Below are 72,089 nucleotides of genomic sequence, written 5' to 3'. Positions count from 1 at the left end.
GTAAGAAAGAACAAAAGTGATCAAATAGTTTATTCGAATATGTTCGTTTTCCAAAAATACAATGACAAATTAGACATAGAGCCGAGTATCCACTATTATAGAAAATTTGTGAAAGACTACTCCAAGATCACTTCTCCTCTTAACAATCTTTTACGCAAGGATGTTACTTTTGACTGAACAGGAGATTGCCAAAGTTCCTTTGATATTAAAAATTGCGACGAATATTGGTTTCTTATTTCTAAAAAAAAAAAATGACGTGTTAATTTATAACAATTACACTCCGATAAGAAATGCCAAAATGTTTCATTCAATGAATCATATGAAGATGAACAGTATTCAAGCTCAAAAGTCCATTAAACAATACAAAACAGAAGCAGAGCAAACAAGGACCTCCGAAACATCAGGGATGGAAGAAGGTGCAATGGAAGAGTGAGCATCCCCTGCCGACCGGTCACATCCGCCGTGTGCTCCTTGTCTTGATCGGGAAATAATGAAAAATCCGTGGAAAACTCTGTGTGCAAATAATGGACTAACAATTAGTATGAAAAACATGTCGTGGATATTTCTAAATGTCGAGTTGAAGGCCACATCAAGTTTTTTTTTCACGTACAAGATTTTGGACAGATTCTGCTTCAAATAAATATAAAAATAGGTCTAAAAACGCAATTGGTACCCATCGAAATTCCAATAGATTGTTGGAAGACCGGGTCTCCAAAAACCACATAGATATTGTCAATCAGAAACTCAAGCATCTTTTTGATGTCAACTTCAGAGTAATTGTGTATACAATCAGAATGTTTTTAACAAAACAATTTGTAAATGTAAATTTTCGAACTCCATTTATATTAAAAAAAAAAGCAGCTGTTGATGATATCAAAAAGCCTGGACAGCAGCTGTAGATGATATCAAAAAGCCTGGACTTTAGTTTATCGTGGAGAATGTTTGATTATAAATTAAAATTGAAAATTCGAAAGTTTTTAAGCTGTTGATTTTAGTAAAATCTTGAGATTTCAAATTGTCCAAAAGTTCCTTGGAATTTTTAAGTATCCAAATCTGATTTACACCACTTCTCGAATATATTATTGTACAGTACTCTAAAAGTTTCTCCCTCAATACTGTTAATATCTTAGTGAAGAGTAAAGACAGAGGATTGGTTGAACATTTACTGGAACCCGCTATGTTTCTCTTGATCACTGTCTTGGCCTGTTTACTTTTTGGTTAGTTGATGTTGGGTAGTAAGAAAACCAGTAGTTTTCATGCAATGGTGATCGCAAGTATGCAAATTTCTAAGGACAAATTTATGTAAGAAAATTTGCAGTATGAAACTGACCAACTTGGCAGGGCTCGGAAGAGTTTTGGTTTTACCTGCATCACAGGGAAAGGTTTTTGTAGTTCAGCTGCTGAGTTAATGAAAGGTTCTTTCTTCTGTCATTTTGATGGGTTACCATTTACATCTTATGTATTCAAAGTAATTTTGCAGAATCCGTTGTCAAGCATTGGTTAAGAATTAATAAAGGCATATCACATTCCTTCAGTATCGATAGTACTCCGAGGGCTTCAACCAATGCCAAGACAGATGGTCAGATTCAGGAACTAAGGCATCGGAAATCAAAAGCAAATCAGAGCAATGCAATCAGATCTTTATTAAAACTAAAAATGTTTTACTTTTTTTTACGGCATTTGAGGGCGTTTTCCTTCTAAGTAAAAATTTATAATTTAGCTGACTTTACAATATAAATCAAATATAAATGGACACTTTGTTAAAGTTCCTGTAATTGCAGAATTACCCGTGTTTCAGAACATTATGTACAATATATATAATTTTGCCTTGTGGTACATTCTTTAGCTGAATTCCTTAGGGTTACAGTAAGTGAGGCATTTGTTCCCAGGGCTCACTACGATCTTTATAATACTACTAAATGTACAATACGTTTCCAATATGTGTGACTCGCATTTTTTTTTTATTTTCTTATTGGTATCGGATTGGATGAAAGAATTGCAACAATTGTATTAATTATTTGTTAGTATCTTAGTGGGCTTCATTTGTATTAACTATTTGTAAGATATTAGTAAGCTTCATTTGTATACTAGTATATACATCCACATATTTGTTGCACTATTGTATTTTGGAAATGATTTTTAAAAATTATTTTGCTTTATGCTAAATGTAGATATTTGATAGAATACATTTTCCTGTTCAGTCAATATTTATTCCACACAACTTAAATCTATAAACTTCCTAAGAATGTTTCTTTATAAATATAACAACTAAATTGCTAAGCTGTTCCTGAGAAGAAGATTTCAAAGATATTTTTTGTAATTGGAAAAGGCAAGAATGCCCAATAAAAGACATAATTGTATACTCAGTATAATTTTCGTTGACAGTAACCTTTGGGTTTAGAGTTGACATATCAAGTTCTAATTTAGTTTGTGCAGATACGGTAGAAACTGTCTTGAAAATTTGTGGATAGTGTACGTTGTGCATATAAAATAAATTGTATGTGTGTAAAAAGTTTCTTCTTGTTTTTGATTTGCAAATATGTAATGTTTGTTTGGTATATAGGAGTATTGTTCATCTTACTTCTATGTATATTTGTTTTCAATTAATTTTGTTTAGTAAGTTTATGGGCATAAATATCATCTATGTTTTACCCCTTTCCGTTGTACATATTAAATTCAATCTCGTAACAGATAGGTGATTAAAATACATATTTTACAGTAAGAATGCTAAATTGGCAAAACATCTATTTTCATATTTCTGTATACATGTATAAACTGTAGATATAAAATATGGATAACTTATAGAAATATAAGAAAAAGTTACTACTTTAGACTTCTTCTGAACTACTAAATTTTCTATTCTTTTAAGTAGAAAACAAAAACAAATTATTTAATAATCATCCTTTCCAAACATCGGATAAAATGCAGCTTTCAGCTATTGAAATAATCTGTTTCACCATCATCCCGTTAATCTTATTTGTAGCATATTTTTACCTTGATGAATTTTCACAAACAAAGCTATCGCCATCTGTTACGTCGAAGAAAGTGTGCAAAAATGAAAAAGAAGATTAAGATAAAAAATTTAATAAACATAGATTTACCATAGATAACACTCAACACGGCTCATAACACGTGAAGATCATTACATAGTATTGCATAGGGACACAAGTCTTGGACTATTAAGTATCTTTCTCAGGTTTTGGAGGAAAATGAGAACCTAAGCCTCTAAGGGTATTTTGTTTTTATATTTACCCCTAGATAATAGAAAAAAAAATACCATGCATTTACCCTCTTCATATGAGGTAAAGTTTGGCATCCATATTAGATGGTTCATTCTGAGAATAAATATATATTGAATTTACTCACGCTTCTGACGTTCCAGTTCTTACTTTTGCTCTATTATAACTAAATCTAGGTTTAGGAAATATTATGATATAAAAGTATATCTAACCTTACAACCATTGGTTACGGATGGGGGCGTGGATTAACTTCCATATATTTATAATAACTAATTCAGTCTCTGTGATTATGTTTTTTAGGTCACCTGTGACCTAAATAAGCTTTTTGTCCCCCATCAAACAAAATCTCTCACGATGTTCTATTAATGAAAACTATTTTTCCCCTCAAAATTAATAGCTAGTCATGCTTTATTTGGGGAATAAAATGGCATGTATCGCAAATTAAAATTTCTTATTACATTTTAGTTCGTTTCTGTTTCAATTAATAGTTCGTTTAAAAAGAGACGTCATATGACATTTTTATTAAGGAACGTGAAGTTACTTTGATATTATATCAATATGACTAATTGTATTAATTGTTTAAATTAAATGGAATCAAAATAACACTAAAATTTTGGGCAAATTTTTTTTTAACATATTGAAAGTCTCCTTAATACTTTAATGACAAATGAGAAAACATGACTTTTTATTTCAGTTTTATCATGAATGGTTGCATTATAATTCAAATTCTTTGATTAATATTTTTAAATTCTGAGACAAAACCTTTTGATGATGATCGACTTAGAATTAATACAGAGTATGTTCCGCAGTAAACCCCAACAGCAGCCTCTTCCAGACTCGCTTAAGCTTAAGTTATTAGCCATAATTTCTTTCTCTCTCAAAGTGATTAAAAGCACTTTGAAGCTTTTCTGACATTATGGCTAGGAAAGGATGTCTTTAATGGATGTAGAATTATAAAGGAAATATCTATCCCCGCAGGAGTTCACTGAAAAAGACATGGTAAAGACAGAGAGTTTACGTATCGCATAATTCACTTTCTAATTCATGACAATGTTATTGCTGGTTTAAAAGAGGAAAGTATTAAGCTACCATAATTGTAAAAGTATTAAACTGATGAATAGAATATCCTCTAATTAGCTCTTCCAGTAATGACCGATCGCACGGGAAAATGTCGTTTCTTTCCTCGACATTCTACAAAGATCTCGACTCTATCATTTTCACAAAGCAAAACGACTGAGGTACTTTGTGGTTTTGGTTGTTTTTTCTTTTTTGTTTTCATAATATGGGTAGGCTGTCCACCGTGGTAGTACAGAGTCGTGCTCGGGAGATGACCTTTATAAAAAGTCTCGTAAATTTGCCAGGTCGACTCTAAGTGACTACTAATTTACAATTATAGATCGAGACACCATCAAACAAGAGCTTCAAATTTCTATTAAGGGGTTCAAGCTAACAATAGGATTCAATTGTGGTGATGTCTGGTTGTATCATTAACACATGAACAAATTCGGAAGTCGTATGTTTTGTCACGTGATCTTCTGGGACCCGTATCTAATATGTCTGTCACAGAACATCGATGGCAAAAACCACAATGGACATACACATCGGAAATTTATGGGTTATCTTGAATTAACAGGTGTTTCGTGGTTAAAATTTTGCGTGTTGGTCTTCCATTAATGAAAATGTCCATTGCTACAAAGATAACGAAATTAATTAACTCCAACAAACATGGATTTAACCAAATGTACGGTTTCCTTTGTTAGCTTGAATGAGTTAAGCTTTAAGGGTTATTTTTTCAAAGTGGACAAGGTTGGATATATAGGAGAAAAAACAGTCAAAGAATCCAATATTCACGTAATGTGTAGAATTTTTTTTTTAATTCTTGAAAAATACATCAACTTAATACTTTGAATGAAATTATGGCTAAAACTAGATCTTGGTGCATTTTAAAAATGCAGATATTGGTCATTTATAATGAGTCTGTTAATAATTACATGTAGGTCAAATAAGATAAACTCCTTACATATTGATGATTTTCAAAGTATGATCTCGATTAAAGACGAGGTCTAAAGCTTATTTTCTTTTTGACCTACTTATTAGAAATGACAGCGTTATGATTTATAATATTGCGTTAATTTACTACAACTGACGCTTATATTCATGCCATTGAGCGTATTCCTTTAGGTATAGTACTTAGATTATAATACCTGATAATTAAAAACGAAGTTGTTTACTTTATTAAATGATATTGTTATGTTATTAAAACATGTATATCACAAATCTTATAGAATAATTAACTAAAACTGATACTATTAGAAATGACAGCGTTATAATTTATAACATTGCGTTAATTTACTACAACTGACGCTTATGCATGCCACTGAGCTTATTCCTTTAGGTACAATACACTGTACTGTGATTAAATGTTGTTTACTTTATTATATTAGAATAATTAAGTCTATACACTGTTCTTTTATATTTCTTTTATATTTCTATGTCTTGAATGCATACTAATTGTTATGCAACTCTAAAGATCTATTCAGTAGGATATACCACGTGCTATAAGAACCAGTATATTCTTAATACTCTCTGAAAAAGTCATACAAAAAATGTAGATTACAGTAGCTTTGATGTTCCAGTACCATTCACACTAATTAAGAAGTTGTAAGACAAAATGCAACTAAAATATGAATTGTATTTTTGTGCCTATTTTATGTTTTTACAAAATGCAACTAAAATATAATTTAATTGTATTTCTGTGCTGTCGGGTTGCACTTTGTTAATTAATAAGGTTTAAAAATTTACCTTTTACCTTTGAATAAAATATACACCAGACAAGAAACAACTTTTTTTTTAACAAACTGGGGTTCCATTTTCTATGGTTAGGTCATAGTTAACAATGTTTTCTATCATATTTTTGCAAGCACTCTGTCGAGAAGATATTCTCCTACTTAATTTGTCAACCTAAACCCCATCCTTAATGTTTTATGTATTTAAAATATGCACAAGGCATAAAATTTTCCCTGAAGACAGCGTTGAAGAGGGTTTGGTGTTATCACTTTTGATCAGATGATTCCTTTAACATTGTCAAAATGTTTTGTTGTATGAGGGAAAAATTAAATATATCAAAATAAATATCTATTTTATTTTAAATGTTTAATGGTTTTATTATATAAAATATAATAGCGAAAAATATTTAACTATGTGGCCGAAAATTATGAAAATTGGTCAATTTTTTTTACTGTGCACTAAAATCGCTGGTCAAAATTACTCAACCATGAAATGTATGGTGTCACGTAGGGGAAGTGATAAAAAGCCATATACACGTGCATGTTGATGCTGACAATTTTGTGATCACATTTTGTAGTGCCAAGAGATGCATTACAGTTATAGACATCGTTTTCCGGTATTTGCAGTCAGTATAAATTTCTTGCAATCATGGTATGACTGACGGAAATTACAGGGGTCTAGTAATTGAGTTCCATAAGTGAATAAAAAGGCAACAACATGTTGCTGTGCAGTTTGTTTTTAAATTTTCAACCAAAAAAGTTTTTTTCCTAACTTTAAAGGTTTCCTGAGGGTGACGTTGGCGCGTGTTTTATGTATTTATTGTCAAATTATCACTGAAACCGATATTTTTACAAGGTAATCCTATTTTCAAAATTTCTCTGCTCTAATTTGGTACGCAAGCTTGGCAACTTTACGCGTTTTACTCTCACACGCGCACGTAGATGCGAATTGTTTTTAGCATGTTCACGTTATCACTTCCTTACAAACATTTGTACCAAATCAGAAAAAAATTGTATCGAAAATTCGTGGGATTGGTGTTCTTTGGAATAATACAGCTACTCTTTAACATTGTCAGGCTTTAATGAAATCTTTGTTTTGTGAACTCCATGCACATGTGTTACTGATGCGGGGAATGGTAAATTTTTATTTTAATGTTGGGGGGGTATCAATATATTTCAATAATAAATTTATCTAAAGTCACACGAGATTTTGGTTATTTTAAAGTTGTTTAAAATGTTTGATAACAATACTGTAAAACATATTGGAAATAAAAGTTTTAATTTTATTCAAAAGTTTATTATGCGTTTCTTTTTCCTTTCAGTATATATAATCATTTCATACTATTTGTTTAAAGCCTTAATGCATAAAATAAAAAAAAATTGATATACTTTCATCACTCTGCTCTGTTCTCTCTTGTTTAAATCGTCATGTTGTAAATTTTGTATTTACTTGCCTCTTGTTTAATAAGTTCATTATAATTAGATATTAGATTAGACTGTGTTAGTGTTTTGTTTTAATGTAGATAACTGTAAAAAGATAAAGTTTAATTTGAAATTTGGAATTTTCTGTATTTTACTATAGGTCAAAAACCCATTGCAGTGTGTGAGAGAGGAACGAACGACAATTTAGATGTCTTCACACAATTTTTCGAAAAGGCCCAAGAAGTTGTGATTATCTCTCTTTGATGCACGGAACAGGAATTGGTAATGCTGGGCCGACTGAACTTCGCTCCATACAAACCTTCAAATCAATGCAATTCGCCACAAGAACTGCATTTTTTGTAACAGTACTGCAGAATCTCTTATCATCGAAACGCTTCTGCTCGGAGATCAAAATCAAAAATCAAAAAAACATTAACTCAATTTTGAGAAAGAATGTCAAATTTTATCAAAATTATAATACTTAATTCATAACGGATTAGTTTAAGTATTATAATAGTGCAACATAGGTCCTTGCACTTATGAACTATACATTAATTTCCAGATATTTATCATTAAAACTGATGTGTGAATTTAATCATCAGCTTTCAGTTCCCTAAAGAAAGCATTGCACCCTAATGATAAAATATCGGTTTGTGTAGAGTGGCGGTTGGTCGGGTTGGGGCAAAAAACAAAAGAGAAAATAAAAACAACAGCAATGTTGATAACTTGTATTGCATATAAATCAAATCATATATGTTTATATAAATATGAAATCAATTTTGGAGAGATAAATGAATGTTACAATATAATGTATAAATGTGAAAAGATCACATTGTAATTTATTTAAATCTGTAGTGCGGAAAACAGGTAACAGTTAATCAAAGTCTGTTACGCGTAGCATATATAATGTTTATTTTAAATCTCTGTTGAATTTGCTCTTATCATTTCTTAAAAGTTGAAAAATTAATTTCATTTCTTTTTTGAATTCCTTCAAGAGGATTGAAGTAGTAATATTTTCACTTTCATACTTAATGCTGTTTCTTGTTTTCCATATTGACCACAGATTCGAACATTTTTTTTGGGTTCTCCAGCGAATCCCAATAAAGCAATATATAAACTCGTACTCGTATTTTGTACCACTTCTAAAAGTGGTTTGACATGGTTACATTCATAAAATAAATGTTTCTGACTCTCAGTATTTGATTTACAGAAAAAGCATATACCATTTGAGAAATTTTTTTTCCCATTTTGCTTAATTTTTCTTCAGTGTACAAGAATTTTGCAAACTTTCCATTGAAATTCTTTTGTTTTAATCTACCTTCATGAATTGAGCCCCGAAGTCTTTTCCATGTAATTTCAATTTGCAGCATTTTTTCCCATTTTTCTTGAGATTTTGGAGTGAAATTTTTCTTTAATACTCTTTGTATATCTTTGAGTTTTATATCTTCAAATTTTTTGAACTTGTTTGATTTTCTTACAAATAAAAAATTATCCCACAACACAAAATAATTATTTATTTCTTTATCCATCCTATTTGCAGTATTTCCCCCTTCAAGAATGTCAAGATATGTTTATGTATATATATATATATATATATTATCTTTCTGTATTCAAAAAACCAACTCCTTTTATCAAGAAGTTTTGAAAATATGTAAGCACTTACTATCGTTATCCCAAATATCTCCAATAGTTTGTAAGCTAATACTAGTATTGCATTTTTTTTTTTATAAAAGGTGGGTAGTTTATTAAGAGATATGTTCATAAGTTCAGAACAATTGCACAAAAATATTCCTGTTTTGGATGAATGTCTTTGAATTTTAGCCAGAGTTTTCCTGTGGCGTTTGAAAGATTTTGATAATGCGATGAGCAGAGCATAGGTGATTTTGTTTTTATGCCCCGTAATCAACGATTAAGGGGTATATAGTTTTTGACCTCTCTGTCTTTTATGTCTGTATATCCACACTTTAAGCTTGCCCATAACATTTGTTTGGTTGGAGCTATGGCTTTCATTTTTCACGTGTATTTTTTGTAGCAAGGCCTTTCTTTAGGTGTGAATTAACTCTTGACATTGGAGGTTGACCCACTTTTGTAAAAAAAATTACCAAGCTTTAACCTTGGTCATTATTTTTACATATAGTTGGTGCTATGGCTCTTATATTTTACAAGTATATTCATTATGACAAGATCCTTTTATGGATATACATATTTTTGACATTTTGTCTTTGACCTTTGAGTTTGACCCACTGAAAAAAAAATTAACCGCTGTCATAACTTTTGACAAAAACGTACTTAGGCCTTTATTTTCTCAGGCTTATTGCTTGTAATTAAACATTTATTTGGATATAAACATTTTGACCTTGGCCATAACTTTCCAACAAACACATTTTTCTATTTTAAAAAGTTAATTTTATGGTCTCCGGGTCCTTTCTCCAGCTTTGTTTGTTTGTTCTTGGAATTTAAATACACACAGAAAACGTTTGAATTTCATGGAGAGATGACCAAGAGATTCAAAAATTTGTAGAAAAACGTGTTAAACAAGATGTGTTTGTGAAATACTGATGCTCCCCTATAGCAGCTTATGGCGAAGATTAAAGTTTCTCAAATGCAAGTCAAACTCCAAGATCAAAATTGTTGGTATCCAGAGAAAGAACTTTTCACAAGGAATACACCTATGAAATATGAAAGTCATAGCACTAAACTGTTTAAAGTTATAGACTAGGTTAAAGTTTTTTACAAAGTGGATCAAACTCTAAGGTCAAGATAAAAAGGTAAAAAAAATTTATACCTATTAAAAGGCCTTGTCACAATGTATACCTATGTGATGCACTAGCACTAACTGTTCAAAAGTTTGGTCAATGTTAGAGTTTGTTATTTTATCCCAGAGAAAGGTCTTGTCACAAGGAATAAACCTTTGAAATATGAAAGCTGTAGCCCCACCTATTCAAAAGTTATTTGCAAGGTTAAATTTTTTTTTGCGGAAAAACAGACAAACAACTAGACAGACAGACGGATGGACAAGGCAAAAACTATATACTCCCGAATCTTCTATTACGGGGGCATACAAATGTTACATTTTATAATATGTTTTACGGTGTGACCGTTGAGGCGAGCGCAGTTAAATTGTACCATCAAAACACTTGAAAAATTGATCAGCCACTTCAAACATCAAGTCGCACGAGACATCTCGACTAGCCGTGACGTCACACGAAACGGCCGAGCGTCTGGTTTAAACTATAGACCTAGCACAATTTTGGTCGAAAAACATTGCAGAGTTATTTTTTGTTTTATTTGAAAGATTTCTACAAACTGAAAGCTTTTTATGCTTTACGTTATTGTTTATGTATTTATCTATTTCACGGAAGCAACCGACATGACTTAATTAGCATATCGTCACAATTCGTAAGTTTCCGGTGACGTCATATGTATCATTTCCGAAGGGCAAGGTGAAGGCCAGTGTTGTGGCATGGGGGTATTTTTTTGAATAAGGCAAGGCAAAATCATTTCGTTAAGTTCTCGGTAAGAAACAATGTTTCTTTATTTTTTTAACTATTTTTGATTTATTCGCGCAAAGGACATTGGGTAGTGCAGGAATTCTGGGAATGTTTCACAGAGAAAATTGCCTGACGTATGTACAGATTTCATTTCGAATTTACTCTGTTCTTACACGTAGGTCTATTGAGCTCGCTTCGCGATGCTCGCTGCGCTCGCTATCAATTTACTTATCCAGCAAATTAACAAGTTACATGTATGTTTAATCGAATCAAAAAAAAAAAAAAAAAAACCATCGGGAAAATATTTCCTTTCCTTTTCACTGGGACCCGATACATCATAAGAATGCCAAAATTTCAAGTGACAGATCAATGACATTTTCATGTGCTCTCAGATTCCTGCCGAATACCAATCAAAAGCGCTCTCGTCCGATGGCCTGCATTTGAAAAACTTTTATCCTTCGCCAAAAGCAGATATACGGGAGCATCACTGTCAGTAACACAACCTGTTTTTAGTTTAATTTTGCTTATCTTTTGTCTATTCATTCATTTTTGTTTGCTTGGTTGGAGGGGTACACCGACCTGTTAAATTCAAAACATTTAAAAATGACCAGAGGAACTACCAATAGGAGTAATAAAGCTATTGAAAAAAATAAGGGGTATCCCATCATCCCTCTCCTCGTGACAATGACAAGGCCTTTAACTTACTATTTATCTGTATTTTATGTGATTGATTAATTAGCTTTGCTGATAAAATGTAATCAATATGTAGGACGTAAATAAAGGGTTCAGTAAAGGTTATTGTTGTGTAGTAAACTTATTCAAACTCCACAATTATTTTGTTTTGGAATAAACCTTTTTTTTCTAATAAATGTGTTGACATTTATGTTTTTGCAAAGAGTGTGGTTACGTTTGATAAATCTCAAACAAATACAGAGAGAGGGAGGGGGTGAGTTGATTCCGGCTGCACTTTTTAAATCATAAAATAATTTACAAGTCTTTCTATCTGAAATTAAAAAAAAAGTTTGCCCGTCCTTACATGATTCTAAAGGAAATACTACAGCTTCAAGAAAAGTCTCGATACTGGAATATGACAGACTACTTGGAACTGTTAGATGAACACAATTAATACAGCAAGTACGCTATTTAAATAATGCGATTACTTAGCATTATAAAAAATCGATACTGAATGACATATAGCACAAATTAAATGAAATCAAGTCAAGAAGATGGATTTGAATAATCCACGTTTGAAAAGAATCCATCATCATTTAGAGTCTCTCTGCATTAAGAATTCTATCCCCAATTAATTCTGCCGATAGATGTTTTACATCGAGGCTTACGCGTTAAAACCCCAGGTGGCTATTTTCAATTTTCTATTTTACATGTATTCGCTTGGTGCAATTGCGATCCCGTTTGTGGTTTCCTTTGAAAGTCTTGCTAGCAATTTTCAAACACAATACGACTTCGATGTCTATTTGACTGGTAGATCACGCGACCACGACTTAAGCCCTTCTCTCCTATTGAGATTGAAGGACCAGGCTCAGGAAAAGTTAATTCCGCCAGGTGGAAATGTGAAGCGGTCGAAATTGATCAGTAATTTTCTTCTTATTAACGGACAGGAGAGAAGATCAAGTGCGCCTGAGTAATTAACTGTCACTTTGACGGTCCTCAATCACAAAATATTAGTCACGTAAACGAGAAGTAAACGCAGTCTTAAGGACCTACTGCAGCCTCGATTTAGTGTCAACATCAATTTGCGTTTTAATTGATTGTCGGGGTGTCGATTTCGTTATTAAAACAAAATAATTACATGCTACTGGTTCGTTCATACCATTGAGACTGTTACAAATTTGGAAATTTAGCAGTTTTAATTTTTTATGAAAATTTAAAACCATCAAGACATTTCCTTATTGCTGCAAGGTAGAAAGACCCTTCCAAATAAAAACTTAAAGACTTGTGTCATGAGTCATAGGGTTGTTAAGTACGTTTTTTAAGACGAACCACTTTTTAAAGATACAAGACTTTGTTTCGCCAATTTCCTGTGCCCTTCTCTAGCCCCTGCTGTCAAAAGATCACCAATATTTCTGTTGATGCCTTTGATTTTAAGCATGATGGACAATCAAAAAGCTGACGTAAGCCTAACCTTTTAGTCGTTGATCATCATATATCAAGGTTATTTCAAACTATATTTTGTGAAATATGAGCTTTTCCTCTGCCAATGTGGAAACATACAGTCTCTGAACTGTTCGAATTTTAGTTATGACGTAAGTATATGCACGTCACCGTCTACTGAAAGTTTAATATATATTGACAGATTTATATTTACAGAAAATGCTTTCAAACAATTCAGTCATACATTTGTGACCAATCTACAGACTAAAAGCTATTCTTAAATGTTCTTGTACTAATTAAACAGAATTTCATAAAATTATATACCGATTCCCTGTCATGTACCGACACGTACCTACTACCAGTAGGTACTAGCTCAGGGTACCCAGATAATATTGTCCAAAATGAATGAACAAAAAAAATGAAGGAAAAAATTGAAAGAAAATAGTTTCATAAAGTTTTGCTTCCTTCGAAAAGACGATGCTATTAAATGGGAAAGGACGAGTTCAAAGCCTCCACAATATCCAGACTCCTATCGTGCATATTCGTGGTTATGCTGATGGCATTCAACTGATCTGTAGGGGATCTCGGAGTATCAAGGACCCCAGAGATGCAGTGTGTAGGCACATCGGCGTATGGATATGCCCTAGCACTCATTAACCTTGGTCCAGCTATGGGAAAATAGCTCTACTGCCTTGTAGATGACTTGGGAGAGTCAAAGGCTATGGGAACAAACGCAGAAAGAAAATCTTGGGAGTGTCCAGAAAAAGCACCCGACCAAACAGAGAAGAGGTTTGGCGTTCGGCTAACTACCCTACCCAGTAAAAAAGAACTAGGTACAGAAACTTCAGAAAATATCATTAATGTTAACTGTGTATGCGAAGGCTTCATTCAAAACACAGGCAATATGACATCTTCTGTGAGATCAATTGAAAGTTGGAACATGGAATGGAATTTGAACAATGTATGAAACATCAAAGACAGTACAAGTTGCAGATGAAATAAAAAAATATACTCGAAATAAGTGAAAGCCAGTGGATTGAATAAGGGCAAGTTTAGAATTACTAGTGGGTTTACCATATTGTACTCAGAACACAATGACAAACATCAAACTGGGGTTGCAATAATGATAAGCAAAGACAAGATCAAAACGCTGCAGGAATTGGAACCAATCAATACACTAATAAGAGCAAAAATAAATTCCAAATACTGTAAACTGACAATTGTAAAATGTTATGCACCAACAAATGATGCCAAAGAAGTCAAAGATAGATTTTATGAATAGTTACAGTGACACTATCTCTAACTCCTCAGAATGACATGCTGCTGATAATGGGAGACCTGAATGCGAAAGTGGGTACGGACAACACTGACTGTGAGAAATCTATGGACAAACATGGATGTGGAATTAAGAATGACGATGCAGAGAGCTTAAATGACTTCTGTCTTAACACCAACCAAATGATAGGAGATACAATGTTTCTTTACAATGTTATACAAAAGCTCACGTAAAAAACCCGGGATGGTAGAATAACAAACCAGATCGATCACATAACTGTAAACAACAAATGGCGAAAATCTCTACAAAGTATGGCGTGGAGCAGAAGTCAACAGTGACCACTATCTGTTGAAAGCTACCATACAACCAAAACTTTGCAGAAATCCAAAAAAAGCATGAGACAAAAAGGAGGCTAGATGTGGTAAAGATAAAGATTCCAGACACAAGCAAAGCCTTCAATCTGGAATTGAAGAACACATTCGAGTTTCTTGATGTTGTCGAGGGTATTCAATAACGGTGGGACACGATCAAGAAAATGTATATTGAAGCCGAACCAAGAAAAACAGAGAATGGCTAACACCTAACACATTGTTTTTAAAAAATGGTGAAAGAAAGTACATAAAGTATTTAATCATCAGTACCAAGTCTGCAAAATTAAAGAATAATTACAAGATTTCTTAAAGACTAAAGATATCAAGTAAAGTTCCAGAAGGGATAGACGAATGTATGTTGACATTCCGGCACAAACGAGCTGCTTCAGATGGAGAAATGAAACCGTTTACAAAGGTAAGGAAAAAACTCTGTGGTCGCACTACAATCCAGTCTGTTCTTGTGAAAGATAAAAATGGTCACCCTCTGATAACAGAACACGAACAAACCAGCCGTTGGGTACAATATTTCCAGGAGGAACTAAATTGCCCAGAACCCGAAGAATCAGTAAGGCAAGACCCCGCAGTTGAAGACCTAGAAATAAAGTTAGAACCATCAACACTCAAAGAAATCTAAAGTCTAAAACTGTATTAAATCATTAAATAATGGTAAATCACCCAAGCAATGACTGCATACAGCTGTACATGCTTAAATTCTGAAAATGGATTATACAATATCATCAAAAATGCTATTTGGCCTATTTGTACACATCTGGAAAAATGAAACGATACCAAATGACTGAAGTAAAGGATGTAAAACTTCAAATAAAGGAGACCTCCAAATATGTGAAAACTGTAGAGGCATAACTTCCCTCGTCCCTAGCAAGGTGTTTTGGAAAATACTGCTGTACAGAATAGACAAAGTGATTGAAAAGAAACTGAGGTAGGTACAGTCTGTCTTAGAAGAGGAAGAGTGTGTATAGACCAAATATTTGAAACGTTATAGAAGAGTGTTTAGAATAACAGATGCCACTGTACATCAACTTAATTGATTTTAAGAAAACCTTTGACAGTGTGCACAGAGAAACACTTACGAAAATAGTAAGATCATATGGAATACAGCACAGATTTGCAACATCATGAAAACATTCTATTCAAGCTTCGAATGTGTTGTCATCCTTGAAAATGAAATATATAGGACTCCTTCAATGTAAACTCTGGAGTAAGGCAAGGATGCATACTATCACCAATTCTCTCCTTACGCCATTTATTGGATCCAAAGAGACACCACACATGACAAAAAGAGGGGTAATTAATGAACATTGTTCAGTCATCTAGAATACTTAGACTTCGCAGACGATCTGGCAGAAATATCAGGAAACATCAACCATCCACAAGAAAAGACTGATAAATTAAACTCTTATGCCAAACAAATTGGGCTTAACCTAAATGCCAAGAAGACCAAAGTAATGTCAATCAATCCGCCAGTTGAACATTAAATGGAGATCCACTAGAGGAAGTCGAGGACTGTACCTACCTTGGCAGCATCCTTAGTAAAGACAGTGGCACTGGAAAAGACAAACAAGAGGCCCATGGGACACATCGCTCACCTGAGAAGCTTTGACCATTCTGTTTTTACCAGATTTCCCCCTTGTAATACATAATGCAACCCAACCCTACCCCACTGATCATAATTTTGACATTTTGAAATGTACACTTCCGCAGAGTTTTAGCTTTTCTGGCCCAGTGGTTCTTGAGAAAAAGATTTTCAAAGATTTTTCTTATATATTTCTATGTAAAACTTTAATTCCCAATTGTGGCCCCGACCTTCCCCCGGGGGTCATGATTTGAACAATTTAGAATCTACACTACCCCAGAATGCTTCCACATAAGTTTCAGCTTTTCTGACCCTGTGGTTCTTGAGAAAAAGATTTTCAAAGATTTTTCCTATATATTTCTATGTAAAACTTTGATTCCCTATTGTGGCCCCACCCTTTCCCTGGGGGTCATGATTTGAACAATTTAGAATCTACACTATACCAGGATGTTTCCACATAAGTTTTAGCTTTTCTGGCCCAGTGGTTCTTGAGAAGAAGATTTTCAAAGATTTTTCTTATATATTTCTATGTAAAACTTTGATTCCCCATTGTGGCCCCGCCCTTCACCCGGGGGGTCATGATTTGAACAATTTAGAATCTACACTGCATCAGAATGCTTCCACATAAGTTTCAGCTTTTCTGGCCCTGTGGTTCTTGAGAAGAAGATTTTCAAAGATTTTTCCTATATGTTTCTATGTTAAACTTTGATTCCCCATTGTGGCCTCGCCCTTCACCCGGGGGTCATGAATTGAACAATTTGGAATCTACGCTGCCCCAGAATGCTTCCATATAAGTTTCAGCTTTTCTGGCCCAGTGGTTCTTGAGAAGATTTTCAAAGATTTTTCCTATATATTTCTATGTAAAACTTTGATTCCCTATTGTGGCCTCGCCCTTCACCCGGGGGGTCATGATTTGAACAATTTAGAATCTACACTATACCAGGATGCTTCCACATAAGTTTCAGCTTTTCTGGCCTTGTGGTTCTTGAGAAGAAGATTTTCAAAGATTTTTCCTATATATTTCTATGTAAAACTTTGATTCCCCATTGTGGCCTCGCCCTTCACCCGGGGGTCATGATTTGAACAATTTAGAATCTACACTATACCAGGATGCTTCCACATAATTTTCAGCTTTTCTGGCCCTGTGGTTCTTGAGAAGAAGATTCTCAAAGATTTTTCCTATATATTTCTATGTAAAACTTTGATTCCCTATTGTGGCCCCGCCCTTCACCCGGGGGTCATGATTTGAACAATTTAAAATCTACACTATACTAGGATGCTTCCACATAAGTTTCAGCTTTTCTGGCCCAGTGGTTCTTGAGAAGAAGATTTTTTAATGACCCCACCCTATTTTTGTCTTTTCCTGATTATCTCCCCTTGTGAGAGGAATTGGCCCTTTATTTTAACAATTTAAATTTCCCTTTACCAAAGGATGCTTTGTACCAAGTTTGGTCAAAATTGGCCCAGTGGTTCTTGAGAAGAAGTCGAAAATGTGAAAAGTTTACAGACGGACAGACAGACGGACAGCTAGACGGACGGACGACGGAAAAATTGTGATCAGAAAAGCTCACTTGAGCCTTCGGCCCAGGTGAGCTAAAAATCATGGCTCAATAAAACACGGACAGCATTCGCTGAGCTTCAGCTCATCTGGAAGTCAAATAACTATAGTCTGAGAACCAAATTCCAAATTTGTAAAATCAATGTTAAATCAGTTCCCCTTTATGGGTCTGAATGCTGGCTTGTTGTTGACAGAGATATGCGAATAGTAAAGGCATACCACAACAACTGTCTTTGAAAAATCCACCGTATCTTTTGGCCGAACAAGATCTCTAACAGAGACCTGCACAAGAAAAGTTCGTAGGAGAATACCAGCTGAAATCAAACAAACATTGAGGTGGCTGGGACATGTGAAGAGAATGCCCCAGAGTAGAATACCTAAAATAGCTCTAAATCGGACATTATCTGGAAAAAGGTAGCGATTAGACCACAAACAACATGGAGAAGAACCATAACATCTGAGATAGAGGAAATTGACTACTCGTGGGGAAAGACATCACATACGGCGAAGGACAGAGGAAGAAGCTGTCAGCTCGTTGAAGCCTTATGTCCCATAGGGGACGAAGAGGATAAGTAAGTCAGTCATTCTAAAGTAGCTATAAGCTCTGTGTTGAAAAAATTTACATACATGATAATCTAAGGATGCACACTTAAGAACTTTCTTTGGGTGCTGGATCTTACTCTCATTTTTTTGGATGAGTGAACAGGTTAAAGTTTCTTAATAATAGACTTGCACCCAGAACTTTAACCTGGTCCATGAATTGGAAAATGTATGTCAGATCCAGCATCCGAAGCAAGTCCATTAGTGTGCATCCTTAGATGTATCATCCATGCAAGTTTAAGGGCTTATAGTTGCTTTAGAACGAACCTGCTCCAAACAGGTTAAAGTCTTTGAAGCAGGTTCGTTCTAAAGCAACAATAAGCCCTATGTTGACCAAACTTGCATAAAGAAACTCATGGTATGAACACTCTAAAAATTCTTCAGATGCTGAATTAGAATTACAATGTACATTCTCAGGATGACTGTCTCGATTAAAGTTTTTTTTTGATAAGTCTATTCGCTGGTTACTGCAAGTCCTATCAGATCAAAATTGCAGAAATGTTGCATCTTCGGATGTATACTACTAGACTATTGTTTTTACATTAAGATTATTATTATTATTAAAGACAATATTCATTAACATAAGGACATAAGCTCTGTGCACTGGTCACAAAAGATGGACAACATCCAAACACGCTCCAGAACAGATCATACCTCAAATTACTAAAAATAATTGACCATTTCCAAATATCTGGGTTAATACAGGAGTAGGAGGGATAAGAAATGAAAAATAGGAGACGATGGGGGAATGGAAAAGGGGAAAGAATGAAGAACAGAAAAGGTACTATAGAATCAGTCTTTCTTCCTTAAATATTGTCTTAGTTCAAAGGGATATTTTGTCGACGTCGTTTTTAAATATACATTTAATTATTAATGAATATGCATTGCATGTAATTTATATGATTCTCAATAGATGAAAATAAAAAAGGTAGCATAAGGAATAAAATGTGATTTCTTGATAGTGGTACTAATGTCAAAGTCACGATGATACATTCATGTAAAGTGTGATGCTTAGTTACATGTGAGAACGATATTTATGGGTCTTTCCTAAGAAAAGGAAATAAGAAGATTGACGGGTAAAATTACAGATATGTTGTAGTAAAACGATGGTAATCGGATGAACGCAAACTTATATTATTCAACAATATCTAACTATAAATTATGTAGCATAGATGGCTTAAGTAATACGTATTAACATCGTGTAATCATTGATATACAAAATACATACACTTGCTTTGGAATATGAATAAAGAAGAAACTTGGCAGAAATAGAAACGATTTAATAAAGCCCTCTATCATTTTTAGACAAATTCCTTTTTAACACATCAGTTCAGCACGATTGATACTTTTTGGAATTATTACTTCATCGTTCAATTTTTGTTTGTACTTTTCATATTTAGTTAGAACAATGTAGGTTCCGAGGAGAGTCTACACTTTGACCAATCTTGTCTCATATTTCCTCAGAAAATGATTTTCACTTACAATGTAACACCGTCTTTTTTCAAATTTCAAATTATCTAAAACTACAACTAAAAAAAATGAACATATAAGAACAAATTACTTTTCAGTCCTTGTCCCTCAACCGTTTCTGAGTGCCGAACGCTTGGTAAAGGAACAGTTGTTACTTTTTATCGACTTTGGTCATTTGCAGCCAGATTTGAACCCCGATAATATTTTGAAAACCTATATAACCAGAAGTCTCTGTCGAGACTGTAGCTCTACTGGTTTGTACTTATAACAAAGGATGAGAAAAGAAGCCATTGCCATCAGACCAAAACTGTAGAAGGAGTAGCATTTTAAAGGAATTTCACAGATATTTCTATTTTTAGTAACAATGGCAACACTGTTCATCGAAATCAAAAACCCATGCACTATTTTATGAACCTTAGTGTAGTCTACTTGTGTGCCAAGTTATATTGAAATCAGACCAAAATTGTAGGAGGAGTAGCGTTTTAAAGGAATTTCACAGAAAATTCTATTTTTAGTAACCATGGCAACACCGTTCATCAAAATCAAAAACCGATGCACTATTTTATGTATCTTAGTGTAGTCTACTTGTGTGCCAAATTATACTGAAATCAGATCAAAACTGTAGAAAGAACAGCATTTTAAAGGAATTTCACAGAAATTTCTATTTTTAGTAACCATGGCAACACCGTTCATCGAAATCAAAATCCGATGCACAATCTTATGTATCTTAGTGTAGTCTACTTGTATGCCATGTAATACTGAAATAAGACCAAAACTGTAAAAGGAGTAGCGATTTAAAGGAATTTCACAGAAAATTCTATTTTTAGTAACCATGGCAACACCGTTCATCGAAATCAAAATCCGATGCACTATTTTATGTATCTTAGTGTAGTCTTCTTGTTTGCCAAGTTATATTAAAATCTAACCAAAACTGTAGGAGTAGTAGCGTTTTGAAAAATTGTTTACAGACACACGGACAGCTAGACAGACAGACGGACGGACGACGGACACCTTACTATCGCATAAGCTCTTCTGGTCTCTGACCAGTAGAGCTAAAAATCAGATTGTGTGCAAAATTTCTTTTTCTATGACCAATAAAATTGTCGGGTGTTCGGTTCGGTTGGAGAATAGATGAATACACAGATATCTAGAAGTTAATCCATTACATCGAGTAATGTATAGAATGCAATGCGGCGTTCGCGAATTCTACCGGTCATAAATTGTTCTCAACTATTCAAACATGGTGTGTGTAGTTTGTTTGTTAATATATGTTTAGAATTTTAAATTTTCTCTTTGGAAAGTAAATTTATCTCATTGTTTTTAATACCCCCGAAATCTAAGATTCGGGGTATTATAGTTTTTGCCCTGTGCGTCCATCTGTCTGTTTATATGTTTGTCCACAAAAACATTAATATTGCAATAACTTTTGATTGGTTGAAGCAATGCCTATCAACATATATCAAATGCGTATTCCTTGTGAAAAGACTTTTCTTTGGGTACCAAATATTTGATCTTTTGCCCTTGACCTTGGAGTTTGACCCAATTTTGCAAAAAGTTACCCAACTTTAACGTTGACCATAACTTTTTATGTTGGGGTTTTTCATACTTAACATGTTTATTTATTGAGAAAAGGCTTTTTTATAGATATAAATATTTTTGACCTTGACCTTTGCGATTGACCCACTTTAAAAAATAACATTGGACAAAACATTTAGCAATAGAGTCATAATATTTCACAGGTGTTTTGGAGTGATAAGGCTTTCCTTAGGATACCTACAATTTTGTCCTTTTTTCCCTTGACCTTGGAGTTTAACCTACTTTTGAAAACTTTATCCTCGGCAATGAATGGGTAATATTTTTTTATCCATTAAATGTTGTTACCCATTGACGATGCAGTTTGACTTGTATTTGAGAAACCTCAACTTGCCAAAAGTTGTCAAACGGGTGCATCAGTGTTTCATAAACACATCATGTTTTTCATGTTAGTTAGGCGTTTTCATGTTTTATTAAAAAAAATATTGTCTAGTGTCTTGGTAATCAGCATCGCCGAGTACGATGTGAAACATCCAAGCACAGTGATCCTCAGGGTCTGATTTTAATAACTGCTGTTTATAAAAGACTAAATATTCTTCTTATCCTCGAATAAAAATCATTTAGAAAGTAATTAATTTCTATCTTCATTTACCTGAGTAATAAAAATGATTAGTGAAAAGATATCGGAAGCCTTCCGTTGTCAAATAAGACATTGCTTCAATGGTTTTGCAATAACGTCGAAAAGGGGTCTATCTCTTGTTACAAATTTTACGTTTTTCATTATTAAAGATTCAATGTATCATTAAATCCCCTTCAATGTCTCCAATAAATGGTCTAATATGCGACAACTGCTTGTGATTTACGTTAAATTGCGAGTAATAAACTTTGGACAGCGGAAAATTGAACATGACCCGGCAGATATCGTTAGGTTGTTATCGGCACTCGATCCCGAGCTGATAAAGATGTTTTTATTGTAATTTTCCTTTATGTTGAACGTTAATTACATCCTGGCTATGATTAATAGCTCTTTTTAGAAGAAAACTTAGACTCAAGACCTTTTTCTGAGGCAGTCTTCTCTGCGTTGTTTCGCGCGCTCATCAGTCGTCTGCGAGTCGTTTGTACCAGGTCCTTCCTATCGGGTTGGTTAGTCGTCTGCTCGCAGGAAGTGTTAATTGTTTGCTACAGGAAGAAACCGCGCTTCTTAAAAATTGGACAAATAATCGTTTTTCAGTAATTGGTTCTAATTTCACTTCTTTTGGCAGTAAATCTACGATTAATCTTCAGGCATTGTTAGGAAAGCGGATGGAATTCCTTTTCGGAGATATACGTTTCTGTAGTAATTAAATGTTAGCAGAATCAATATAATCCAAGGATAGTGTAATTAAAGATGTACCGGAGACTCAAATACACAGAAAAATCCACGCATTTCAGACATTAATTTCTTTTTCCAAAGAAATTATTTAGTAAATTCTATTTGTAAAATTGCGTATCTAGAAGCACATTTTATAAATTCTAAACAGTTTGCTCGATGTCAGCCTTTTATTGTTTGTTTTATGGCATTGCATAAAAATGAAAGGGACGCACGCTGAAACAAGATGTGCATGTGCAAACATTCAAAGAATATCAGTGAAATTTAACTTCAAAGTCCAAAAAAGTAGTCGCTTGTGTGGTATAAACTGTATTTGGAACGCTGCCAAATACATGTAAATAGTTCAATTTTTGCGATCCTTACACCCAGTTTCTATAATAATTTCCTGTACATTGTATATCTATGATTCTTTTAAATAATTGTATCATTCTATAATATGATAGGCTTTTTAGCCGGGCTTATTGCTCAAAGAGCAATTGCCGGCTTATGTGATCCTGTTCAAGGCAGGATGTTGACCCCATAGTCGCCATTTTAAAGTTACGTGCAAAAAAATAGTTCTTACTCTCAACCGCTTTTTGAGATAATACAAACGCCAAATAAAGCAACAAAAATAAAACGAAGTTTTATCTATATAAAATAAACATTAGTAGTAATGACTTTGAAAACTTCATAAGTCAAAGAACATAGTTCATTAGCATAAGGATTTTTGATAATCAGTGTTACCGTAGTTCTCTACAAATACGAGGTAAAGCAGGAGAGGGAACCAGAATGGCCTGTTTCTTTACATTCAGCTGCGGTACCAGATTAATTCTGATTCTGACAAAATCGGACCGTGGTATTACGATTGAAAAACTCACTGTCAGTGTCTTATCATTTATATTGATAGTTTTAAAATAATTTTTTCATCAGAATATAAACATGATTCATGTAACTTTAAAATCCATTCTACTCTGTAAATGAGCCCGGCTCTCTGTACTTCTGAGTACTTTGATTTCAAATTGATTTCAGAGCCAGTTGTTAATGAAACGAAGGTTTACTTGCTCTAAAATTATGAATGTAAGTTTTATACAAATAAGTAAATAATTTGAAAAATAGAATTTTTTGATTATCGAAAGATCCCCTAAAGCCATAAACATAGCCGACTCTGAACAAAACGCACAATAATTATTGCATGTCGGTGTTGTTCATATCCCCCTTGGGCAAAGGGAACAAACTCAAGCTCATGTAATCTTCATAAATGATGTTTCATCCGCATTTTATCCAAACATCCCCATTTTTGTATCACATGTTAAGCAAAGAAACACTAAGGATTAACCTAGCTAGTCATGTGTCTGTCACACTAGCCTGCAACTTTTAAAGCAGAAAATAAGGACACACTTTGCAAACATGCTTATTGAAAAGGCTTTTTGATACATACATATATAATAGTTTATAATTATTGGTTTTTGTGAAATCATAAATTCATGAATTAATTATCTATGGGTATCAAAGATAAAATTTCTTAGAAACTTCTATGACGTTTTTCAACTGAACTTAAAAAAGAAACTTTATCCACAAGTAGAGTAATTGATTATTGATATTTTTTTCATTTACTGAATGGTGTTATCATTGCCACTAAAAATAGAAATCTCTGTCAAACCTTTAAAAAGGCTCTACCCCTACATTTAGACAAAATAGTTGCCTATAAAAAAAAAGTGAAATTCATACATATTGATTTATTCAAGTCATAGATTTGGACGGCATTCTATATAAAAGTACTCAATGAAAAGTGTAGAATATGCAAACACATAACAAAGAAATAATCCTTACAACAAGTGATGCATAAATCACTCAGATGATAAAGATAAATTGGAACAAAGTAGTTGATGTTTAAAGACACAAAACACAATCAAAGATATGAGAACTTGTTCCACAGTTTGTAAGACGATGATAGTATTGTTATGAATGCCTGACTCTGATCACAGTTGAATGTTAAACAGAGAGATGATTGGGAATGTGAGATCAATACCCAGGGTGGCCATGCAAATGTTCACATGAAAGTCACAATGACCTGGTTAAAGTGCTTCCTGAAAATGATCTCCTTGAATATGACCAGTAGATGAGTTGTTGGCACATGTTGCATCAGCACTTATAATTTGAAATCATTTCAATAAATATAATTTCCATCATTTTTTAGACAACCTGTTCAATTCTTCAGATTTCTCTTATCAAGATCTCCAGTTTTTTTTTTACATCACTCAAGATTTGCCTGAATAAAATTGGCAAACTCAATATATTAATTACAAGCTAGGCAAGCTATGCAGAACTGGTTTTCATCTGCTCCTTGGACCAGAACATATTATGGGTATAACTGGCATGTAATTATTCTTCCATTGCCTTGAACTGCAAGAATAATGGACTATAAATAAACTTTTAAATTTCCCATAATACCTAAATAGTAGTTCATTCACTTGTATTTCTAACTGTAGACAGATTTGTAAATCTGGTATATATATATTCCCAGAAATAAATTCCAAACAGTTTGCTCGATGCTTGAGATCACATATTTTTGGCCTCGCAGCTAGACCAGCAAGTTTCTTTCACTGTCAGGTGTGTAAGATCATGTTTTGCCTTGTAAAACTTTGACGAGCTTACTTTCAGGTTTGTAGCATCATGTTTTTCCTTGTAATACTTTGACGAGCTTGCTACAGTGTGTGTGTACGGTGGCGTTACCCTGGCCGTGACTGCTGTGGACACTTCTGTTGACTTGTACCAGGTGAGAGTGTGACATAATGGAGGACGAAGGGCGCGGTGTGTTGGCCACAGTAACGTTGTTCAATTTGTCTATGGCATTTTGGGTAATCATCTCCTACAAAAACAAGAGATGTTTGTAAAACGCTTATGCCCCCCTCCCCCAAATTTGAATTTTTCCAAGTCCAAGGGGCATAACTCTTTCAAAAATGGTGTGATGTACGCAAAACAGAACTTGGCCTAGATATTTAGCTCATAAATCTGTATACCAAATTTCATTTCATTATGTGCAACAATTGAGAAGAAAATGAGTGAAAAATAATTGCAAATAATTGGAATTTTTCGAAGTCCAAGGGGCATAACTCTGTCAAAAATGGTACAATCCTACCCAATAGAGATCTTGACTTAGATATTCAGCTGATAAATCTGCATATCAAATTTCATTTCAATATGTGCAACTTCTGCGAAGAAAATGGACGGAAACTGCAAATAATTGGAATTTTCTAAGTCCAAGGGGCATAACTCTGTCAAAAATGTCGTGATCATACCCAAAACAGATCTTGTCCTAGATATTCATCTGATAAATCTGTAAACTAAATTTCATTTCAGTATGTTCGAAGGTTGTGAAGAAATGAACGGAATCTAAATGAACCAACAGACAGACAGACTGACCGACAGACAGCAGCAAAGCAATATGCCCTTCCTTCTTAGAAGGGGGGCATAATTAGATAGTACTTTTAGATAAAAAAGAATCCAAGATATTGAGTGTAAAATACTGTATATCAATAAATTTTCTTGACACCTATTTCGAAGGAGATAGTCATTGACTATTGATAGGCGAGACAAAATTTTCGTGAATTGTGGTTACTGCTTTATATTATCTTCAGGAATAATATTATATACGAGTATTAAATTTTTGCATTCATGTATTTATGCAAAAATAAAGTTCTCGTAAATAAAATCTTATTTAAAGTTCTCGTGAATAAAAACTTATCTACAGTATGTACAGAATGATTTGGACATCAACTGCATTATGCATGATATTTGAGATATCAGTATTCAAGATAAGTTCAACTGTATAGCAACAGCTTTATCAAATTGCAATAATGTTCACATGCAGCTAAAAATAGTAATTGCAAAGGAATAATTGCACAACTTTTTCCTTGTAAATTGTGAATTTTGAATACAGTAAAACACGGTTATAGCGAAGTCCTGGGGACCTGTGAATTTAATTCGCTATATCCGTAATTCGTTATATCCGTATAACGAATTAGTATAACCATATATAACGAATTCGCAATATGCATGTTTTCCTTCAAGTGTTACTATCAAATATGTTAGGGAAGCAAATATTACAAAACATACCTTCGATAACTAAGGTTTTATTATGAATTGAATTTTATATACAAATTCTGAGAGAACATAAAGTCAGTTCAATTATTCAAATTTTGAAATCTTTGAAAGTTCGTTATAAAAGATGTAAAATTCATTATATTTAACCTCAACGGGACTCAAAATCAGTTCGCTATATCCGTAAATTCGTTATATCAGAGTTCGTTATAACCGTAAAATTTTACAAAGATTTGTAAAGAATTTTGCCGGGGACCCAGTTAAACTTCGTTATATCCGTGAATTCGCTATATCCGTGTTCGTACTAAACGTGTTTTACTGTAGTCTTAATGACAAAATGCGAATAAACAGAGCATAATGTTACATTTAGTAAGTCATACATGTAACAAAGGCAATTCAATTTGTATAAATTTTGTGTAAAATCATTAAAACAGTCTTAATCAGTTTTCATAGGTGGATATACTCATTCCTGAATGGATTATTGATATTTGTCATGTTGTATTTTCAAAGGCATTTTTTTCAAAATGTGTTCTAAATGTGGATAACCATAAAAATATCTTATGAAGCAATGAACTAAACAGAAGGATCTTGTATAGAGCAGCCTTAATTTGTTTCTGAATGCGTACCAAATATATTTTTTTTTAAATAAGAAGAGATTACAAAAATAACTTTAAAGAATTAATTAATTACAATTGTAACTTAAAATTCTATTAAATTTTTTCACAAGATCCTTCTAGCATAACCTCAAATTCTGTAAAAAGATGCATTTTTTGAGAATATATATACTGTAAATCTGGAAATTTTTATGTTGATTTATTTTTGCGAATTTGGGTCAAAAAGTTGTTGATTAATTTTTACGCTTCAAAATTTTGCGAATTGTTACTGGCGGTAAAAATAACAAGAGGCCCATGGGCCACATCGCTCACCTGAGAAGCTTTGACCATTCTGTTCTTTACCAGATTTCACCCTTGTTATACATAATGTATCCCCACCCTACCCCACTGATCATAATTTAGACATTTTGAAATCTACACTACCCCATGATCCTTCCATGGGCACATATGTTTCAGCTTTTTTGGCCCAGTGGTTCCTGAGAAGAAGATTTTCAAAGATTTTTCCTATATATTTCTATGTAAAACTTTGATTCCCTATAATGGCCCCGCCCTTCCCCCGGGGGTCATGATTCCTACAATTTAGAATCTACACTACCCCAGAATGCTTCCACATAAGCTTCACTTTTTCTGGCCCAGTGGTTCTTGAGAAGAAAATTTTCAAAGATTTTTCCTATATATTTCTATATAAAACTTTGATTCCCCATTGTGGCCCCGCCCTTCCCCCGGGTGTCATTATTTGAACAATTTAGAATCTACACTATACCAGGATGCTTCCACATAAGTTTCAGCTTTTCTGGCCCAGTGGTTCTTGAGAAGAAGATTTTCAAAGATTTGTCCTATATATTTCTATATAAAACTTTGATTCCCCATTGTGGCCCCACCCATCCCCCGGGGGTCATTATTTGAACAATTTAGAATCTACATTATACCAGGATGCTTCCACATAAGTTTTAGCTTTTCTGGCCCAGTGGTTCTTGAGAAGAAGATTTTCAAAGATTTTTCCTATATATTTCTATGTAAAACTTTGATTCCCCATTGTGGTCCCACCCTTCCCCCCGGGGGTCATGATTTGAACAATTTAGAATCTACACTATACCAGGATGCTTCCACATAAGTTTCAGCTTTTCTGGCCCAGTGGTTCTTGAGAAGAAGATTTTCAAAGATTTGTCCTATATATTTCTATATAAAACTTTGATTCCCCATTGTGGCCCCACCCATCCCCCGGGGGTCATTATTTGAACAATTTAGAATCTACATTATACCAGGATGCTTCCACATAAGTTTTAGCTTTTCTGTGGTTCTTGAGAAGAAGATTTTCAAAGATTTTTCCTATATATTTCTATGTAAAACTTTGATTCCCCATTGTGGTCCCACCCTTCCCCCCGGGGGTCATGATTTGAACAATTTAGAATCTACACTATACCAGGATGCTTCCATATAAGTTTCAGCTTTTCTGGCCCAGTGGTTCTTGAGAAGAAGATTTTCAAAGATTTTTCCTATATATTTCTATATAAAACTTTGATTCCCCATTGTGGCCCCGCCCTTCCCCTGGGGGTCATGATTTGAAAAATTTAGAATCTACACTACCCCAGGATGCTTCCACATAAGTTTCAGCTTTACTGGCCCAGTGGTTCTTGAGAAGAAGATTTTTTAATGACCCCACCCTATTTTTGTCTTTTCTTGATTATCTCCTCTTGCGAGGGGAAATGTCCCTTCAGTTTAACAATTTAAATTTCCCTTTACCCAAGGATGCTTTGTACCAAGTTTGGTCAAAATTGGCCCAGTGGTTCTTGAGAAGAAGTCGAAAATGTGAAAAGTTTACAGACGGACAGACAGACAGACGGACGGACGGACAGACGGACGGACGACGGACAAAATGTGATCAGAAAAGCTCACTTGAGCCTTCGGCTCAGGTGAGCTAAAAATCACTTAAGGTCAAGATCTAGTAAATAACTTGAGACTAATTTTTTGGTGCTAGATCCATTATGACGTCATAATCAGTTTCAACTTTCTTTTTCCCGTACTTAACAGCTTTAGCAGAATTATGTAGAAAATAGGGTATTTTCATGTCATTCAATTTGAAATCATATGAAAAGTAAACCGGATACCTATATAAAATTTGATATTGATTTAAAGAAGAGGCCAAGAACATATTAATTACCATTTTCTGAGAGACTGTAGGCAATCTGGATACATTTCCTTTGCCGAATACGAAAAAACTCCCATATTCATGACTGGTTTTCTTAATTTTTCATTGAAAATGACAGTTTAAAATACAGTTTTTCATCTTGTTTACCTATAAATTATGCCCCGAAACACCTTATTTGACCAAGCTAAAGTTGTAAAGCATCAATAAAGGAATTTATTTCTCAAGTTTGATAAATCTGCATGTAGGCACCTTTCATTTACTAGATCTTGACCTTAAGATTTTCATATCAGTTTATTTTTCAAAATAAAATGTACAATTAGAATACCACCAATATACTTGCAACGTGGCAAGAAATTGCAGGATCGCTCCAAAACAATTTTGAAGATAAAAATACAAAAGGATTTGCACTGAACATAACTTCTAAATTAATAATAACAAACCTTTTAAAGGTTGTTTAAGCCTTTTTACCTAATTTATAATCCAAATAAAGACAAAAATATAACAGTTTACATTTGGAACTCTCTAGTAAATGCACTGAGTTCAAGTTATCGCTCATGTTGATACCTGGTTAGATAAAATAACTGGTCTCTATTTCTTGGCAAAATAATTAAAAAGGACATACCATCTAAGCTTGTGAAACCATCAGACGATATTGCATATAATGAGGACAATTTACTCGCATGGGTAATTAGCTTTTTTTAAAATGACCAGTGCTTACGACGCCTATTCACCGAGTTAGAAATAGACACCAACTTTCAGAAAAAAAATTCTTTACATGTTGATTTATTTTTAAGAAAAATATTTTTGCGAATGCAATGCACGCACAAATTTGCTAAAAATTCATATACAGTAAAAATTTCCAGATTATGGTAATGAGACATTATTTATCATACAATGAACTTAATCTATAGATAATCCCATGGTTGCAAACCATGGCTAAAATGTACAATCCTCTCCCATTCTGGCCATGGTTGAATGAGAAGAGAATATTTTGTAGCTCATTAAAATATTGACCAATGCGAGTAAAGCATAGTCGGAAAATGAACTTTGATGTGACCATTCAATACCCAATCTAAGTTTACAAAATATTGTTGTAAACTGATGATGCCAGTCAGTTGCATGTTGATTTCAATTGCAACGAAAACAAATACTGTCATTGGCTGAACATGACATCACAGCATACAGTCGTAAATATTCAAGATTTCAAGCAGCCACGGTTTGGAAATAGCTATAAGCGGACTCTGAACCGTGGCTTGAGATGACGAGATAATCCCCTTTATCAATATCTTGTATTGTCTCACCTTCCTCAGATCGTCCAGCTTGGTGAGACTCCTCAGGGCCAGTATTGCACTAATCTGAACACTCTGTTGCTGCTCATGGCAGGCTAAGTCTAATAACCTAGAATCCAAAATTAAAATCAAAGATTTTAATACCCAACTTCAAGCTAAGAACATAGGCATATGTTTCCATTGATTTATACAAACTTTTGAAAATTCAAGTTCAGTAAAACTCGGTTATAGCGAAGTCCTGCGGATCTGTGAATTTAATTCGCTATATCCGTAATTCGTTATATCCGTATAACGAATTCGTACAACCATATATAGTGAATTCGCATTGTGCATGTTTTCCTTCGTGTTTCTACCAAATATGTTAGGGAAGCAAATATTACAAAACATACCTTTGATAACTAAAGTTTCATTATGAATTGAATTTTATATACAAATACTTAAAGAAAATAAAGTCAGTTTAATTTATCAAATTTTGAAATCTTTGAAAGTTTGTTATAAAAGATGTAAATTTCATTATATTTAACATCAACGGGACTCAAAATCAGTTCACTATATCCGTAAATTCGCTATATCAGAGTTCGTTATATCCGTAAAATTTTACAAAGATTTGTTAACAATTTTGCTGGGGACCCAGGAAAACTTCGCTATATCTGTGAATTCGCTATATCCGTGTTCGTACTAAACGAGCTTTACTGTAGATATGGGCAGAGATCAGACATGACATTTAAAAAGCTTAAGTAATCAGAAGCGTAGTCACAAACTTAAAAGTGGGGGGGCTCAAGTTCAGAAATTCTTTGACAAGCAAAAAAAAAAAAAAATGAAAATTGCCCAAAGACGAAAATCATATTTCGGGGGGGGGGGGGGGGGGGGGGGGGGGGACAGTGGCCAACTTTTTTTTCAAAGGCAAGTTACCTTCAATTCCAATTTTTCTACACAACTATATATTGATATTAATTCAAAATAGCTGTTATTTTGTTCTTCATTAAAAAGTGGGGGGGGCACAGACATACTCTTGCCCCCCCCAGATCTGAAAGTGGGGGGGCTAGTACTACGCCTATGTAATTAATGCATCTAATGTCAGACTTATCAACATTTTAATCAGTTTAGGTACTTTTTTAGGCTGGTACTTTATTTGAGCTAGTCAGGCTGTGCTTTGGGACTAGCACAATACATGCAAGTGTCCACTAATATCAAGATTAGGAAAGTGTAATAAAACTATATACTTAGACAGCTGAACTTGGATATTCTACTTTTATTATGTGTGTTAACTCTTCAGTTATACATGTAAGGCATTAAGTTTAAAAATATGAATATTTTGGCTTACAGTCAGACTGACTAATTAGCCATATAAGAAATATTGCTTTGACTTAAATGAATACAATACATAGCAAATCAGTGCTTCACTCTAAAAGATAATGCTATACTTCAGGATGACCTCTGTATGTCCTCTACAATTACACTTGCAATCTAAGGAGAAAGTATAAGTTTGAGTGTAAAAAAGCACTTTTATTAATCTGGAAATTATTTTACCTGACAACAACTTTGGATTTCTTCAAATCAGACACCAGAACATTGGAATGAATTCCAAAATTGCCACAGGCACCTGTGAAACAAAAAAAATGCATCATGGTAATACATGTACAATTATATTTTAGTACAGCTGTACGTACTAATGACAAGTGGGAGGAGAGATTAAAATTCAATTTTCAAACTTTTAAATATTGCAGGTAATGAATTTATTAATAAATATACACATACTTATGTAAGAGGCCCATAGATCCACAGCAACATTTATTTAATTTGCTACATGTATATTTTATGTTAACTAAAGAATTATTGTGGCTGTTCTTCCCTGGTTAACCAAATATGAAGGAGAGTATATTCAAAGTACAGAATCAATTTTAAAAGCTTAGTATATCAGTACTCAAGGTCTCCTATCCATTTTGCAATCTTTAGCAGAACATGTTTCCCTCATTGTGGTTAAAGAACAAACTGAATTTTTCTAATTCAAGTTTCTTTTCAGTTCAGTATAATTATGAAGTTTATTACTTATAAATCCAAGAACTTCGGCATTTCATTCCTGTAATTTTTTGAAATTTTCAACTTTTAATTTTCAACATTTTTAGTTTCTGACATTTTGAATTTTTGTCACCGACATTCTTCAGGTAGTTCTTTTTGGTATAGTGAAAGCAGGATAGAGGATTTTACTTATGAAAAATTATAATGAATAAATCATAGCACATGTATATCATTAGTCTTGGACAAAATTCAGTGCATTCGTTGACCTAGTTTTTAGTACTTACTGGTAGCATTTGGCCTAGTTTGGCCATTATCTTTTGACCTACTTTTCAGTACTTACTGGCAGCATTTGCCCTAGTTTTGGCCATTATCTATTTACCTAGTTTTCAGGAATTACTGGCTGCATTTGCCCTAGATTTGGCCATTATCTATTGACCTAGTTTTCAGTACTCACTGGCAGCATTTGACCTAGTTTTGGCCATTATCTATTGACCTAGTTTTCAGTACTTACTGGCAGCATTTGACCTAGTTTTGGCCATTATCTATTTACCTAGTTTTCAGGACTTACTGGCAGCATTTGCCCTAGATTTGGCCATTATCTATTGACCTAGTTCTCGGTACTTACTGGCAGCATTTGACCTAGTTTTGGCCATTATCTTTTGACCTAGTTTTCAGTACTTACAGGCAGAATTTGACCTAGTTTTGGCCATTATCTATTGACCTAGTTTTCGGTACTTACTGGCAGCATTTGACCTAGTTTTGGCCATTATCTATTTACCTAGTTTTCAGGACTTATTGGCAGCATTTGCCCTAGATTTGGCCATTATCTATTGACCTAGTTCTCGGTACTTACTGGCAGCATTTGACCTAGTTTTGGCCATAGGATCCCGTAGCAACTCCACCAATGTTGGAATCACTGGCTTCAGCTTCATGTACAGCTCTGATGAGTGGAATGCAGCATTGCCAATAGCATAAGTGGCTCCCTAGAAAAAACAAATACTGTCTTGGGATCTGAAGTAAAAATTTGTTCCTTAAAAAAATCATAATCACTTCTACAGAGTGATTCATTTAGGATTAACAAAAATACAAATTTCCTGATTTTACTAGGTTAATATGTAAAATCTTTGAAAAAAGTCAAATTAAATACATGTATGTTGTTGAAGAATTTTTAGTTCTAAAACCAATAGTCTCTGACTCGACTGTAGCTCTACTGGTTTGCACCATATACAGCGAGGGAATTAAGAGAAAGGTAGCACTTTGACATGACTATAACAATAAAGAGAATAGTAAGCCCTTGCTTTATTACTTTTCTTTGTCAAATTTAATTGCAATATGAGTTTATCTGTAAGATATGTATCATTTTATAAGAATTTCATTAGATATCGCTATAGTAACCATGGCAAATCCATTTATCAATATCAATGAAAGGAATTCTTAACTTATTGAAGTTTATTTGCAGAGTTCTTGAGGGTGTGGCCCTTCATTTTAACAAACTTGAATCCCCTTCACCTAAAGATACTTTGTGGCATGTTTGGTTGAAATTGGCCCAGTGGTTCTTGAGAAGAAGATGAAAAGTTTACGCCGACGACGATGACAGACAAACAAATTTTGATCAGAAAAGCTCACTTAGAAGGCTCAGGTGAGTGCACTGAAGCATACTTCATGCCAAGTTGATCGTCATATAACAGGTTTTGTTGAATTCTCGTGGGGGTTGATTTTCTTCATTTGTTTTTAATCTAGTTTGATTTTCTCACCTGCCTTACCTTATCGCCTTCAACAAACTTGTTTTAACAGTATATCAATCAAAGTTTGGCACTTGTGTTTATTGAAGAAGCCATAATGATTTCAAGATACAGAAAGTAATCGGTCCTGTGTTGTTTTTATCGGTCTTGCCAACATGACAGAAAGATTTCAAGAACTCTGTTTATTTGTGTACAAAATGTTATTGAAATCAAACCAAAACAATAGGGAAAGTAGTATTTTAAAGGAATTCTACAGAATTTTTATTTTTGATAACTATGGCAACATCACAAATCAAAATCGATATTAGTAATATAATATTTAATATAATCTATTTCTGTTTTAAGTTTTACTAGAATCAGACTAAAACTGAAGGAGAAGGTGTTTTGAGAAATTTTAACCAAAAACTTTAGTAATTATTGCATTAGAAGTTTGAATCTAAAAGTAGTCATGTATTGTTATGTTAAAACCAAAATTTAGGAGGAGGAGCATTTTGTAAATTGTTTACAGGTATACAGATGGAAGGAAATTGGCATTTTTCATCACACAACCTCATTTATCATATAGTCAAACCTGCTGATATGGCCAACATTAATCACTGGCTACTTCCCACAAGGGGCCAGTTTCAATTCTTCCCTTAATTTTTTTCCCACTATTTTTAAAAACTCATTCAAGTGTTCAGCTGTTGAAACACAGGGAGTGTTTTTTTTAATGTCCCAAACTTTCACTGGCATTTTCTTAGTTTTGACACATGACCTTGTATCCAAGGCCAGATTTAAATAACTGATAATAGTTAATGACCAAGAATTGGGTGTAATTTGAATTATGATAGGATTTTATGAGACAACTAGGTGATTGCTATTTAACACATATTTTGTGGTGTTATATACATGTACAAATTCAAAGTAAGTTCATGGTATAAACTCAATTCAATAAATTGTAAAAAAAAAAATTTGCCCAAGGTTAACAAGTGGTTTGATTGATTGATTGATTGATTGTATGTTGTTTTTCATCCCATTGGAGAGGTTTTCACTCATAAAAAGACATCACCATACAAAAGGCCCAAAGGACTTGAATCCCTTTTCTGATAAATTGTACAACCAATCATTTCAATTTCCTTTATATTTAGATAAAGCCTTGAAATTCCAAAAAGTAGGTCACCATGACTTACATTTTAGTCAAAACACTCAAGATGAATCAACTGACAAAGTGTGAAAATAATCAGATATAGCCATTAAATTCTAAAAGTAGGTCACAGTGACCCGCTTTTTGTTTACATACTCCAAGACCCTAAAATACCTCAACTGACAATGTTTTTTTTTTTTAAGTCTCTTAAAATTTGAAATATTTGGATATTTCCTTGAAATTCCAAAAAAGATAACAGTGAGGTCTACTTTTGGACTAACACATTCTGGAAACCCAAAATGTATGAACTGACAAAGTTTGAAGATTCTTACCTAATTAGTACCTGAGATATTTACATACAGTAATTAAATTTTTAAAAGTAGGTCATGTGACCTACTTTTGGTTTACGTTCTTCCAAGACCCAAGATGCATCAATTGACAAAGTTTGATGTTTCTAAGCCAATAAGTACCTGATTACAATTAAAATCATAACCACTAAATGATTTATCTTGATGTTCACACATCTAATAATGTTGGTCGCCACGTGGCGCAGTGGTTAGAGCATCTGCTCTAGAGTCACGAAGTAAGGAATTGATCCTTAGGTCAAGGTTTCGAACCCCACTGCGGGACGCGGCGACCGGTTCTTCAGATGAGACCATATAAACCGAGGCCCCGTGTTGCAGTAGGTGCTGGCACGAAAAAGATCCCTCCCTGCTCAAAAGCCCTGAGTGCCGAGTATTGACAAAGTTTGATGCTCTCCACCGGCAAGTGGTGGCAAACACATATGAGTGAAAAATTCCACTAAATGATTTATCTTGATGTCCACACATCTAATAATGTTAATTGAATAACTCTTTTCTAAGAAATAGTCATTTTATTTCTTTTCAATATACATGTACACAGATACAGTGAAACCGGTAACTGACCAATATTACATGTCCTGGGACATAAATAGACAATGCGTCATACTTTACATTGTATAGAAGATGGAAATCAGTCAATTTGTAATGAAAGTAAAAGTTGCAATGCACAGGGAAAAATTGCTCAGTGTAAGATATCCTATATATACCAACCTAGAAGTTTGTTGCGTTTTAATGTTAGGCTCTTTAAAATACCAATCTCTATAAAGCGCCTATAAGTTGGACAAAGACTTTTGCATCAAAGCCTAACTCCCAAAAAACAACTTAAAAGCAAGCATATACAGTAATGCATTTTTTACTGTAGATTGAAGCACTAGACACTAAAGATCTTTTACCATGCATAAGTTCTTTCAATCTTTGTCCAGTAAAGCTAATGGAGAACTAACTTTGACAGGTTTAGGGTTTGGAAATCATTACCTTTCTCACATTGGGATCTTCATCTTTTAAACACTTTGACAGTGCAATAAATATTTTTTCCCTGTGAAAAAAAAAAAATCACGGTTAAGTAAGTTAACATTAAATTCACTTCTAACTCAGTCTTTTAACCAGTGTAAGTTGAGCAAGTAAAAACTGATCTTTAAAAGACTGGCTTCTCTTTGCAACAATAAGCCTCCTCTCTAATTCCACATTTTCAATGACTTATTGGGTGGTTCCAAAGGTGTATTTATATTTGTCACCTATCATCAAGGTTAAAATAAACTTTTCCTAATAAAATTTTGTTCTTTTAATACCAGCAGTGCTTGATGATTAAGTCACATGTCTTCTTATAGCTACATGTATCTGTAAGGAAATTAGGCACCCATCTGACAGAAATATGTTTTTGATTCATTTTATCTGTCAGAAAACTACATGTATCATGAAAATGAAATATATAATGTTTTCCTGCTGCTCTTACTTTTGTTTGAGGGTGGGGTAGAAGTGATGTGTAAGCTTGGTGTGTAGACATGATGACATAGACTTACTTTTGTTTGAGGGTGGAGTAGGGATGATGATACATACTTTTGTTTGAGGGTGGAGTAGAGATGGAGATACAGACTTACTTTTGTTTGAGGGTGGAGTAGAGATGATGATACTTACTTTTGTTTGAGGGTGGAGTAGAGATGGAGATAGAGACTTACTTTTGTTTGAGGGTGGAGTAGAAGTAGTTGTTGTGTTTGAGGAGGTTCCCTATCAGGCTACAGATCCTGGACCTCACGGCAGCAGAATGATGAGTAAGCATGATGTGTAAAGGTTCAAAGTCGCCTATAAACAGCAATTTGTCAGTTTTAGCTTAAAAAGATCTTCATTGGAATTACTTTTTCATTTATAATGCAGAAATATCTAAATACAAGAATGTATAGAAAATTCATATCATACATATTAAAGCAATGGCATTGCATTTATTTTTATGCCCTCATAAATGAAGATTCATGGGCATATAGATTTTGCTTTGTCTGTAAGAACTTTTTCCTTGGCCATAATTTTTGATTAGTTAAAGTTATGTCATTAATATTTCACATAGGTATTTCGTGTGACAAGAACCTTCTTTGGATACCAAACAAATCATTTGGCCTTATGACCTTGTCCTTTTAGTTTAAACCACTTTTTGCAAAAAATACTACACTTTAATCTTGGCTGTTTAAATGTATTTCTTATGATAAGATTTTACCTTGGGTTCAAACATTTTTAATCCCATGACATTAATCTTTGAATTTGGCCTACTTATGAAAATTAATGTTGGGCATAAGATTTAAATGGTTGTAGATAGGGATTTCATATTCACAAGTACTCGGTATACTTTTTGTGATAAGACCCAACATCAACTACCAACAAAATTATCCTTTGACCTTGAAGTTTGACCTACTTTTGAAAAAAACTATAACCTTGGCTATACCTTTTGAACAATTGGTGCTATGGGTTTCATATTCACACATTTTCCTTGAGAGAAGTCTTTAATTTGGGGTACTGAGGAATTTGATCTTTTGATCTTTTACCTAATTTTGAAATAACTTGAACTTAGGTCATTACTTCTGACCAGGTGGTGCTATGGCTTTTATATTATATATAAATGTGTTTTTTTTCTTCTGGGGAGAGTTTCAATTGGGAACAAACAATTTTGATTTCTTGACATCGACCTTATGTTTATAGTTTGACTTGCACTTTAAATTTTTTCTCTCCTATGCATGAGCTGCTATACAGGGATATCAGTGTTTCACAAACACATCTTCAAATATCAAGTATCAAATACTAAAAGATAGAGGTCAAATTAATTGATTTTTTTAAGAACACATATAAATATGGTATTAAAATGAAGTGTTTATTTAATATGCGACATTTACTGAAAGCATTAATCCACTTTAAGTACATGTGTTTACCTTTCATTCCTAGGAAGACACTTTTAACTATGGTGAGGTTTTCTGGTTCTAGTCTTATAAGATGTCCACACATGGAAATCACATCACAGATAACAGAGAGAGGACTGCTTAACTGGACACAGTTAGATAAAAATTGTACAGCCTGGAAAGTATGGAATGTTTCAGTTATTGAAAAAAATAAATGGAATAAAAAGGATAAATGTAGACTTAAATAAATAAACCTCAAAACAGTCATAGGAAAACTTCTTTACACGACAAAAAGATATCAACTCTGGGTTCTGAAACAATCATGTTGATTATGCATAAAATATAACTGACGTGCGCATGATCAAACCTTAAAATCTTCTACAGCTTGAGCGAACTGTTCAACAAACATCTGGTTTCCTAGTACCAGCCTAGCCAGCAGGCCTATAGCAGTCTCCAGCTGATCTAACTGAAGGTACTTAGTGCAGGCATAGAAAATACGAGGCAATACAGAGGTCTCATACAGACATCTACAATGGAGAAATATTCTATTTCAATCTCCATAGGGAAAAAAGTGATTAAAAACACAACTTCCTAAGAGATGATTTTCATGTTATACAAAAGTGCTCAATATATTTGATGCCAATCTGAAATGCAAAATTTTAAATTAATTAACGAAATGCTGAAACATAATCATGTTTCTGTTCTTACTGTTGTACTTCAAGAAGGAGATCCTCAGCAATGTCAACAGCGAATGGAAAACAACAGAGCTGAGTGACTTCTAGGATCATATCAACAGTTAACTGTGGTCCGTCACTACTGAACCTGTAAGTAAGGAAATGGAATGGTAAGGTATTCTCATGTACATTTCAACTTGAATACCTCAAAGAATTGATCTATCTGATTTATCACAAGACATTTTTACTCATAATTAATAGTATAAAAATCTATGACAAACTGTAAACCAACTTTTATTTGCATGCGAGAAATTTTTGCGAGGTTCACGAAAGTATTGTCATCGGGAATATTTCTCGCCATGAATTGGTCCTAAAAGTCTCTGGGTCTATTATCAAAAGATCCAAAGGAGGCTTGCTCGCGAAAATTTATCTTCGCGAATAACTTTACAACCGGTAAATAGCAAAATAAAGTCGATGCGAATAAATGTTGGTTTACAGTATAAGCTTTCATCAGGTCGGTTTCTCTGTTTTCCTTAACTTTTATTTCATTATTTGTTTGACAACTTACCCCTTGTACATACAACTCAGGAATTCTTTATGCATAAGATGTACAATAGTGAGTAGAATGATACTGTCAGGTACAGCTAAGTTAGGGATACACTGGTTAGTCTCCTTGGTGAAAACAGTGACTGCTAACTGTAAAACAGCCATGAGGCCCTGAGGGGATACGAGGGTCCAATCGGGGGCGTGGAACCCCTGCTGTTCGTCACACTCCATCTCGATGTCATGTATGGGGGCGTCTGTGTCGGGGTTAGTGACCTGTAGAGCCTGGGCCACCCTGTGCCACAGGGTCCCCCAGATTCCTGTTTCTATATATAGCTGGGCAACCGGGCCTTCTGACTATAAAGAATTAAGTACATAAAATTTTGGAAATCAATTTACCTTGTCATGCTATTAGTTCCATGTTTAAAGATTAATTACAAGAAATCAATTGAAATTTACAATCATGCAAAATAAGCAATCTGACTGATTTACCTGGGCCAACATTTCACAAAGAAGTAACAAGAGTCCATCCAACACCCCATAGTCAAATGGACATCTTACACAAATCTGAAAATAAGAGTTGTTTCCCTTTAATAACAGTCAGATCATTCATATTACTACCGATGTGCAAACTGAAGAAAATATCAATTCATTTTTTATTACTTTTGAAACTGATCCATCTTTATTAATTTTTTTTAACATTCCTTTTTAGAAATGGAATATGACATCAATAAGACTTAATATCACTCAATTTATGGTATATGTAATATAAATATGCAGCAGTTTACACATGCCTGTTGTAGATCCGTGAACACTGCTAGACAAGCCTGTAACATCTCCTCTGGTTGTACTTCTACAGTCATCCCACAATAGATCATCTGACTGAACAACAAGGCCGCCGCCGCCTGTCAAAGGGATAAAAAAAACTGGTGTATTACTAAGGAATGTGCACACTGTTCCTATTATATTTTTCATATTACTGATCAATCTGGACACTAGAAATACAATTATACTCAAATACATATACATACTGTGTGACTGGCAATGGTAGACTCCAGAAAGATAGAAATCATCAGACCAGCTGCATCAGAAAGTCTACAATACAGAGTACATCACAAGTGAATTTTGATATAGAAAATACATGTATTACCGGTAGTCATTTTAACGTCCAATTTCTTACAGTAATATTCTAATGCCTCAATAGTGATAGTTCTAAATATGTCTTACGCTGGTGACAAGGTTTGTAGCTGTATTATGATGGTACTGAACACATGTATCACCGTCTCTATCACAGAGTTAATCTCCATGTCTTGTATTTCCACCTACAAAAATAAGATAGCAAAAGCAATTCAGACATTTTGTTCATGATATAAGTCATAAAAAGGTTTTATTTTGACAAGAAAAAATTTTAGTCAGTTTTTGAAAACAATTGCTTGAATAGATTAGGTTTTAGGGGGAAGTGTTTGTTATAGTGTAACATGAGAGACTTGTGAGTGTTACCTTCCCCATGAGTATGCCGAGTAAGGACTCCATGTGTTTAGTAGAGTTGGAGATATACGCACTGAAAGTCTGGGACACCTGGCAGCAGGCATACACAACCTGGAGTAAAACAGACAGAGTTAGTGTTCTGCAGGGTTCTCCACATTTGAAAATTTAACCATGGAGGAAACTGCGTGAAGGTGAAATGTGGCCAAAAACACTAATGCATCTTAGACTTCCTAATCTTCATTTAATCAATGATTGGTTTTTACAATTTTTAAACTTACCTACTGCAATACAAAACAATGAAATAACTAACACTCTTTAAAGTGAAAAAAATATTAATTAAAATTGAAAAGGATTTATCCTGTATCTACTTCACAAATGTATCAAAATTTGCCCAAAACTGTAGTAACCTTCTGAAGGAATTTAAAGAAAAAATGTTGATACAGGTAGCCAGTAACCATGGCATTAGATTACTAATTATAAGAATTGTAGCCTGTTTTATGAATGTTTTGTTTCAATATGACTATAAAACTGATGAATGGATAGTGTTTTTTTAAGTTAACACACAGAAGAACATTTGGACTAGTGTCCTTTTTTCTAAACGTTTTATTTGTCTAGATATTGCATTAATCACCCAGTTTTGTTTTCTTCTTCACGTGTCCAGAGCTAAAAATAGCGCCACGCGACATTTCATAACAACGGGAAGTAAGTCTAACAAGAGGCCCATGGGCCACATCGCTCACCCGAGCATTGTGGCTAGGAAAAAGTAGAAATTGGTTTACAATACTATATAAAAGTGTAAAATCAAACGTTTGGCCCTGCCCTACCCCTGGGGGTCATGATTTGAACAAACTTGAATCTACACTACCTGAGGATGCATCCATATAAATATGAGCAATTATGGCTTTGCTATTCTTGAGAAGAAGATTTTTAAAGAGTTTTCCTATATATTTCAATATAAAACTTCCGGCCATTGTGGCTCCGCCCTACCCCCGGGGTCATGATTGGAACAAACTTGAATCTACACTACCTGGGGATGCTTCCACATAAATATGAGCAATTATGGCTTTGCTATTTTTGAGAAGAAGATTTTCAAAGAATTTACCTATATATTTCTATATAAAACTTTGGTCGGCCATTGTGGCCCCGCCCTACCCCCGGGGTCATGAATTGAACAAACTTGAATCTACACTACCTGGGAATGCTTCCATATTTATTTATATAAATATTAACAATTATGGCTTTGCTGTTGTTAAGAAGAAGAATTTTTAAAGAATTTTCCTATATATTTCAATATAAAAATTTGGTCGGCCATTGTGGCCCCGCCCTACCCCCGGGGTCATGATTTGAACAAACTTGTATCTACACTACCTGGGGATGCTTCCATATAAATATTTGCAATTATGGCTTTGCTGTTCTTAAGAAGAAGATTTTTAAAGAATTTTCCTAAATATTTCAATTTAAAACTTTGCTCGGCCATTGTGGCCCCGTCCTACCCCCGGGGGTCATGATTTGAACAAACTTGAATCTACACTACCTGGGGATGCTTCCATATAAATATGAGCAATCATGGCTTTGCTGTTCTTGAGAAGAAGATTTTTAAAGAATTTTCCTATATATTTTTATATGAAACTTTGGTCGGCCATTGTGGCCCCGCCCTACCCCCGGGGGTCATGATTGGAACAAACTTGAATCTACACTACCTGGGGATGCTTCCATATAAATATGAGCAATCATGGCTTTGCTGTTCTTGAGAAGAAGATTTTTAAAGAATTTTCCTATATATTTTTATATGAAACTTTGGACGGCCATTGTGGCCCCGCCCTACCCCCGGGGGACATGATTTGAACAAACTTGAATCTACACTACCTGAGGATGTTTCCCCATAAGTTTCATCTTTCCTGGCACAGTGGTTCTTGAAAAGAAGATTTTTAAAACATACCACCAAATTTTCACTAATTCTCAATTATCTCCCCTTGAATGAGGGCGTGGCCCTTCATTTTAACAAACTTGAATCCCCTTCACCCAAGGATGCTTTGTGGCAAGTTTGGTTGAAATTGGCCCAGCGGTTCTTGAGAAGAAGTCGAAAATGTGAAAAGTTTACAGACAGACAGACGGACAGACAGACAGACGGACAGACGGACGCCGGACAAAATGTGATCAGAAAAGCTCACTTGAGCCTTCGGCTCAGGTGAGCTAAAAACTAAGACGGCGATCGAGACGCAGGCCCTATACACATTTTATCAAAAAGACAATAAAGTTAAAGCTTATAAAACAGAGCATAGGGAATTGATTAAATACAGAGGAATATGAAATTTTTACAGAGTATTTTTTTCTGGCACAGAAACTTGAATCGCAAGCATGACGATTTTTGTGCTTGTAATATCGTATCGGTATTAAATTCTAATTGTTTATAAACCCGTTATATATCTAATCATGTAGTGAACATGTTGAAGTTCCCCAAAATTATTTACATGTGTACGGGATAATTAACTCTCAAAATATTGATCAGCTGATTGACTCTCCATTGATTGTCACGCTTCACAGCATAGTCGCCGATTAACGACGTGTTTGTTTAGCACAGTCCGCTTTCCTTCGAGGCATGCCAGGTGCATGGCAGTCGTAGTATAAACACAATTAACTACTCAAGTCATTAAACAAAGTAGGTGTCAGGACTGAAATGCAGTAAAATTTAATCATGGCGGATGCTGATTTTAACCATGGCGCAGCTCGTTTAACCATGGCGCACATAAATTTGACCATGGCGCGCCGCCATGGTAAAACCCCTTGTGGAGAACCCTATCCATCTTCCCAAGTCAAGGGTTTTGATCCGCTCTGCTTCAAATAAACTGTGGACCGAAGTGGATCAAAAACTCTCGTTTAGGAGTATGCATCCTTTCTAGCCATGAAAAAAAGAGTTAACTTATGTATTGTAGCTCAAAATGATGCATTTGTAAAAATATTATTAGATACTCTGGTGTACTCTATATGTCATGATGAATACAAATATTATGAAGTCTGTCAGTATAAATGTTTGTGGATACATATCTACCATCTTAATGGATATAACCTACCTTTGGGAATTGAACCCATGTTTCAGAAGTTTGATTTCTTTGGAAACAATGTCAACTGTATGTTATTTGAAAAAAGAAGTAACATGACTTACAAGGAAAATGTTTACCTTTTTGTTGAAAATTGAAGCATAATAAGGAAAAAAAAAGTTGTCCATAAACTTTTCAGATGACCCTCACATTTAAAAATTGACCTTCTAAAATAATGAACCTGTCTTACCTTGAGAACATTTGAGCAGTGAGCTGGATGTCTCAGTAATATTATGAACTCATCAGCAAGCTGTTCTGAGCCATGGTGAGCCAGTTTGTCTCCAACATACAGGGCAATCTGTAAAGTAAAATCATTTAAACTCTTTAAAAGAATTGAGATAATTTTTCACTCATTTCAAAATCAAATTCAAATTGTAAGCTCACAAGTTCCTAAAGGCCATAGTCTCACCAAACATATAAGAAAAACACAGAAATATATTTTGTACTTGAAAAAGTAAAGTAATGCAGTTTTTTTCTGTAATTTAAAGTTCTACAGTCATACTAGTATTATCTTAGATATAACTTTGTAACCCCTAACTTTGTATTACATTTATTCCCCATCAAATACCTTTCTCCTGCCGTCAGCGGCCTCATCCACAGACAGAGGTAGATTGACCATGGCCGCTATTGTAGTGACAGCTAACTGTATCAGAGCCTCCATCCTGTCAGCCGCTACCTCACCATTACCCTCAGCCAGGTCTAAATAAAGTCAAGAAAAAATCCCATGTAGTACATGTACAGTAAAATTCACAGTGCTACCGTCATCTTACCATAACCCTCCGCTAGGTCTAAAAAGAAAATCATGATTGTAGTACAGTAAATTTCATGGTGCTGCCACCTCCCAATTACTCTCAGCTAGGTCTACAAACAGGTACAGAAAAACAGATCAATTTATGAAAAATTTAGAATGCTGTTGCAACCTAACTCTATGTTAGGTCTGGAAACTGACAAAATACATACATGTACTGTCATGTCCAAAGAGAGAATACTGAGCTAATGAGTAAGAGAAAATACAATCATTTAATATCTTTGTTATTAACCAATTTAATGTCACAGATCAGCAGCTGGAAGAAGATTGACAGAATGAGGAAAACAAGGGGATCGCAGTGCAATCAAAATGGTGCCATTATTCCCATTTATCACATATCATGTTTAGGTACTTGAACAATGATTGTTCTTTCCTAACTTGAATGTTGACGTACCAGTGAGTGTTTTGAGGACATTAGGATCTCCCATGGTACAGCTGAGGATACAGTCCAGTGTGTTTGTCTGTTTAGTGGCCAGGTGAGTGAAGTACTGGTTAGCTAACTGAAGCTTGTTTCTCTCCATGGCTTCACAGGTGTACATCGCACACTGAAAAATGAAATTTATAAATTTTAATGTTCATAATCTTTATATTCCTTAAATTCTGCTTAAATTGATATTCAACTACATGTACACTAAGTATACAAAACTAGAACTGTCCAAACGGGACAAAATACCCCCGCTGGGTTTTTCAGAAGTAAGTTTTTCCATAATAAAGATATGTATCACACATGAATTATGAAATTTTTCTTCCAGTGACCTTAAAGTTCCCCAAATGACCTTGGGTCAAGGTCATGACACACCCTTGGGTCATGGGCAATCTTTGTGTGAAATGAGAACCTACCAAGTTTATCAATAAGAAAGATATGGACAGGACATGAATTATGAAGTTTTTCTTCCAGTGACCTTGAACTTCCCCAAATGACCTTGGGTCATGACACACCCTTGGGTCATGGGCAATCTTTGTGTAGAATGAGAACCTACCAAGTTTATCCATAAGAAAGATATTGACCAGACACAAATTATGAATTTTACTTCCAGTGACCTTGAACTTCTCCAAATGACCTTGGGTCAAGGTCATGACACGCCCTTAGGTCATGGGCAATCTTTGTGTGAAATGAGAACCTACCAAGTTTATCCATAAGAAAGATATGGACCGGACAGGAATTATGAACTTTTTCTTCCAGTGACCTTGAATTTCCCCCAATGACCTTGGGTCAAGGTCATGACACACCCTTGGGTCATGGGCAATCTTTTTGTGAAATGAGAACCTACCACGTTTATCAATAAGAAAGATATGGACAGGACATGAATTATGAAGTTTTTCTTCCAGTGACCTTGAACTTCCCCAAATGACCTTGGGTCAAGGTCATGACACACCCTTGGGTCATGGGCAATCTTTGTGTAGAATGAGAGCCTACCAAGTTTATCCATAAGAAAGATATGGACCAGACACAAATTATGAATTTTACTTCCAGTGACCTTGAACTTCTCCAAATGACCTTGGGTCAAGGTCATGACACACCCTAATGTCATGGGCAATCTTTGTGTGAAATGAGAACCTTCCAAATTTATCCATAAGAAAGATATGGACCGGACACTAATTATGAACTTTTTCTTCCAGTGACCTTGAACTTCCCCATATGACCTTGGGTCAAGGTCATGACACACCCTTAGGTCATGGGCAATCTTTGCGTGAAATGAGAACCTACCAAGTTTATCCATAAGAAAGATATGGACCGGACAGGAATTAGGAACTTTTTCTTCCAGTGACCTTAAATTTCCCCAATGACCTTGGGTCAAGGTCATGACACACCCTTGGGTCATGGGCAATCTTTGCATGAAATAAGAACCTACCAAGTTTATCCATAAAAAAGATGTAGACCGGACACAAATAATTAAATTTTTCTTCCAGTGACCTTGAAGTTCCCCAAATGACCTTGGGTCAAGGTCATGACACACCCTTGGGTCATGGGCAATCTTTGTGTGAAATGAGAACCTACCAAATTTATCCATAAGAAAGATATGGACCGGACTCGAATTATGAACTTTTTCTTCCAGTGACCTTGAACTTCCCCAAATGACCTTGGGTCAAGGTCATGACACACCCTAAGGTCATGGGCAATTTTTGTGTGGAGTAGTAGATTCTAATGTCCCTCCGTAAGAAAGATATGGACCGGACACGTTTGCATAGACAGACGGACAAGGTGATTCCTATATACCCCCCCAAACTTCATTTGCGGGGGGTATAAAAAGGTATATGTAGAGTCAAGGTAATTTAATAACAAGTTACTTTCGGTACTGCATAAATATAAGTATTAAATGGAAAACAATTTCATCTATTCTATCATTAGTTCTAACAATGTGACCACAGAAAAAAATTGTTTCTCAGGAAATGAGTTTGTGAAATATTAAAAATTTACAAATTTGTTGAATTTCTGCAAATCAGTGAGTTCTGATGAACTGATGACAATAAACATACCAGTACTGCCTGTTCTCTCAATCTGAGGTCTTCATCCTTTGGTTGGAATAAGAGCTGTGGCACCAAGGACATAAACTGTACCATGGCATCATAATACTCCTTAACACTACAAATCAATAACAAAATCAAAGGGAAAAATTAAACAGACTCCTACTTTACAGCATATGAAATTTACACAGGAACCAATTACAAGCTTATAACAGAAAACCTGTCTGAGGCATATAAATGTTTTGATGTAAGGAGTATTTATAGTCTCCACTTACATATCTTTATCTATGTCATCATTCCAGCTGATTTCACTGGCAAAGTAGGCATTCAGGGTAATAACAAGGTCTATCAGAATCTGCTGGCACCAGGGTTGCTGAAATCAATCCAACAACAGCTTTATAATTATCATCTTAAATTCCCATCATAACTTAATTCCAAAATAATCAATGGCAACCCATTTTTTTCTTATACAATAAGACATCAATTACCTATGTTCAAATCTGAAATATTTATTTAAAGCTGTCCCAAAAACTTTTACAAGTTTTATCTTTTTCAAAGTCTCTTTCAAGACGTCATTTAATTAACATTCTGAAAACATCTTAAAATGATCAGGTTAAATTCCAATTTAGTCAGTCCTATCTATTCTTAAATACATACCTGCTTAACTTTATTCTTGTCTAGAATTTCAGCAATCATATTGAGTGGATGCTTGGGTAAAGAGAGTGCTTTTACAAAGTCCAGAATCCATTTTATTTCACTAAATAAAAGAACACAATTGTACAAATGAAGCTTCATTTTCCTTCATCTATAAATACACTGTATGCCTTTTTGAAAGGTAGTTTTAGCTTTTTTATTATCTGCTTAGCAAGTTTTTTCCAATATGCCATCCCTAATATTAAAATTGATATAATGTTCCCAATTTGACTGTCCTTCTTACCATTTCAGTGTTACTAGGTTAGTGATGACCCGAAGCACGGTTTTTAACCTGGCTGCCCCCTCCAGCATTCCGTCCAGCACCTGAGCTGAGCTGGTCTGGATCCGAGACTTCAGCTTGTTCTGGAACTTGACGTCCTGTAGGAGTTTCAGGGCCACATCTGGATCCCCCTCCTGGTCTGTCTGTTCAATCAGTCCCTGCCACTCATCATCACTGTCCACTTCCTGTAAATAGTCATTGTCATATTTAGTTATTCAAATTAAGAACTAAATTAGATGAAACCAGGTTTATCACAAGTTGTCTCCCTTGAATTGGATGTTAAGGGAGCTCTCTACACCTATAAAGTATAACTGATTTTTGTTGCATGCATTTGTTTCTAATAATAGGCCCCATATCCGATAGAATAAGGTTCCAAAGTACTTCAATTTATTTTTTAGAAATATTTGAAATATTTTATTTATTTTGTTAAAATCCCTCCTATCTATATTTTTAAAAGCCCAGTGCTTTAAATTTCTCTTCAAAGTTTAGCGTTATAAAATATTGAAATAATAACCAACAAAGATAAAAATAAAATCAACATAATTTTTATTTAAATTTACAAAAATAGACAAAAGAAAAACTAAAACAGCATTTTCTTGAGAATAGCTGGTTGGATCCTCTTCAATATCTGAAAAGATAAATAATATCAAAGGGTAAAAACAACGAAAAAAAGAAATTGAAAAAAATTGATAAACTGTCAAAAATTTATAAACATCACAAAAATTCCGGTGTGAGAGATCCGCTTTAAGAGTGGACTCAAATATCTTGGTACTGTTTTTTTTTTATATAAATACACTTCAAATAAACTCTACTTGCACAAGTATTAAACAAATGTCACGCAAGGACATTGAAAGAAGTTCGTATTGTACATGTATTGTTTTTCAATGAGTTTAAGCGAAAATCATCGCGTTTCCAGTCAATGACAAAGACATGTATTTAGTGAATTCATGGTATTGAGAAAGGTAGATTTACTTACCGTTTTTATCCAACTTGCATGTGTTATCCAGTGCTATATATATAACAAAACAAATGGCCAAAAGCGGTAAAAGAAATTCCTATAACCAAATGCACACTTCGTCTAAAACCTGCATGTTTCCCATACTTGTAAACAGCTGACAATCAATGGTGATCAAACGTTTGGGTCATGCGAAATTTCACCGGGTATAACCATTCATTCGGGTGTATACAAATCGAGAACCGAGTATCCTCTAGTCGATGGGAAGATAATACATATGTCTTATCTTATCAAATTTGCATTTTTGGGGGGATATATTTTGCTGAAAAGCATATATGCTTATTGGAGAAATAAATTTCTGAGTGTATGGCGTTTTGACACGCAATGATGAATTAGCATATGGACAAGCCATGTTTTATATAATTTTTTTTCTCATCTAAAAATCTTATTCTAATAAGTTTGTGAATGTATTATTTAATAATTAAATAAGTAGAAATTGAATAAATTGTCAAACAATTCATTTTTAAAGAAAGGATACGTATTGGGCAATACACTGTATTAATTCATGTGATATAATGTACATTCCATCCACAATATCGCATGTTGTGTTATACTCAGTGATTTATCGGTGTTAAGTGAATTTGAATCTGATCATTTGGGATCAAAATGGCATTTTTACGGAAGTACGCCATGTTGTGACGTTGTAGAGAGCCCCCTTAATACATGTTCTTCTTTTAATTGCTTAATCACATTATTATTTAGCGATCTTAAGTCAAGTTTTTTTTTAATCATTTGTGCATCACTTGGAAAAACCTGTACTTTTATTAAAATGTCTTACTTCTGTTTCTAGCTTGACGTTGTCGACGTGAGATTTATTCCTCTTCTCTTTACTGGAACTCTTCCTCACCGTCCTCCGCCCCTCAATCTCAATACTGGGGTACTCCTTCTCATAGTCCTTACTGATTCTGTCAGGGCGAGGGGTCGGGCTCACAGTCTGTGAAAAAAGGAAAGATAACAAAATTATTTACATGGAGAAATATGCATCATGCAATCTTTCAAATTCATATTGGCATGCAAAAGAAAAATTACTGTGCATTTAGTTCACTCTTTGGCATATCTTATCTTGACTTATGTTTTGAATTGCTCTGTGAAACAGTGTGAAAGAACACAGTGGGAATTTTTTAAGTTAATGTTATGGATTTTAAATTAAAGCAACTTCATGCTAAGACTAGAAAATCTTATAAATCTATGAATAATCTTTCAAAACAATTATGATTAAGTTAACTTAAATGAAAGTAGTATTTGAATAGTATATAGTAATTTAAAATTTATCAGAATTAGTATTTCGTATAAAAAAAAATTAAAACTTCTTTTAATTGAATGAAAAGGATATGGAAATTAGATGGGTTTACACAAATATCAGCTATGAAAATACTCTTTTAAAAAATGATTTATGATGAAAGGAATCCAGGGTTAAACATTGGTGAAACAACTCAATCTGGATTAAAAACTCACCTCCTCTCTCACTTCTGTCATCTGCAATTAGGAATAAAACAAAAACACAAGGTTAAAGGTCACACAATGTTAAACAGGTTAAATTCACAACACAAACTGACCAAATCTCTGGAAAGATCAAATCCATATAATACAGATATGTTGTTTTATAAAAGGTTCAGATTTTTTACCTGAGAAAAGACAATTGTTTCTGACTTGAATTTTCTTCCCTAGTACCATTTTTATCCAAACACAGGAACAATTATTAACTCTGTTTTAAATTTGCCTTAATCTTCCTTTTTTTTCTTAACCATTGTCTGGCATTTCATGAATTAGCTTGCATATGAAAAAAGATGGGGATGACTTTCAAAAAAAAATTAAATGTTATGTACCAAAAATTTCCATGTACACAGAATTCAATCCAGAAAATCAGTACAATAATAGTAGTGGCTATTAATGTTAGTTGAAAAATCAAATCTATTGCAAAAAATATGCTTTTTAAACTAAACTTAATCAGCACTTAAAATCTCATATGTACAACTTATTAACAAAACAGCAATAAAATTACAAACTAAAGTACAACGCAAATGGACAACATAAATAAATGGAACACTGGTCCTGTTGTTAGATAGGGTACCTTGCTAAGCCCTGTATCATCCCAGGGCTCCCCGCCGCCCTGCTGGTTAGCTTCCACCTCTTTCTGTTGCTGCTTGATGTCCAATTTGACCTCATTCTTTTTGCTGGGGCCCCAAGCTTCTTTACTTGTGGTTGCTTTTTCTGCACTTGGTGCTTCCTCTTTGTCTTTCTGAAAACCCCAGGAATAAAAACATTTTCAAACTTTATTTCTATTAACAAACTGTTGGAATTAAGAGATCTACAAAAAGACTGATGGATAAAATGAATAAGCGATTACGAACCCCTTTCTCCTCTTCCATGGCTTTCTTGCGAGCCTTTGCTAGGATTTTCGAGGTACCTGGAGGATGGGCCTTTTCTTTGGATTGCTTCTCTTTAAGAATCACCATGGAGGCAGTCAAGGGTTGTGTAAAGGGGCTCTGTAAGTTTGTGTCCTCTTCTCTCACTGCAAAGTAAAACCAAGAATGACAGTAAAATGTAATCTGTTTTCTCCAAGTGGACATGGTATGACACCTAAGCAAGAAATGATTTTACAGCTTTCTCCATATCATACCATATGCATATACAATCAAATTACTTCACTGATTAAAAGTGACTTATAGTGAAGTGCAAATTATTTTTAAACTTTGAAGTTTAAACATATAAACTTATCAGATAAATCTATGACAATTCAAAAACGCTATCCCTAGTGTGTTTCATTGATCAGTTGGTCAATTTTTTTTTACACTTTTTTCTTGGGTTCATTGAACATATCTTCCTACCATTGACACCATCTGCTACAAAAGGGTGATGTAGAAGATCAGGCCAGGCCAGTCGAGATCGTGGATTCTTTGTCAGCAGACCCTGAAGAAAGTCCTTGAACACTGAACTCATGTTCTTGGGCCACTTGACCGGGTCCTTGATGATCAGACTGACCAGCTGGAAGATACTGTTGGTGTAGAAGGGAGGGGTGCCAGTGAACAGTTCATACAGAATACAGCCAAGGGCCCTAAAAAAGAAAACGCATGAATCATTCTCTGTTAGTAAATGAAAAAACAGGACAAAATGTATTTGCTTTCTTTCTTTTCCTTTACCATAAATCTGCAGTGTGATCATATGGTTTCTCTTCAACTAGTTCTGGAGACATGTATAAAGGTGTACCCTATAAAACAAACATTTTACATTGTAATAGAAATCAAACATGGTGATGACTGAAGTAACAGAAAAAATTTACAAAAAAATAAATAAAGATATTTATATCTAAATATATTTTACCATGAAAAAAGAATCCTTTTTACATTTTCAGAATTATAAAGGTGTTTACCTTGATGGAGGTAAGTACCAGAGTGTTAAAACTCATGGCCCTTGCAAACCCGAAGTCACAGAGTTTGACGATGCCGGACTTCCCGAGTAGGATGTTCTGTGGTTTCATGTCTCTGTGGAGGATCCGATGGGAGTGGAGGTAGTACAGAGCAGACACCAGCTGACACGCGATCAGCTGGACCTGCTCCTCTGGCAGACTGCCGTCATCCTCCAGAATTTGGAATAATTCACCTTCTGCATAATCAGTCACCACAACAACCTAAATTTGAGGAAAAATATGACCAAAATTTAGACTCATGGTTCTTATTTTATAACTACAAATAATTCACATGTTATCTCTTTGAATTTCATGTTATCCTTTGTCAAATTATAATTGAACATGTACATTGATTAAACATATTTTATAAAATTGTTATATCAAAATGAAAGTTCAGCAGCTTTGAATTTTAAATGTACATAAAACCAGAAGTCTCTGTCGAGACTGAAGCTCTACTGGTTTGAACTTATAGCAAAGGAAAAGAAAAGTACTTAAGCAGCTGGGATTTGAAATTTTACAACAGCAATAAATAGAATAATGATCGTTGATAAAGTCTCTTTATGTTCATAGTATAGTCTACTTGTTTGCCAAGTTATATTGAAATCAGACCAAAACTGTAGGAGGAGTAGCATTTTGATACAATTTTACAGTCATTTCTATTTTTAGTAACCACGGCAACACCGTTCATCAAAATTAAAATTAAAATTCAATACACAGAATTATGTATCTTAGTGTAGTCTACTTGTGTGCCAAGTTATACTGAAATCAGACCAAAACTGTAGGAGGAGTAGCATTTTGAAAGAATTTCACAAAAATTTCAATTTTTAGTAACCACGGCAACACCGTTCATCGAAATCAAAAACCGATACACAGAATTATGCATCTTAGTGTATTCTACTTGTGTGCCAAGTTATACTGAAATCAGACCAAAACTGTAGGAGGAGTAGCATTTTGAAACAATTTTACAGATATTTCTATTTTTAGTAACCACGGCAACACTGTTCATCGAAATCATAAACTGATACACAGATTTATGTATCTTAGTGTAGTCTACTTGTGTGCCAAGTTATACTGAAATCAGACCAAAACTGTAGGAGGAGTAGCATTTTGAAACAATTTCACAGAAATTTCTATTTTTAGTAACCACGGCAACACCGTTCATCGAAATCAAAAACCGATACACAGAATTATGTATCTTAGTGTAGTCTACTTGAGTGCCAAGCTATACTGAAATCAGACCAAAACTGTAGGAGGAGTAGCATTTTGAAACAATTTTACAGATACTTCTATTTTTAGTAACCACGGCAACACCGTTCATCGAAATCAAAAACCGATACATAGAATTATGTTTCTTAGTGTAGTCTACTTGAGTGCCAAGCTATACTGAAATCAGACCAAAACTGAAGGAGGAGTAGCATTTTGAAACAATTTTACAGATATTTATATTTTTAGTAACCACGGCAACACCGTTCATCGAAATCAAAAACCGATACACAGAATTATGTATCTTAGTGTAGTCTACTTGAGTGCCAAGCTATACTGAAATCAGACCAAAACTGTAGGAGGAGTAGCATTTTGAAACAATTTTACAGATACTTCTATTTTTAGTAACCACGGCAACACCGTTCATCGAAATCAAAAACCGATACATAGAATTATGTTTCTTAGTGTAGTCTACTTGAGTGCCAAGCTATACTGAAATCAGACCAAAACTGAAGGAGGAGTAGCATTTTGAAACAATTTTACAGATACTTCTATTTTTAGTAACCACGGCAACACCGTTCATCGAAATCAAAAACCGATACACAGAATTATGTATCTTAGTGTAGTCTACTTGTGTGCCAAGTTATACTGAAATCAGACCAAAACTGTAGGAGGAGTAGCATTTTGAAAGAATTTCACAGAAATTTCTATTTTTAGTAACCACGGCAACACCGTTCATCGAAATCAAAAACCGATACACAGAATTATGTATCTTAGTGTAGTCTACTTGTGTGCTAAGTTATACTGAAATCAGACCAAAACTGTAGGAGGAGTAGCATTTTGAAAGAATTTTACAGATATTTCTATTTTTAGTAACCACGGCAACACCGTTCATCGAAATCAAAAACCGATACACAGAATAATGTATCTTAATGTAGTCTACTTGTGTGCCAAGTTATACTGAAATCAGACCAAAACTGTAGGAGGAGTAGCATTTTGAAACAATTTTACAGATATTTCTATTTTTAGTAACCACGGCAACACCGTTTATCGAAATCAAAAACCGATACACAGAATTATGTATCTTAGTGTAGTCTACTTGAGTGCCAAGATATACTGAAATCAGACCAAAACTGAAGGAGGAGTAGCAATTTGAAACAATTTTACAGATATTTCTATTTTTAGTAACCACGGCAACACCGTTCATCGAAATCAAAAACCGATACACAGAATTATGTATCTTAGTGTAGTCTACTTGTGTGCCAAGTTATACTGAAATCAGACCAAAACTGCAGGAGGAGTAGCATTTTGAAAGAATTTCACAGATATTTCTATTTTTAGTAACCACAGCAACACCGTTCATCGAAATCAAAAACCGATACACAGAATTATGTATCTTAGTGTAGTCTACTTGTGTGCCAAGTTATACTGAAATCAGACCAAAACTGTAGGAGGAGAAGCATTTTGAAACAATTTTACAGATATTTCTATTTTTAGTAACCACGGCAACACCATTCATCGAAATCAAAAACCGATACACAGAATTATGTATCTTAGTGTAGTCTACTTGTGTGCCAAGTAATACTGAAATCAGACCAAAACTGTAGGAGGAGTAGCATTTTGAAAGAATTTCACAGAAATTTCAATTTTTAGTAACCACGGCAACACCGTTCATCGAAATCAAAAACCGATACACAGAATTATGTATCTTAGTGTAGTCTACTTGAGTGCCAAGCTATACTGAAATCAGACCAAAACTGTAGGAGGAGTAGCATTTTGAAACAATTTTACAGATACTTCTATTTTTAGTAACCACGGCAACACCGTTCATCGAAATCAAAAACCGATACATAGAATTATGTTTCTTAGTGTAGTCTACTTGAGTGCCAAGCTATACTGAAATCAGACCAAAACTGAAGGAGGAGTAGCATTTTGAAACAATTTTACAGATATTTATATTTTTAGTAACCACGGCAACACCGTTCATCGAAATCAAAAACCGATACACAGAATTATGTATCTTAGTGTAGTCTACTTGAGTGCCAAGCTATACTGAAATCAGACCAAAACTGTAGGAGGAGTAGCATTTTGAAACAATTTTACAGATACTTCTATTTTTAGTAACCACGGCAACACCGTTCATCGAAATCAAAAACCGATACATAGAATTATGTTTCTTAGTGTAGTCTACTTGAGTGCCAAGCTATACTGAAATCAGACCAAAACTGTAGGAGGAGTAGCATTTTGAAAGAATTTCACAGAAATTTCTATTTTTAGTAACCACGGCAACACCGTTCATCGAAATCAAAAACCGATACACAGAATTATGTATCTTAGTGTAGTCTACTTGTGTGCCAAGTTATACTGAAATCAGACCAAAACTGTAGGAGGAGTAGCATTTTGAAAGAATTTTACAGATATTTCTATTTTTAGTAACCACGGCAACACCATTCATCGAAATCAAAAACCGATATACAGAATTATGTATCTTAGTGTAGTCTACTTGTGTGCTAAGTTATACTGAAATCAGACCAAAACTGTAGGAGGAGTAGCATTTTGAAAGAATTTTACAGATATTTCTATTTTTAGTAACCACGGCAACACCGTTCATCGAAATCAAAAACCGATACACAGAATAATGTATCTTAATGTAGTCTACTTGAGTGCCAAGTTATACTGAAATCAGACCAAAACTGTAGGAGGAGTAGCATTTTGAAACAATTTTACAGATATTTCTATTTTTAGTAACCACGGCAACACCGTTTATCGAAATCAAAAACCGATACACAGAATTATGTATCTTAGTGTAGTCTACTTGAGTGCCAAGATATACTGAAATCAGACCAAAACTGAAGGAGGAGTAGCATTTTGAAACAATTTTACAGATATTTCTATTTTTAGTAACCACGGCAACACCGTTCATCGAAATCAAAAACCGATACACAGAATTATGTATCTTAGTGTAGTCTACTTGTGTGCCAAGTTATACTGAAATCAGACCAAAACTGCAGGAGGAGTAGCATTTTGAAAGAATTTTACAGATATTTCTATTTTTAGTAACCACGGCAACACCGTTCATCGAAATCAAAAACCGATACACAGAATTATGTATCTTAGTGTAGTCTACTTGAGTGCCAAGCTATACTGAAATCAGACCAAAACTGTAGGAGGAGTAGCATTTTGAAACAATTTTACAGATACTTCTATTTTTAGTAACCACGGCAACACCGTTCATCGAAATCAAAAACCGATACATAGAATTATGTTTCTTAGTGTAGTCTACTTGAGTGCCAAGTTACACTGAAATCAGACCAAAACTGTAGGAGGAGTAGCATTTTGAAAGAATTTCACAGAAATTTTATTTTTTTTAAACACGGCAACACCGTTCATCGAAATCAAAAACCAATACACAGAATTATGTATCTTAGTGTAGTCTACTTGTGTGCCAAGTTATACTGAAATCAGACCAAAACTGTAGGAGGAGTAGCATTTTGAAAGAATTTTACAGATATTTCTATTTTTAGTAACCACGGCAATACCGTTCATCGAAAGCAAAAACCGATACACAGAATTATGTGTCTTAGTGAAGTCTACTTGTGTGCCAAGTTATACTGAAATCAGACCAAACTGTAGGAGGAGTAGCATTTTGAAAGAATTTCACAGAAATTTCTATTTTTAGTAACCACGGCAACACCGTTCATCGAAATCAAAAACCGATACACAGAGTTATGTATCTTAGTGTAGTCTACTTGTGTGCCAAGTTATACTGAAATTAAACCAAAACTGTAGGAGGAGTAGCATTTTGAAAAATTGTTTACAGACAGACGGACAGACGGACAGACAGACAGACAGACGGACAGACGGACGGACGCCGGACGCATTACTATCGCATAAGCTCTTCTGGTCTCTGACCAGTAGAGCTAAAAATTACCCTGCAATCATAAATTTCACAAATATGAACAGTGGACAGACCCAGCTGGATCATTAGGGGTGTGGGGGGTGTAAATGATATTTAATGAAAAATATATACTTATATGGGAGAATGAAATCTTTGCAAACATACAGTGTCTAATGACTATTCATTGACAAAAATTAATTTCTTGCTGATAAAATGCGATATTTGGTAGAAAAAACATTAGACTTATGAGGTTTAGTTTCATTCTCAATATAAAGCCATATTCAGATCTTCATATTTATACCTCTTTCCCAGTTTCAAAACTATCCAACATTTCAATAATGTTGTCATGGTGCAAATTCCTCATAATGTCTATTTCCCGTCTAAGATTTCTTAGTTCTTTTTCTGGTTTCCCAACTTTTGGAATAAACTTCAATGCCACAACCTGTAGAAACAAATCATGAAAAGTGTTAGCAAACACCGGTAGATAATAACTAAGTTACAAGAAATTTTATAATCAATTCCAGCCTGCTTGGCATGGAATAATATATTTTGCATTGATTAATCTCCCTTACCTGTGAAGAATACTTTTTACGCCCCCTGTATACCTTTCCAAAGGACCCTTCACCAATGATTTCTAATACATGATAATTCTCCATAATTCTGCAATGAAATTTTAAATAATCACAGTGAAAGGAAAGAAATTTTATTCACAAAAATATTTTTAATGTATTTAAAATAAAATCTATTGAAAATAACTTATTGTGTTAATATTCGCTATATTCACAGTGTTAATTAATCCCTGAATTTAAGATGCAGTGAATGAGTTTTCAATAATCTCCATGTTTTATTTGGAAATTTGAGAATAGACTTCCATAGGTTTATATACATGTACGTGCAGTACATGGTCATTTCAGTAATTACTAGTAGTACTTGTCATTCAATTATTTTAATAATCATATGCTTTACTTTAATTCAGATAATAACCTTTATTATATTACTGAATATTTTCCATCTCTTTGATTGGTTGAGATCCAACTATGTTAGAAAAATATTACATTGTATTGACCTGCATGTGAGTGATGTGACGTTCCAGGTCAATACAAGGATTTATTTCCTCTACATTGGTCTAAAAATAGATTGGGAAATTCCAAATTGATACAAATTGTTTTGGAAAGTTATGACTTTTTTTCACGTAAACAAAACATAAGCGAATATATATTTTCGGGTGAGGGTGGTAAGAAGGGATGCAGGTACCCCCTCCAATACTTTTTCTGAACGATAATATTTAAGTTTGGTAGACAATTTTCCCTGATAAAACTTATTCATATCAAATCTTTCCTATAAAAAAGACTGACTTTATATAATTTCATGGCAACTGAAATTGATAAAAATTATTTTAAATTGATACGAGTGGTAACTTAAAGGTTTATTTACATTTTAATTCTGTTTCTCTCTTGTATTTGGCTAAAACTAAATGCAAACAAGTAATGAGCTGTATCATTTTATCAGTGAATCATATAATAAAACAATTATTGCTGTTTTTGAGGTCAATACAATAACTTAGCCATCTTTGAAATACAATATTCACCTCGACCTTCGGGCTCGGTGAATATTGTACTCCTCAGATGGCTAAATTGTTGTATTGACCTCATAAACAGCAATAATTGTATAGTATATGTTAAAAAGCTGTTTTAATAGCCAACTCTAGATGTTTCATCAATCAAAACATGTGGGCCTAAGGTTTTGATTACCCGTGTGTAACTTATGTTACGACTTGTATTTGTTACCTGCATTATCATGCAAGTAAGTTTTTATCGACATTTTTGGTTTTAAAAAATCATTCAAATAACTTTCAAACTTACTGAAGATGTGTAAGGATATTATTTCATCCACCTACATTAACACATTTATTACCATCCAGTGGTTTTTACATGCATAACTGCACTTGTTTTAATTAATCATCAATTATTAATTAAATCTAACAATTTTATATATAAACTACACTGTTGTTCATGAAATAAAGACATAATGCTGGTTTATGTCGTTTACATGTAGCTATGGTAAGGATTAAACATATACAGACAAGGGATGTAACCTTCATTATATAACAATTCAGCGAATTCGGCAAATTGTGTCAGATGAGAGAAAAACGTGAAAATTACAACATGTGAAATTAATCCCCTATACAGTAAACAATTTTTAAAATTCTTATTTTATCTCTTGTGTGGAACTCTCCTTATTATGTATACCAAAGACTTTAAATTTTCTGAAGACTTATAGACATAATTTAACTTACATGTATTGCCAAATTATGATTTTGGGTTGACAATGACATGATGTCATAGATTGGACTGTGTGCATTCAACATTTTATCTTCCAATGAAATGTGCATTATATAGCAGATCTACATTTAATTGGTTGTTTGCAGAGAATATCTATATTGTGTGATATTATATCTGTATTATGATTCAATAATGTTGTGAATATGTTTGATTGTACATTGCATTACTGAATCTGAATCTCCATTTGGGAGGAAACAAGAAAGAATATATCATAGCGAGCACAGTGTAACTGCGAGCTCTAACGACAATGCCTGGGCGAAGAGAAAATTCGGACTACTGCATTCATTCCATAGAATTTTTTTCCGCAGTTATTTTGACCCACAATGCATCGCTTCGTATACAAACGCTAAAGACATGTTCTCACGAGAATAACGAAAAAAGTTAAAAGAAAAATAAACTTGCCTTGATTTAATGAATTTGTTGCAGAAAAATAGTCAATAAACGGTTCTTCGTTTAAAATCAGCCCTGTTCAGGCTTCGGTTTGATAATCTAACATGCAAACGACGTCATATGGCGTCAGATTCTTAGACGCGCCAAATGTCACCTGCGGTTTGATGAGCCCAATCTAAATGAAAACTGAATAAGTATCTGAGCTACACTCGCCCTAACGGTCTCACCGTCAATATATTACAATTTAAGTTTTTGAAACTTTGAGAATCCCTGTAAAATTGATTTCAGTTCAGATCAATGTATCTCATATTGATGACATCATCTTGTTGATGCTGACAAGCCAAAAGATGGTTTTTTTTGGTTTGTTTGTTTGTTTTTTTGATTAAAAAAATATGAAAATGAAGAACTATGTATGGTCTGGTAGTCTAGGGCATTTAGTCTTTATTTTTTTTATTTTAACGAATATTATCAAACATAGAGGCAAAAAACTCTTAAGAATCAGGGACAGAAGTGCTACCGACATAAGAACCCTGGTATAGACCCTTTTCCTATGACATATTTTGTCTAGGAGTAAGTTATTCCCCTTAGCAGCCATATTGTAGGGCAACATTCTCCGATCCCTTCATTATTCAACCAAGTTCAATTTGCTATGGTTACTGAGGTAAAGATAATGCTATTTCTTATGAATATACGTTTGTTAAATCCTCTATTTAGTCATGATTATAAGATTGTGAATTTTTCCCCCATATATTTCTTGCATGCATGTTTAAAATTGGTTGCTCAAAGAGGTAAATTCACTACTTTGCCCTACAAGATGGCGGCTAAGGGGAATAACTCCTAGGCAAAATACGTCACAGGAAAAGGGTCCATTGATGCACTGATCTGCTGATAGAATAATCTTGATGTGTTTGAACAAGCATCAAACGGTATGGATATCGATGCAAATCAAATCATGTTATGAATAAATATCATTTACCAATTCTGAAATTGTGATTCCTCTTCAATTAAACATACAAATACTTTTTCTACATCACAGCATCCTTAAAATTTTTGCTTTGTTTACGTATGTTACCGATTTTATAGTCGCCGCCATTAAGCAGAAGTGCGCATGCCTCAAATTCTGTGAAAAGCATTTTCAGAATCTTGCTCCCGAGGAAAATTAAAGTGTGAGATGCTTTGGATCTCCATGTGTCATTACCATGATTACCGATCCTCATTTTTTTTAAATTATAGATATCTTCCATAAACAATTTGAAAATTGAATACATCCGGATTAATAAACAGATAACATAAAGTTGTGTATATTTTAAATTGTCGGGATTGATGTACGTGAAATTCATTTGATGTCAACAATGGCTGAGGCTTTTCCAACACGTGCTGAACCAGCAGATTTACAACCATCTAGCGCTGATCTGAAACAAAAACATTCCAAGAAGCCGACATGTATTTTAGTATTGGGAATGGCAGGTTCAGGCAAAACAACTTTTGTTCAGGTAAAGTAACTGTTATCTGTAAATCATGCCCATGGAACAAGTCACTACATTGTATATTTTTAAATGTCTTAATGCAATAAATGTTTCTTGTTTAACTTTTAATCAAAGGACTCCTCGTAAAATAATTGGAGGAATTGCGTTTTATTGTCTTTATCCCCATTGTTAAATGATGCTAATTGTTTCTACAAGCGTTAAATGAAAGGTTCTTAATGACATTGGACATCTTTCATTTTGACATATTTACTTTTATTCCTTCAGAGAATTACAGCCCATCTCCATGCTAGAAAAACGCCTCCATATGTCATCAACTTAGATCCAGCTGTACATGAAGTGCCTTATCCAGCAAACATTGGTAAATTTAATTCCGATGGTATAATTTAAATTATAATTGATGATTATATATAGTCTAATATGTGTATCAAATTCTCATTACATGTATGACATTTTTTGTTGCAATGGAAAAGGGTGTAAAGATTCAGTTAGGGTAGTTATTGTATAATACATTTGTTTTATTTCAGATATTAGAGACACAGTTAATTACAAAGAAGTTATGAAGCAGTATCCTTTCAGGAATAAAAAAAAAATCTAGAATACAGTGCAATGTACAGTAGTACATAGTGAAATAGGATTTCTTTTTTAATGTTACAGTAAAAAATCTTTTTTTAAATTTTTTTTTTGTACTTCAGATTTTTTATACATATGAGAATAAAATCATTATGAATCTTAATTACAAAAAAAGATATTCATTAGGTCCAAATGGTGGGATTGTCACTTCTCTCAATCTATTTGCCACCAGATTTGATCAGGTAGTCTATATTTACATGTTGTTTATGTTTCAAAATCAAGGGATTTTTTAAATAATTTTTTAACCTGGTTTCAAGTCATATATAACTTGCTAATTTTAAATGATTAAAATTAAGAAAAAATTATGAATGTAAGTTTTAGCTGTAAAAGCATAAACGAATCATTTTCACAATAATTATTCATTTAGAATGAGTGTTAAAAATGGATTGATACATTTTTCCACGAGGAATTAAAATCAATAGAACAAGCAGTTTTGTGGAATGCATGTTTGGTTTGGATATACAATCCAAATCAGATCAAGTTACAAGTACTTCTGATAGAAGTTAATCATTCAGTATAATTTTGCCCCATATATATGAAATATCTATAAACCAGGTAGACATTAAGTAAATTCAAAGTATGTATATGCTTGTAGGTTATCTAATATCTATGTTCCTAAAAATCCTCGTTTAAAAATGACAAAGAGAAAAGTTTAATACTTGTTAAAAATATTGCAATCAATCATTTAATCATCAGAATAACAAATTCTTTTAATTCATTTCAGGTCATGCAGTTTATTGAACAGAAAACTGGAGAGACAGAGTAAATAAAATTTTTAAAAAAATCAATTTAATACATACAAATAATTTTCAATATTCAGTGCTATATTTTTACTTTTTTTTTACTATTATTTTTTATTTTTATCGCTTCTCGACCTTTTGGCTAAGATCAAAGTGTAGTATCTGTTCTTATCATCAGCTTACTATTTACAATTAAATAAATAAACATTAGAAAGGCTAAAGATGTCTTATTTTGTAGATATGTAATTCTGGACACACCAGGACAAATAGAAGTGTTTACTTGGTCAGCGTCAGGAACTATAATCACAGAGACATTAGTAAGTCTATTTATCTCATTGATTTTAATAAATTTATACATATTCTACCTTTTTCATCATGTGTTATAATTACATTTCATTATTATCCAACAAAATCAAAGCAAAGTGATTTTTTTTTTTACTGAATATTCCTCAATTTGTATATAGCATTTTCTTTTCAAAAACTATTTCAGGCCTCAACTTTTCCCACCATTGTGGTGTATGTGATGGACACATCTCGCAGTATTAACCCAGTAACTTTTATGTCTAATATGTTGTATGCCTGCAGTATCATGTACAAAGCCAAGTTACCTTTCATTGTAGCTATGAACAAGGTAAAATTTTCACTGCATTTTCAATACATTTACAAAATAATACTGTAAAAAATCTAATTATTGATTTAAGTCCGTCAAAAACACTATGATTTCATAATTTTTTATTGTATATATATTATAACAGATTTTTATTTTATGAGTTTGTACCCTGTTTGAATTTGCACATTGTCTCAAGCCACGGTCTGGAGTCTGCATATAGCTCTCTCCTACCCATGTCTGTTCAATCACAGAAAGTTTCTTAATCTTTGAATATTTGTTGTATTTATTGTTTTGCTTACATTTTAGATTATTTTACTGCTTTTTTACAGAATTTATTTGGTGCCCTTATATATTTTAGATTGATATTGTAAGTAACCAGTTTGCTGTTGAGTGGATGACAGACTTTGAAATTTTCCAAGAAGCGTTAGAACATGAGACCTCCTATGTATCAAACCTTACTAGGTCCATGAGTCTTGTTCTAGATGAATTCTACGCAGGACTTAAGGTAAATAAAATCTTGTAGAAACACTTATGAATGCTAGATTTTTACTCAGAGTAAATGTGACATTTCTTTAGTCCATGTCTGTCTGTGACTCAAGGTTTTTCTTGGGGGGGGGGGTTAAAAAGTAAACCCTGGTACATGGAACAGAGCCTAGATTTCTTATATTATTTTCAAAGATTAGAGAAAATGTTAATGAAAAATTTGCTTAAAGTAATTCATTGAAGACTACTTCAAAATCTTGTCTTTATGTTTATATCCCTACAGAATGTGGGTGTGTCAGCCATGACAGGAGAAGGTATCCCAGAATTCTTCAAACTTGTTCAAGATGGTGTTGTAGAGTATGAGAAGTAAGCAGTCTGATCTTTGATATTGTTTTCCCCTCTGTACATTGTCCTGGATTCTTTCCTTACACACTGAGAGTCATTTTTTCAATTACAGAGACTATCGAGCAGAGTATGAAAAGCTAAAAGCAGAGAAAGAACTAAAGGAAAAGGACAGACAGACAGACCAAATGTCAAGGTTACAGAATGACATGAACAGTGGAGGTCAAGGTGACATTGAAGGTAAGGATAAGTTATTGATATTTATAGCTGCAGATCTGTAGCTAAAATGTGCAATTTACGGCGCAATATTTTTTGCGCTTTTTTGTGGAGAATTTCACCACTTTCTAGCATTGGTCAATCAACTACCTTTCAATCCCTAATTCTAGACACATTTTGTAGCCAATTTGTATATTTTATCCACCTTCCAACCATTTATAGTTGTCTCTACAGGCAATAAACTCGCCTGAAGTGAATTTTCAGAAATCTAACAAATAATTTAAATCAAGCGAGTTTATCATTTGTAGAGACGACTATAACGGGTTGGGAGATGGATGAAATATACAGATTATTTAATAATGTGCCTAGAATTAGGGAGTGAAAGTTTCTTAATTGACCAATGCTGGAAAGTTGAGAAATTCTCCCAAAAGTGCGCAAAAAATATTGCGCCGTAAATTGCACCTTTTTTGCATATCGGGATCTGTAGCGTTATGGTCAAAGATATAAAACCATAATGCTACAGATCTGCAGCTAGGATATTTACTGAAGAATTTGTGTTTTTAGTGAGTATAAGTTACTGCTTTTCTATGGATATACAATTAGATGTATCCCATCCTTGTATAACATGTACAGTGTGTACATGCCTCCAAAAACAAAAAAAAGTTTGTTCAGTTTCTGAGTAAAATGGAGAAGTGACTGCACTATTTTAAGTTTCCCATAATTATTTCTGCAAAATTTTTTTTTTGAGTTACTGGAGCCCGTTTTACAAAAGGACTTACTACCTAAGACCAAATTTAATTCTTCAAATTAATTTTTAATCGACATTATATCGAAAATTATTTTAAACTTTTTAAGAAGAATGTGGTAAGATATTTTTACACAGACAATTTCAAAGAGAACTATTAATTCTGCAAAATTTTACAATGATCTGAAGTTTTTGGTCTTAGTCGTAAGTTCTTTTGTAAAACGGGCTCCAGGTTCTCTGACAATCAATATTTTCAAAAAGAATTTGTTAGGATATGAACACAAATAGGATGCATTTTTTGCCATTTATAAAACAAATTCATTTATTAACATCCTTTTGATCAGTGGATAAGAGACTGCGAGGGATGGTCATCACTCCTGGCCAGGAGGGAAGTGATAGTGATGAGGAATTCAGGACCGCACCTGAGGAGGGTAAGTACTGAGGTCACAGAAAGGTCATTGTAGCCACAGAGCTGTAGCTCTCAGGAATTAGATAAATTTTGGACAGAAAAAGCAGAGAGCTACAGATCCAAGCACTGTAAAAAACCTTGAGTTCATGTTGCATCTTATTTTATTGCTTGTGTACTATTTCTTGTATTATATGAGTAAAACATTTGATTAATTAATGATGAAGGAATGCATGCATATAATAGAAGAATAAGTACCCGAAAGGAAGCAGTAAACGGCAAAAAAAGTGGCACCATATCAAAGGTTTTCCTAAAGAGATTTTCTGTTCACAACCAAAAGAAGTTGATATTTGGTCCGCGGTAAAGAAATTCTCCTGATAATGCATGAAGAAAATGTGGCCATAATATAAATTTCCAGTATAATAATACATGTATGTAGAATATCAATATTTCTAGCACAGAAGATGCAGACTATTTCTTACCTTTTTGTGATATTTTTTTATAACGCATATTTTATGACTAACAGATGAGGAGGAACAAAGAGAATACGAATCATTTAAAAACTTTCTCAAACAACAGAAAGACAGACAACAACAAAAATACGAGGCCAGTCAAGGGGACAAAACATGAAAACGAAATGTTGTCAGGGATACTTCTTTGTCATGCTTCTATCTCTTCATTTCTTTATTTGTATGAATATTATTGTAAACCAGTTCATCATGTTTGGAAAAAAATCACTATGAAGGAAGAAGTGAAAATGCATAACTACTGATGCACATGGACTGTCTGAAAATGTATAGTACATAAAAAACATGAAATACTTTTCATTTTTACCAAAGTACAGCCGTTATGTCACGTTGATGTACATTATAAATCATTGCATAAAAATTTGGTTCAAAAAAGTACATTGTCATGAACAGGAAAAGGTGAAAAAACACTTCCTGAAGTTTCAAATTATTTACAATTACCATATAGATGTAGATTTATGATTCAATGCAACATTAAATTTTGAGGAAGTTATGAGTTTTATTTTTGTTAATTTACTAGAGATACAATTCTTCAATATCCATTACTATTCAAGGTGTTTGTTTTGTTGGTAGTGAAAAAAAAAGATCTAAAATTTACTATATACATGTAATTTTACCTTATCCCCCGCACCCCAGTAAATGAAACAAAAAAATCTTTTCTATATATGTCCTTTATGGTGTAACCAACTAAAGGGAGTCATGCAGGAATATTATCGCAGTTATATTTGGCTACATGTAATGTGTGTATTGACCTGGACAGGTATATGTGTAGAACACAACCTGTAAAAAAACATGGTGCAATTTTGGGGCTACAGTTTTCCCCTTTATTGTTACATGTGTAATATTTAGCTCATATTTAGCACACTTTTGGCAGGGCTAAAAGTGGGGCAATAATAAGTGATAAAAATTATGAAGTACATGGGAGAATCATACATTCTGTTTGTGTAGGAAAATTATTCTGCAGAAAATCAGACATTGATATGCAAGCTTTCAATCTTGCAAGGAAAGTTAGAAATGATTTTTCTAGTTTAGGTGCAGTTTACTTGAAAAAAAAAAAAGATTGTTTCAATACAGAATCTGTAGATAAATTGAAGAGGAAAGTGGTAGAATACACCGTTCCACTGCTTTTTCTCTGCAAAAAAAAAAATTTAAATCGACTGTAATTCTAAGGTGCATAGAGTGGGGAGTAGTGGTTCTCCATGTAATTTGGTCTGGAATTGGATATTTTGTGTTATTACCACATTCCTTAATTATTACAAAAAGAAGTGTCTTTGTGTGTTGTGTAATTTTTGACTGTCCAAGTCATGAGTCCTAGGATAAGTACATGTATATACTAATTTAAAAATTTATAACAAATAATATGAAATTTTATAATTTTATTTAATCGCTGAATTACCATTTTATAAAAGTATCATATTTCTGTATATGATATAACTTTAAAAAAAAAAAAAAAAGGTATTTCAGCAATTGTGTGTTTTTATCTTAATGGGTGTATTTAGAAACACGTAGAAAAAAACATAATACACAATGTATATACACCATCATTTTACAACTTGGCCCAAAATAGTGGTAGACGCATTGGCGTCGGAAGCAAATTGAAAGTCGGGGGGGGGGGGGGCCAAAATGGTAAGTCTACGGATTTTTTTTTAGACCTTCAAATAAACTTGACAAGCAAACGACAAAGAAAGGAAATGTTTCTTGTCCAAATACAAAAATCCTATTTCGGGGGGGAGGGGGGGGGGGGAATAGTTCGAACTTCAGTACAAAATTTTTTCCAAACACACCACTTTCCCCATTTTAAACCTATACGGCAACGTGTCTGTGGAAAGTGGGGGGGGAGCTAAACCTACACAACATTGTTCAATGTCTATACTAAGTCTATCTTTGGGGAAAAAATGGGGGGGGGCTAAGCCCCCACCCGATTCCGACGCCTATGAGACGGATAACAATGGATAAACCATGAACTGAACAATTCCAATGCGTCTGTAACTGACTTTGTACATCTTTAAGAAAATGGCTAACGTTAGTCCGAAATATATGAGGTTTCTCTCAATTCTCTGCCTTTTTAAAGATTTGGATATTTTACGTGCCAGGAAGTATCAAAATCGTCAAAAAGCCTAGAAAACATCAAATATTTTGCACACGTTTATATTAATTAACTACCTCTGTAAACTGTGCATTATGTGTAGTATTAAAAGAAGGCGCATAGAATATAGCTTTTTGGGGGAGGGGATTAATCGTATCGTATATCGTAGGGTGGGATAGATAAATTTTGCAAGAAAAAATATATAACCAGTTTGAATTAATCACACTTCACTACAAAAGTTGGGCAGTGTAGCCCCCTCCCCTCTCGTGTCTAAAAATAATTAACAGAATTTAAATTTAGAAGTAAAGTAATGCTTAGTTTAAACATACATGTATCGTCGCTGTAATATCAAAATGGCGTAAGTCGATTTTTGGCGCGAAATTTTTATTGCTATTTTGGAATCTGCAATATCGAATACGTGTTCTGTCAAAATATCATGTCTCTAGGCCAATTAGAAAGTGAGATACAGACGTGTGATAAAAGCGCGTATGTCCATTGGATGCATTTTTTTTTCTGACAAAAGGTCGTATGTCTCTGGGCACTGACAAAGATGTCACTGGCCGTCTGATATCAAGGTAAAAATTATAATTTTAGTTAAATCTTTTATAATTTTTACTAAAAAATGTGTTCAACATAAAAAACAAAGTATATTTATTTAATAAACAGAGAAATCAACAGAAAGATTGATGAAAAGTTAGATGTAAGGTTACTTCATGACAAACTGAATTGTTTTCGCAGTTTGTAACTGCAATCAATTTATGAGTATGTTAATTCATATAATACATTTTAGAGCGTTCTAATATCAGATTCGTACGCTTACAATACATTGCAAGGGTTTGTTTCAATGCTTTTCTGGAGATACGACAATTTGTACAGAAAAAACATCCAGGACAGAAAGGAAAACACTAGACATACGACATTTTGAAAAAAGATGTTTTTTGTCTCTCCTGAAAAGTTGGGATTTTTGACTTACGACAATTTGATATTACAGCGACGGTATGCATTATTTGACCGGGGGGGGGGGGGCATATAAGCCAGGAACATAATATGTAGACTTTGAGTCTTATTCTAGTATATGAAATCGAGGACCCGTGACTCGAAAAAAATGCATGTATACGTTATTTCTCACAGTTTAGGTTGGAGCTAAAGCCCGGGAGCCCCCCCCCTTTCCCTCTCTCTCTCTCTCTCCTGTCCGCTATTGCTTTTATGGCTATGTGCATTGTAAGTTGTGACTCGTTGACTTGTTTAAAATCATTCTAAGTGAACGTTTTGAACGGATTATAATTCTTTAATCCAATTGAATTACATATTTAATTTATATTATATATATCTAACAAATTGAAAAAACCCCAATCGCACTCGAATATACTTAAAACCTGTGTGTTATAGTCTTGATAATCTTATGGATGATAGCATTGTTATCATAATTCAAATCTATCGATCCTATACATGACAAATACACTTCCTCTTACGGAAAGATAAAAATAAATAAAATGGATAAGCTCCCTTGCAAAGAGTATTATTTTAAATAATTTTTCAGAAAGATTAGTTTAGCATTCAAAAAAAGAGTCTTTTTTGATTCAAAATTTATTATTTTATAATGTTGTGCATCTTGTTTTCATTTAAATTTTAATATTTTCTTATTTTAAAGAATAATTTTAATAAAGCTAGTGAATAACTTATGTTTGTGTATAAAATATTAGATATACCCGCAAATTTCCTATCATCGTCGTGTCGACCGGGTTCGAATCCATGGCCTTGGGATAGGCCATTAGTACTTTGGAAAGTTCGGCTAAGGAAGTTCTTTAGCTGTAATCAATGAAATGACAGAAATTTAATTGGGTTGAGCAAATCAGCGTAAACTGGGACAGACTGCGGTTTGTCAGGGTGAGCAGAGTCAACGTTATTGGTTCAACGTGTTGAATCTGGACCCCTGGTATTGCGAGGATTGAGGTAGTGATCAATCGAGAAATCTTTAGTATGTAATAGTTTATGATTACATTTTTATGCCCCCGTAAACGAAGTTTCGGGGGTATATAGTTTTTGTCGTGTCCGTCCGTCTTTCTGTCTCTGTCTCTCTGTTTGTCCGCAAAAACTTTATTAACCTTGCCCATAACTTTTGATTTAGTTGAGTTATGACTTTCATATTTCATATGTGTATTCCTTGTGACAAGACCTTTCTTTGGGTACCACCAAATTTGACCTTTTGACCTTGACCTTGGAGTTTGACCCACTTTTACATGAAAATTTTAAACTTTTACTTTGGCCATATCTTTTGAACAGTAGATAACAGGACATACATACTTCACATATGTAATGTTTGTTGAAAGACCTTTCATTGGATACCAACAACCTTGACCCTTTGACCTTGACCTTGTAGATTTCTGTACTTGTGAAAAAACTTTAACCTTGGCCATAACTTTTGAAGGGTAAGA

The 72,089-nt window shown here is 34.0% G+C and overlaps 2 protein-coding genes, 1 long non-coding RNA gene and 1 pseudogene across 3 annotated transcripts; 2 read left to right on the top strand and 2 right to left on the bottom strand.

Moving 5' to 3' along the window:
* Positions 1-25,350: 25,350 nt before the first annotated feature.
* On the bottom strand, positions 25,351-62,502 carry LOC134268118 (serine/threonine-protein kinase 36-like). Its single transcript, XM_062750323.1, has 32 exons — positions 62,359-62,502; positions 59,223-59,310; positions 58,952-59,092; positions 53,514-53,771; positions 53,284-53,351; positions 52,972-53,198; positions 52,495-52,655; positions 52,215-52,382; positions 51,599-51,619; positions 50,922-51,077; positions 49,093-49,313; positions 48,813-48,912; positions 48,431-48,528; positions 48,168-48,273; positions 46,084-46,234; positions 45,450-45,580; positions 45,072-45,179; positions 41,796-41,894; positions 41,523-41,617; positions 41,327-41,390; positions 41,090-41,200; positions 40,788-40,862; positions 40,321-40,652; positions 39,787-39,900; positions 39,446-39,605; positions 39,112-39,253; positions 37,876-37,999; positions 37,175-37,235; positions 33,826-33,955; positions 32,484-32,556; positions 30,966-31,062; positions 25,351-25,669 (listed from the first exon to the last, which is right to left on the bottom strand). Exons 2-32 carry the CDS (start codon positions 59,304-59,306, stop codon positions 25,472-25,474), a joined length of 4,074 nt encoding a protein of 1,357 aa, XP_062606307.1. The 5' UTR covers positions 59,307-59,310; positions 62,359-62,502; the 3' UTR covers positions 25,351-25,471.
* On the bottom strand, positions 49,658-50,802 carry LOC134268119 (uncharacterized). Its single transcript, XR_009992297.1, has 2 exons — positions 50,105-50,802; positions 49,658-49,756 (listed from the first exon to the last, which is right to left on the bottom strand). It is a non-coding gene; the product is annotated as an uncharacterized LOC134268119 (long non-coding RNA).
* A 195-nt stretch (positions 62,503-62,697) lies between the features above and the next one.
* On the top strand, positions 62,698-68,064 carry LOC134268111 (GPN-loop GTPase 1-like). The gene is made up of 12 exons (XM_062750310.1): positions 62,698-62,875; positions 63,134-63,227; positions 63,394-63,433; positions 63,615-63,681; positions 64,224-64,261; positions 64,478-64,556; positions 64,730-64,870; positions 65,208-65,354; positions 65,616-65,698; positions 65,790-65,914; positions 66,980-67,066; positions 67,568-68,064. The coding sequence occupies exons 1-12, from the start codon at positions 62,726-62,728 to the stop codon at positions 67,669-67,671; spliced, it is 1,155 nt and encodes a 384-aa protein (XP_062606294.1). The 5' UTR covers positions 62,698-62,725; the 3' UTR covers positions 67,672-68,064.
* Positions 64,362-64,468, top strand: LOC134268122 (U2 spliceosomal RNA; annotated as a pseudogene).
* Positions 68,065-72,089: the final 4,025 nt, after the last annotated feature.

This window comes from Saccostrea cucullata, unplaced genomic scaffold (genome assembly GCF_032062105.1).
Source record: "Saccostrea cucullata isolate Sc308-1 unplaced genomic scaffold, CSIRO_AGI_Scuc_v1 ctg230, whole genome shotgun sequence".
Lineage (NCBI taxonomy): Eukaryota > Metazoa > Mollusca > Bivalvia > Ostreida > Ostreidae > Saccostrea > Saccostrea cuccullata.
The sequence above is the reverse complement of the archived record's forward strand: the minus strand, read 5'-3'. Positions and strand labels throughout refer to the sequence as shown.

Excerpts from the sequence above, each read along its gene's own strand:
- LOC134268118 (XM_062750323.1), bottom strand. The coding sequence starts at position 59,306 with ATGGAGAATTATCATGTATTAGAAATCATTGGTGAAGGGTCCTTTGGA. Across the intron at positions 53,199-53,283 it reads GATCACACTGCAGATTTATG|GGCCCTTGGCTGTATTCTGT; the intron begins GTAAAGGAAAAG and ends TTTCTTTTTTAG. Across the intron at positions 41,201-41,326 it reads CTACCATTGCCAGTCACACA|GCGGCGGCGGCCTTGTTGTT; the intron begins GTATGTATATGT and ends TCCCTTTGACAG.
- LOC134268111 (XM_062750310.1), top strand. The coding sequence starts at position 62,726 with ATGTCAACAATGGCTGAGGCTTTTCCAACACGTGCTGAACCAGCAGAT. Across the intron at positions 63,682-64,223 it reads TTGCCACCAGATTTGATCAG|GTCATGCAGTTTATTGAACA; the intron begins GTAGTCTATATT and ends AATTCATTTCAG. Across the intron at positions 65,915-66,979 it reads AGGTCAAGGTGACATTGAAG|TGGATAAGAGACTGCGAGGG; the intron begins GTAAGGATAAGT and ends CCTTTTGATCAG.